The sequence below is a fragment of the Cyphomyrmex costatus genome, unplaced genomic scaffold (assembly GCF_001594065.2).
Source record: "Cyphomyrmex costatus isolate MS0001 unplaced genomic scaffold, Ccosl1.0 scaffold135, whole genome shotgun sequence".
In the NCBI taxonomy this organism is placed as follows: domain Eukaryota; kingdom Metazoa; phylum Arthropoda; class Insecta; order Hymenoptera; family Formicidae; genus Cyphomyrmex; species Cyphomyrmex costatus.
The window spans coordinates 379,714-451,802 of NW_017275337.1; the positions used below are offsets into that span (position 1 = coordinate 379,714).

The 72,089-nt window shown below is 34.8% G+C and overlaps 1 protein-coding gene across 1 annotated transcript; it reads right to left on the reverse strand.

Annotated features, from left to right (window-relative positions):
• Window positions 1-27,188: 27,188 nt before the first annotated feature.
• Window positions 27,189-28,143, reverse strand: LOC108782855 (uncharacterized). Its single transcript, XM_018551237.1, has 2 exons — window positions 28,091-28,143; window positions 27,189-27,556 (listed from the first exon to the last, which is right to left on the reverse strand). The coding sequence occupies exons 1-2, from the start codon at window positions 28,103-28,105 to the stop codon at window positions 27,272-27,274; spliced, it is 300 nt and encodes a 99-aa protein (XP_018406739.1). The 5' UTR covers window positions 28,106-28,143; the 3' UTR covers window positions 27,189-27,271.
• Between the last annotated feature and the right edge of the window lie 43,946 nt (window positions 28,144-72,089).

Sequence of the window (72,089 nt, forward strand, 5' to 3'; positions counted from 1 at the left end):
TACTTATACTTGGCAAATGATATATTGAGTGGCGGAGTTTCCAATCAGCATTAATCCCGTAAATTCTACGGTAGGGACTGCAGGTCCCGGCTGTATATCGCGTAATTGGTTCCTCGCGCAGCTGGGATTCTCTGCGAGCGAGTGGCCTGTTTCATGGTTAGGTACAGACGATGACCGCGGATACGCGAGGAAACATGCAGAGGGAACATCTCGATGCGAGCGTGGGATGATTACACATATTTGGCGTGTTGGCCGCATTTTATGCGGCGATCCTAAAGATTTGAAGTATAGGAAAAAGATGCACTAAAATTGACAACTGTGAGAAATAAATTTATTTAAATTTCAGAGTAACGCAGAGCAAAGACGTAATATTTAAATTCGCTTTGTTTATATTAAAAATGTTTTTCATAAATTGCAACCGCAGACTTTTATGATATTATTAATTCTAAATCAAATTACGTGTTATGAGATAAAAAAAGGATTCTAATTCTAAAAGTTTTCCTTCGTTCAAGAGATTTCGCACTCTTTTCGAGAAGTATTCAAAATAATCAGATGTGAGATCACTTTTCGGAAGTTTATCTGGCGATTACTCTGTTCTGCCGTTCGAGGACATTCATAATGCTCAACTCAATTACGTGCACGGGGTCACCCCATTATTGCTATCGCCATTACCGTTCCTGGCAGCGCGGTGCAGCTACTTCGGCTGGCTGTTGGGAAGGGTGGAAGTGTGGCTCAAAGGGGTTATTTTAGGAGCTGGAAGGTGGCCGTCCGATGAGATGTCCGCGCTTCTCTCTCTCGCTCTCTCTCGACGACCCGCTTCCATTCTTCACGCTGAAACTCTCTTCGCGCCATTCTGTGTCGCGGATGTCATCAAGTTGACACACGTGGAATTGTGAGCAGTGTTCATCGGGTAACTAGATCGGACATTTTTCGATCATCAGGCCAATATTACCGTGTGAGTTTGAAACAGAATATAGTGGTGTATTGAATTGCGAAACGTTTATAACCGATCAAATTTTATGATTTCTTTCGGAGATCTAAGACACAGACAAGTCTTGATTTAAAAAGTGAAATTGATTAATAAAGTAAACTTTATTATTCTGATCGGATAGTTGAAATTTTGTTATAGAAGACGAGTATGTGCAATGATTGGAAAATGAAATATATTTGATTATAAACGATATCTCGAAATTTTGAAAGGAAAAAAGGTAACAGATCGAAAAGCAAACGAACGCTTAAGCGAATCTTGTTCGCCATTCGCGTTTATTTGAAGTCTGCAAGAATTATGTGTTCAGGATAAGGACAGTGACGATGCGATGTTTTACGTCAGATTCGGTACGGTGCCATAAACGATCCCTATAAAGTTGTACCTGCGATATGTCTACATAGGATGTATATACACGCACACAGATATAAATGTGGGGACGAATACAAACACAGATCGATCGATATGTAATCCGTAAAAAGTGTTGACGATACAAAATCGACTGTTGTAAATCGCCGATCCAACATTTTATGTTGACACTTGCTTTGTATTTATTTTTGCAACTTTTTGCAAATGTTTGTCGCTTTATATTTTTCGTAATTATTGAGGATTTTCGCTTAACAATAATTTTTTATTTTTGTAAAGGACTTTAATTTTTTAATTATAAATTGAAGATTTAATGATTATAAGTATTTAAAAACTTGAAATTTTTTGGAGTAATTAATAAATAGGTTATATTTATAATACAAACTAGATATACAATAATTGATAAGGAAATCTATCTTTCAGATTAATTACTATTATTACATACAAATCTTGGAATTCATAAGAATTAAAGTATTTACGTAAAAAATTGAAAAGCACTTTACAAAAATCAAGTTTATTAAATTTGTACTAAGAGATCAGAAACGTAATATATTTTGTTTCGTTCAAATTTCAGTATATTTAAGCGAACAGGTCTTGATCGTTATTTACTTTTATGTTTCTTCAGTAAACCGGCTGCCGCGTAATTCTGTGTAAGCATCATCGCTTCTCCATCGAGGAAATTTCATAAGGATCGCATCCGCTCGCGCACGCGAAGGAATTTCCGTGAAGGATGATAACCGAAATTGCGTTTCTGATTCGTCGAATATATACTTTCACGATGCTGGAAAGCAAGCACGGTTTAGCTGCAGGGAAGAAGGATGAGACGAACATCTAGAGAATTAAATCCCATCCTTCTCTCCTTTCCCTCTTCCCTTTGCCTCTCTCTCTCTCTCTCTCTCTCTCTTTCGTTTGTCATGACAAATTGACGTTTATGTGTTGGAAAAGCGCGAGCTTATCATCGATAAGTTTCAAGACGACATCAGTTTTCCGATAAGCTTTGCGAAACGCATTACGTCTGCTACGCTTAATTAATTTTAATTAATTCGCACCGCTCGGTGATTTTGCATCTCTCCAAGATTAAGAGACAGAGATTAACATACCGATGGTGGCTTAGTAATCTAACATGCGTTTATCATGAACAAGTGTATGTGTGTATGTGAATGTAAAATTTATGTTTGAAGAACTGGCATTCATAGGGAACAAGTTTGGGGAGAAATAAAATTTATAATTTTAATATAAAATTACAAATAAGACTAAAAAAAGTTATATAATTTTAGTATAAAAATATTTTTGATCTCTTTGTTGCGGAAATATATATAATAAAATGTACCTAGGTTTATAATTAACACTGTATCTCTCTCTTTCTCTCTCTCTCTCTCTCTCTCTCTCTCTCTCTCTCTCTGTCTCTTCTTTATTATATGTATTATATACTTATAATTTATTGTACCATATAAAAGTAGCTTTGTATTATATAATCTTCAGCATTCTATATATTTACAATCGTTCGATTTAAATCGTTAAATATAATTATGGCGTAGTCAGTAAATAAATACAGGTATAGATAGTCGTTAAATTCGCAACTTCGCATCACATGCGTTTACGCATGACACAGCACGTATATGTGTGTATGTGTGTTTGTACAGATTTCATAAGCCGATTACAAGGATATATCATCGTAGCCGGTCGGGTCGATTTTCTGGTTCGATACTTCTTCCTCTTGACTGAGCCGGTCGTCTTACGAGCTCGTTCGCGTCGATCTTGCTTCTTCATTTACTGCTTCGTTGAAGATCAGCTTCTGAAAATACGGTCTTGTGGAAATGACTAAGCGACAGTGTGTGCGCCGATCGATAGATACAGCGAGCAGATTTAAGTTCATTACAGTCCAAAACTGTAGTACGATCAATATCTTCGTCTTCTCTTTTTCATAGAATAAGAGATTTAATATTTACTGCGAGTACAAAAAGTATCGGTACAGGGGAGATATCTTCCTAAAAAAACTTTGTTTATAGAAAGTAAACATTTTATAATTAGCAATTTATTAATAAAGAATAAAATAGGTTACATTTTATAAAATTATTATACTTCATCCAAAAAATATGTAATGATTAAAAAGCATTTATACAAGGAAGAGATTCAAAGATTAAAAACACGAAGCTGTTTTATTTACATTAAGGCAGGACAAACTCATTATATAATCACTAAATGGAATTACTTATTAACGTATACTTTCTACAAATAAAAATGTTTCTAATACGGATATTTTTTGCACAGCACATATATTTAATTTTAACGTAGATCTCTTTATCTAAGATATTTAATTTTAGTTTAAATTATTTCTGATTTTTTTAAGCTGTCATATGATGATTCCATGTTTTTGTTTAGTCATAGATTCATTATAAATTCAAATAGTAACTAATGTAATATCGTGAGTATCCTTGAACGAGTTTAGAATTCAATTTTGACTTGTGTCACTCTCGAAATGGTATTTTGTCTAAATGAAGAGCTATTCTCGTAGCCGCATTTGCAAGCCGCTAGGGATTACCGTTAGGCATGCTCGACGTAAAGTGTAAATCGCACGTGCAACGAGTTGCGGCAATCGATTGCACGGATGTAGAACATGCTCCAATTTGCGCGAGAATTGCACGTGTAAGTCGGGGTCTTGCGGCAGCTCCGGTCGGGATGAGGCACACGATTGTTGACACATTTCAATAATTATTTTTTACTTTTAACATTTTTTACTTGTAACTTTTCTGTCTAAAACACGAAGAGGAAAAAATTTACAAAGGAGAAGAAATTGGAAAACGTGTGATTATATAACAATTCTATTATACATTTAAAATCTTAATTATACCTATTTCTTACCAAACTCTTCTCTGGTAGATCATAATTTCTTCATAATTATTATATATTATTATATTGTATCAATATATTATAATGTATAAATTATGTTCTTATATTGGAAAGAAGTACTAAAAAATTATTAGAAAAATGTTTTCGGATTAAGCGAATATATACCTAGCTCTGTAAAAATTAGATATTCCTATCGCAGATATATTTGTTTCATTTGCACGTGCGAGAAAACGGTAGAAAAATCAAACTTTAAACTTTTAACACTTTCGATCGGCGAAGAGAACGACGAAAAAGAAACGAGAGAAAGGGAAACGTATTCAAATCGTTATTTTTATCTCGTCGCAACCGGATAGCAGCCTTGTGTATTCCTTTTCTGGAATACGCAAGTCTCGCGTATGCCGTATCCAGATCGTGCGAGAATTTTGCAATATAAGAAACGCACCTGCGCTGCATCGCGTATAGACAATCCCAACAGAGCCAGGATATTTCGATCGCGAATCTTAAAGGAAATTGGACTCGATATGAAATTTGAAATTTTTTAAAATTAAAAAAATGTTCTTAATAAGGACATTATCAGATGAATATATTTATATAAATTGTTAGACGTTGTATTTATATAATATATGCATTATAGATATATGAATGTTTTTATCTTTAATGTATTAAAAAAAGTGTAAATTCGAGAGGAATGATCTTCCTGAAGGGGCTCAGGAAACGACGGAAAGTTCTTGCTTTTATATAGTTGCGTTTTATCTTATCATTTTATTGTACCAAACATAGGCTTACACTTTCTCCGAGAACTTTTTGCGAAGGAATTCTTTGTGAAGAGGGTGCAGTTTATGACCGATACTTTGTTTTGCAAGTCTATTAGGAGATTTCTGAAGATATTTTTCTTTTTCTTCCTTTCTCTTTTCCTTATATTGAATTGAGGCAATTGTCTGTATATTGATCAAACAATATGTAAAACGTTTAACATTTCGTAAAAATTCTAGCTCTCTGTTCTCATACAAAACACACGTACATACGAGTATGATACAAATATGTATAGATAAGATAGCAATTCTAATTTCGTATTCGTTTGATATCTATTTTTTAGATATATTATTTAGTTTAGATATATTATTTAAAAGATTTAATTGAGAGATACAGGGCAACTATATACATTATTATAATTTTATTAACGCTTCTCTTATTTTGTTAAAAGAATGAAAAAAAAATGAATTTTACGTATATATAAATTTCTCCTTTTTATTTTAAAAAAGTTTTACGTATTTCGTTATATTTATATTTCTCAACTTATTCCTAAGTTATTCTTAAATCTTTTTGTTTGGGAAAGTATTGCCTATTTTCTTTTCGTGAATAGGTGATTATCTCTATACAATACAGAAAATTAGACTAATATTCGATATTGAGTATTATATTTTATTAATATATTTTAGCTAGAAAAATATTTTGATTACAAACAAATTTAACGATGAAAAATTATTAAAGAAAACACTTACATTATTATTAAATTCCAAAATTTGTTAATTTCCGATATTATATGATAATCAGAATTATTTAAGAATTATCTTCAAATTAAAAATCTATTAGTGATCTGGCATTCCTTTATTACTACAAAGAACATGTGTTCTGCCGCGAAGGAAACCATATGTGCGCTATTTTCTTGCAGAGTTTTCCGGCAAACTCGATAAGGTGGCGTTGAAAGGTTTGGAAGTCGATTTTTATTTTTGCTGAAGCATACGCAAATATTTGTATAAAATATTTATGAGATCAATCGATATATGTATATATATATATATATACAGCACGCATATACATGTGCGTCGGCGAGATAAATAAATAAAAGCGTCGACGTGCGTCGCGTCGCACTACACACGTCGGCGTCGTCGTGATATTTTTATTCAACCTGTAATTCGGCTGGAATGCGATCGCCGTAAATCGCATTGGACGCTGCGGTGCGTGATAACACACGTTTATTTTTAGATGTATTCTGTTGTCATTTCTCATTGTCGTACCATCGACGAGGAATAACGAGGCTAGCATCGAGCAACGAGAGCATTGGACATTCATTCGTTATCGATTCCTTATCGCGCTTAGAATAACATGTACTGGGTTTGCTGCTGAACTAAATAAATAGAGGAGAAGAATGGGAAAGAATGTTCTTGAACAACTCGAAATATAAATATAACGGAATACAGATTTTTTTTAAAAATAAATGTGTAATTTATAACATTCATTTTCTACGTTTTTTCTTTTAACGAAACGAAAGATTAATTGAGGAAAGATAAACAGTGGATGAAGATGGTATTTACTCGCGTCCTATTTTCTTGAGCTAAATTTACTGTAATAAAAAAAAAATGTTTACTAAATTAGATCAGGTGATTGGGATTTTTTCTCATCGAGCAAATATTTTTATTATATTTCATTGGTATAATTTCTAGTAATAATGATATCCTAGTCATATATAAAATAGTGTAATTATTTTAAATGCAATAAATTGTTAGAATTATTATATATGTATATAAACACATATGATATATATAATTCTATTATGAAATAATATGCATAGTCTCGTTTTTATTATAGTGGTTATAATTATTGCGAATAAATTATGAGAACCATTTCATATGTCACAATATAATTCGAACAATTTATTATTACAGTTCCACTATTATATGCGTATACAGTACACCAAACGCAATAATCTAGAAAGCATTTCGTGTAACGAGATCGTAGGAAAGAAAGAAATACGCGTAACGAAATCCAAGCCTAAGTCGACGCGGAAGTGGAAATCATAGAAAACGGAGTTAACGCGCTCCGAAGGATATCGCGGTTTGTTCCTGAGGTTGCTTTTCTCATCGAAGGGACAGCTGGTGGTGGTGGTGGCGGCGGCGGCGGCAATGGCGGTGGCGGCGGCTATCGCTCGCGTAGGAGTGGCAAGAGGAAGGAGAACCGGTCGCGCGCGCACGCGTCAGCCTCCGATGCCTCGACTACCCCGATTTGTTCAGTCTTGCGCGGTCCTTCACGTGTGGTGTGTGTCGCTCTCTCCGCTCGTATCGGTGTCAGATCCTGCGTCACTTTCCCGCCCGTCTGCCCGCGCTCTCACCCCTTCGTCCAGCTGCCAATTTTCCGCCCGGCAACCGTGTACTACTCGTTCCCCGTTCTGGCAAAGCGGAGGGAGCGTTTTTCTTGTACCGCAGTCCCGCGAGTCACGTGCGCGAATGTGTGTATATGCCACCCGCGGTGATAGAAAGTGAAGCGAATCGCATGCTCCATGGACCACGTGGCACGGCCGGTGCGTGTCACGAGAATTTCCCGCGCGCTCTTGGTCTCGTCACAGCTTTAGGTCTGATTTTTTTATAGTTCAACTGGAGTGTACACTTAAAGTGATATAGATACATGTTCGATATCTATCGAAAGCGAGAAGAAAAGTGCAATTCAGTGCAGAGCATAAAAAAGCCAATCTTTTGCGACATTTTGCTCCGATATCTCGAGCATGGTACTCGTAATTTGTAATTGCACAAAAATTTTATATACGATGTTTTTGCATTGGATGACGTAGGACTTGAGTTTTATCAGCAGAGAGATATCCAAAAAGATTTTTAGTGTCACGTAAAGTTACACGAGTAATTCCACGATTATTTAGGAATATATTCGATCAAATCTGAACTTTCTTTTTTTCTACGAATTTTTCTACGCGAATTCGCATAGAAAATCGTGCTAAATAGTCGTCTACTAAATTCACTTGAAGTGCGTACTGTCGTTAAATTGATCGCACAGCGATTGTACCCGGTGAAGATAAGATTTGCGGAACGTGCCGCGTGAGTGATAAAATCAGTGAGTGTGTATTCAGGCAAATAAAAAAATACGCAGTGTGAAGAGTTTCTCTCTCTCTCTCTCTCGAGAGAGAGAAAAGAACACACGTTTCTCTTTGCGCGAACAGATTCACACCATCCGTGTTCTCCGTGTTTTCCCCACGCGTCTCTCGCTCTCCCCGTGTCTTCCTGTGTCCCTCTCTATCTCTGTTTCTCCTTTGGCCGCGAGGCCCGACGAGTGCAAGTCTTCTACTACTGCGCCACGGACCACGGTTGCCGTTCGCTTCGTACCTGCTCGCCTCGCTCGCCCGTTCTGCAACCCCTGCCGACTCGTGCCGCCATCCGCCGCCACCCCCGCGAGAGGCCGTAACAGGATCGATATTTACGAGGTAAGATGGCTCGTCGCTTTTCCCTACGCGACTTTCGACCACGCCGGTACGAGAGTCATGTTCACAGACATAGGTGTAACGCAGTGATCATCTCCTCTTTATTTAACGTTGGCAGATAACATGGATGTAATGATTCACCGTGTGTTACTGTGTTTGTCTGTGTCGCTTGTCGGAAAGCATACTTGGAATCACTTCTGTTCCTCGAACTCATTGATCTCTTAGCGCGACGATGTTCTTCGCGCACAATTAGACCTGATAGAATTAGAGCGCGCGATCGTACCATTCATCTCACTTTGTGCATCTTTTCCTTCAATTATTATTTCGATGTACTGAAAAGAAATAAATATAAGAATCTTTTATGAAAAGAAATATGTAAAATCAAATTTATGAATGTATCCTCTCTCGGAAATATTATTCTAAAGATTTGCTCGACATAACGATTGTTATCGCGCGAGATTGTGATTATGTAACTTTCGATGAATTACATAAATGTGCGTTTTGCGTAATTTGGAATCCCATGTGGTTATGAATTAAATCAAGTTGTCTTTGTTGTTTGCGATTGCGATTACGGTGGGAAAAGTGTGATAAATATTTGTAATGCTTTTTCACTCGTGTTCAGAATGCAATGTACATTTTGAACAACGCGAAGCATTCAAGCTTTTTATCGTAACGCGAAGCATTCAAGCTTTTTATCGTAATTTTTCATATATATTTTTTGTAAATAACAAAATTTGTTTTGCCCTTCATATTTGTAGATTTTTACATTTTTTTTTTTTAGTAAACGACACAAAAGCGTGATTCTTGACATTTTTATTCAATTCTATTTCTCAGCGTGAAGACTTAACAGTGAAAACAAGTCTGCCGCATAAACGACGTTAAGCGCCTCGAAGCTCGCATAACAATCCTCTGCGTATTTTTTCTAATAATAGACATTCATAATAATCGATCGCAGTGACCGGAATTCGTCGGTTTGCTTCAACCACTTTCAGTCTTAAAATAACAAGTTTTTTTTATTATCTATATATGGCATAATAATGCGTTTTTTTGTCAGTGAAAATCGCAGAAGATAAAAATACTTTATATCTGTAATTTTCAAATACACATATATTGTTTTAAAAAATTCTGTTTATTCGAAAATCATATATAAATGCAAATAAAGTAATAATGGACTGCTTTGAAAAAACATGTAATACATAAATTTAAGCATTAACAAATATTTGAAATCAACACAAATAACACGTATCCGCAATAAATAATTTTGCATGTAAAATTGCGCTTAATTAACGAATATGCAAAAATAAAATTCGATATTACTTTTGCTGATTTTCGATATTTTAATGTAGGGAATTTTAACATTGCCGAGTAACGTTGACGAAGTCAATGGAGTCATTGGAGAAATAAAGAATATGATTTTCTCTCTTTCTCGCTTGTCTCTGAATTATTTTACAAACTAATTGTAAGACTTAAGCGTTTACGGTCGTCGGCGCACCGAGAAATGGCACGTGCAAAAACTTATTTAGTTACAAAGTGAAAATGCGGATGCATAAATAAAGGGCGTTACGTAATTCCGTCGTGTTCGCGAGCGAGGTCGGCTCTCTCTCTCTCGAGAGAGAGAGTATGCCCGCGCAGTAAATATACCTACTAATGCAAAAGCGTACTGATGCGAACGAGACCGCGCGTGGTAACCGTGCTCTTTTGGCAGCGGTTTACGCGGAGTTTACGTATTTAATCGTAAAGACGCATAAACAATTCTGGAATCTGACCAGAAACCGCCGGCCGTGTGCCGAGCCAATAAATTCGCCTTACGAATTCACGATAATGGAAGCGCAAATCGCGAGATGAAATTGCTCACTTTACCGGTGAAAGGGATATTTCATGATGAATATTCAAGTAGATATCTATAGGCAACATACTACAATATTGTGGCATTAGTATAATCTCTAGTATTATCTAGTTTATTATTAAATTAAAGAATTAAATGCAAGGTTGAACGAATAATAAATTTTTACATTTTTTTTTGAGATGCTTATTATCATCAAATTATTAATATTCTTCACTTATTAGCAATATTATTAAACTGCTTATTAACATGTAATATTGCTATTCTAGTTCTGTTCATGGTTGCGTTTTGAGACTATACAAATGATTTTTCGGTGTGCGGTTTACAGAATTGCATATGTATATAAACACTGAAATATTTATTAGTACTAAAAATAACATCTGTTTTAGCTGAATAGGATTATTTTTGTTAATTGATATGTATTTTGTTTTTAAACTGTAGCATATATATATTGATTTTCTCTCTCAAGAGATAATTTATTCTCGTCGGTCTAATTTTTCGAATTATAATTGTTCCATATGTATTAATAGGATTTGAAAAATTGGAAATATTAATTCTAAATTAAAATTTCGAAAAAACGAAACTAAATCACAATAATATTATTAATTTTTTGCGATTTTTTTTATATAAATGTTACGAATTATTTTTAAATTTGTATGTTTTAACTTTCCTTTTTTTTTAAATCAAAAGAAAAATTTCCGATGGATACATAGATAGATATTAGCTTTGATTATGAGCTTGTCAATTAAGTATGATTTAAATATCTAGAGTCGGGAAACGGGTTCAAAACGGCTAATTATCGAAAATGACATTTCCATCAAGTATCTACGTATATATAGGAATAGCGTAACTTGACTTTCCGCGCCACTCCCATTCGGTATCTAATTGACGCATTATTAGTGATTCTCGGGTCAGTAACGAGCAGTCATTTCACAGAGTAATATAGGTAATTACTGACCGGTGAGTGCACCAGCTTAGGTCGTTAGTCGCATTCCTGACATTCCAACGCTCCATGTGCAATGTATGCACGTGACAATATAACACATACATCTCTTGTGCGAGAAACGTCGACAGATATATCTGTCTAGATTCGTCGTCGAGATGTAACTCGCTGATCCATTTAATCTCCATCTTGTTTAAATTCTACCTGTTGTTTCTAGATTTCAGGCACTTGCGGCGAGAGTTTGCTTGCGGTGCGAAGCAAGACTAGTATTTATATTTTTTGAAGAATAATTGGATACCTTCTCGGACGATTTTTTTTAAGTATCTATCTAAAAATTTTTAGATAGATACAGATCTAATTAATAATTTTGTTGGATCATATTGTGTAGGAAACTAAAAAACGATGAATGCAAAAAATTTGTGATATTTTAACAATCACATCCTATGTAATTATTTTGATAGTCAAATAGGATTTATTTGTTTATGTGTATTTAGTTAAATATTTAGACATTTCACATTTTTTCGCATTAATTTATACACACAATCCGAAATAAAAATTCTTGTCTGAAGGAGGAACGAAATTATGAATGTAGCTTCCGAATCGGTTTTGCTTTCGTACGAAAATAATCACTGTTGTTTTCAGTTAGGTCAGCTTTGAGAGAAAATGCGCAACTTTCGAAACATCCCTATGCATACGTGAAAAAGATCGTTAATGTGTTTACTTTGAAAGCAGGTCCAAACGCGGCTCCCCCTTTCTTTATTCTACTCGCGTAACATACTAGGAAGCTCTCACGGACTCGTTCGCGAGCTAAAGAGTGCACTATGGAAACGAAAACTACTTCTAAAGCAGCAATCCTCTAACATCCCTCAAGCGTTTTTAACTGGATATTTTTACCGCAAATCACTGAAGTTTAAATTAAGTATTTCAAACCACACACACCATTTAATCCAGGCAAGTAGTCTGTTTGATCCAAAATGTAATTTATTTTCTTCTTAATGTTTTATTTAAAAATGTTTTCCTCTGGTTTTACTGGAAATTCTTCGAAATACCTTTGGCCAGTTAATTTCATTTATGTATGCATTTAATTAAAATTTATTGTGTTTATATTTCCTCATTTCTCAGTCTATTTGAGATTCACGCGTCCTTTTTCCTTACGTCGTTGCATATTGACTCCTCTTTGTGTACACCCTAAAAGTTTGTCAACGCTGCGTCAGCCCTTCGTTCCGACGAAATATCACGTAATCGAAATGCATTGGTTTTCGGCGCTATTGGGGATGGCCGAGGGTGTCCGGGAATAGACAGGGTTCGCCTGTCCAGAATTTTTTCATCGAAGAGGGTAAACATGCGTTAAAATATCAATGAAGAACGCCATCCTGTCAAATTTATTAAACTGCTGCTCCTGCTATTAGAAATCAAATTACGATTTATAGAGTGATTATTGATGCTAATTTAATCTCTAATTTGTCACGAACTATAGTCCCGAATTTGTTTCTTTTGCGTATTAATAGGAAATTATTATTAGCTAGAAATACTTATTTGCCATTACGCTGGTACTTATACAAATAAAGTAAAGGTTGTAGAAAAGAAATGAAAACTATATTAAAACTAATTGCTTAGCTCCTGCAAATAAATATGTTACAAATATTTGATAATTATGGACATTCTGATACGATTATCGTACTGTAATAAAGTAACAACTAAATAATTAGAAGTAAAAAATTAAAAATTACTTACCTAATATTGAGATGTTTCTTGAATTAATTGTTCTCGTAATATTATGGTTTTGATTTGCATGCAAAATCTGTTTTTGAAAGTAATTTCTTTCATTGCATAAAAATTATATATTAAATTGTAATATATATGAAAAACAAGAAATAAGTCTCTCAATAAGTTCTATTATTCTCATACTTACTAGAGAAAAACTGTACTTGTTAATGATTGGCCGTCTGCTTTGTATCCGTACTATACTCGCAGTTGCTGTTTCCCTTCCCGTGTCTGCAGCAATTACGAATGCCTTCACGAAATTTCACGTGTACCGTACAATCTTCCGAGGCAAAGACGAGCGCTTTCTTCGTGGCAGCCGAACAATTTCGCAACTGCCTAACCGCCGCGTTCTGCGAGAGTGCTTATTCTCGGCCACCACTTGAGGTGGTATTTCTCGCGCTCGTCCGCCGTTAGATCTGTCCGCAGTTAATAATGGCACGACTGTTTGATTTAACGGCGTCATTAGGGACCGTGCCTCTCGCTCTTCTCTCTCTCTCTCTCTCTCTCTCTCTCTGTATCGTCAAGCCGCTTTCTTCGGTGGGCCTTAAGGACCGCGACGCCATCGTCCACGGCTATTAGCTTTCGCCGCTCTCCTCGAGTAATTGGCCGTATTAAATTTAATAATCCGCCGGCCGCTAGGCAAGCCTAACTGCTTCCTATTTCGCGCTCTGGTAATCGGTTAGGCGGGCATTCCAAGTAAGCGAGAATAATTCACGGCGAGCGTGAAGTCTCCCCATCTCTTGAGTGAAGACGAGAAGCGAGAAATCAGGGAGGATTAGGAAGCGAATTTTGGAGAACTTCAAAAGGTAATATCCGTTTTAGTGACATCCTTCTCTGTATGTATCTTGATGAATAAGCTGTATGCGTGAATTTTTATACTGGAAAAAGTAGGATGGAAGTGATACGTAGAAATATGATATCAGGAGACGCGGTAGTGTCTCCGGCCATGTTCATTTTACATTATCCTGTTAAAAACATATTTGTGCGCGCGTTTGAGAACAATTCTTATGCAAAATTTCAGGATTATTTTGTTAAGAATAAATTGTGACCCGTTTTACATCATATGAAGTGACATTTGTTATACATGAATTTTTTAACCGTAATTTTTAAAAATTCATATACGACACGAGATTGTAAAGTCTATCAAATATGAAATTTTAGAGTCAGAAAGATGTAATATTAACGGAGTGTTGTTTCATAAAAACTAAATTTGTTTGCGGATAATACCCGTACAGGATTACAGGATTTTATGTCTCTAAAGAGTTTGTGTCACATGATATAAATGAAGATTGCATTGAATTTACACGGAAAGAGCGGCTTTGCTGAAATATTATCTAAAAATTTAGCGAGATACGGATTTGAAAATAATTACGAATTAGAAATTTCGATGCTGCAAAAAGTTTTGATGTTTTAACAACTAATTTGAGAACACTCTGTATATATAATTATTTTAATAAAATCCAATAAAATTATTTTCAAATTATTTATATCGATTTGTAGAATTGTCTTTACCTTGTACTTTCAAATCTATAGAAATGTGCAATATGTGAAATACACAACTTTAAGCGTATGTCAATGTCGCGTGCGATGTGGTAGGTACCTTCGTGTTTGTCTGCAAAAGGATGATCAGTAGTTTTGGGGATCTGAGATCGAATCTGCCGGAAATCCGTGGATACTATAAGTAACGTTTGCAGCAACGAGAATATTCGCGATTCATATCGGGGGCATAATCGGTTGCCGTATCTGACATTGATTAATGCGTTCGTACAAATCGCACGCATTGCGTCGCTCCCGCAATAGCTCGCGTCTAATTGCACGTGATTTTGTCGCGCCGCGGGCGCGGATCACATAACACGCTCGAGAATGATACGCGCACGTCCGGATGTACAATCAACACATTTGCCTTCATCTCGCCGAATATTACTCTGTGTCACTTTAAGTTTCACGAAAGATCCTAAGGCTCGGTTACGTCCAGACGTTGATTAATGCCAATCGTTTAATAATCTGCAATTATCCTTACCTATAGCTGTTACTAAAATTTATTAAGTCTGACCAAAAAATCTTTCTCTTACATTATAATAGCAGATATAAAGAAAGTATTCAAGATAATGTGGAAACTATGAGAATTTATCACGCTTTGCTTCGAAATACGTACATTGTGAAAAAGTTTTACACAACATGAAGCTACGCGATTTGCGGGTTTATCTCCATGTCTTGATGCATCGTTAAATGCCAACATTTTGTGAACATTGCAGCTCACTTCAGCAAGGCGAGAAGCAATTTGTTACTGATGATTTAATGAATACTGATGATGTTCACGTCCTGCTGAAGTGAACTGTTTAATGATGTATGAATACACGAAGATAACCACGCAAATAGGGTAGTTTTCGAAGACAATATCCTCGTGGATGTTTTTAAAAATATTAAAATTTTTTAACTATATTTTAAACAATGTGTGTTTTTAAAGAAAAGTGATGTTACATTGAAATATTTTAATGATACTTTTTAAGTTTGTTTTTCTTTTTGGCTGTTAATATTATCTTTGACTGATAAGTTTTGAGTCTCTCAAAAAATATATAGATAATTTAAAAAATTTAAAGAAATATTGCTACATAAATAATGTTTATTTATTAATTTAAAAATAGTTACACCGATGAGATAGATTTACATTATTAGCGGCTGGGAATTTCCGGATTGGAAATTATAAGCGCACTCGTCGAGACGTATCGATCGCACTGTTAATTTAGTTTCGAGAGCTGCGAGATGAAAATTTTAAATCGAGCCGGTATAACCGATTAAAACACCTATTTGCGTCGCGTCTCTTGTGGTGGGGATTCGTTTTTGCGGATTTGATTTCGCGATCGCTCGAACAGCACTGCGTGCGTATTTGTTCGTGTTACGTCGATTAGAGTATACCGAGAAACGACGGTTAATTAATTTCCTCTTGTAGAGATAACGCCTTGCGTATCAGACCATTGCAAACGCCTCGGCTCGTTTGCTTAATTAAACGACGACTGAGGGTAAAAATAAGATTGTTTTGGCTACGGTGAGTGTTTTATCTCTCACGTCTTGTATTTTCCAATGCAAACGTTGTTGTCGGTTTTCTGTAATCGTAGCTTTTACTTTGATGGCTCCAATGAGTTCTATTTTACGTATAAAATTTACGTAGAATTTGTTATTTTCTTTAAGTTGCATATAATTTTCTCTTATCATTTCTTATTAATATAAGTTTTCTTCTTCTTAGATTAAGAAGGTCTTGCGATGCTCTCGATATTATTTATCACATCGTTAAAATTCACCTGTTGATGCATTAATCCACACACTTCCATTATATTAAAAAGATTATTACGTAATGTTGAAATATAACGTATATTACAATATCTCTAAGGCATGTATCTCGAGTTTCCGACACAAATCTTTGGCAAACGTGATGTAATCTAAATTAATCTTAGTTACGTGCTTTACGGATCCACTGTTTACTGTATACCGCAACATAATTCAGAACGGCAACTAAATTGTACATCAGTCGCGTAACAGACGCCAAATCCGGATTAATCTGAGCGTCTTGGCTCAGTCAATATCTCTAAAGTCGGCACGTGTGACGAGAAAATTATGCGCATTAGGGGGAGGACTTAGACTTCGTCCACCCCTTTGTGCACAAGGGAGTTAATAATATCGGTGTGGCACTACCCTTGCGCGATATTAGTTTCGCGACGGAAGCAGATTACGTGAACTTCTCTTTCTCTCTCTCTGTCTCTCTCTCTTTCTTTCGTTAGCGGCCAACGTCCGAGCTACGTATCTCCTTTCGGGCAGATGGAGGGCGAGGCTGCGTTTAATTTGAGATTAATTCTCGAGATCGCGCAACGCGCTTTATAAAGAGAGCGATTCCCTAGTGTGACAGAGGTTAACGAGGTAATTTAATGAGGCTTAACAGCACCATTATGCGAGAGCTGTAAGTTAGGTGATTGTTCAGTCTGCGCATATGTAAAGAACAGTTTTACTGAAGTATTTAAACGTTTAACTGTATAGTTACGGATAGATCTAAAAATAATTTTGAATGTTCATCAAAGTAATTATTAAGTTATTTACTAGAATGTTGAAATCTTTTGCTGATTATTTTAATGATTAATTGAATTAATTATAAAACTGTGAAAGTTTAGCGATAACGACTAAAATCCTAATTACGAAATGACTATAAACTTTATTATTTCTTTTTTAGTATAGTTTATTAGTATATGAATGTTACAAATATCTTAGGAAAAAACACGCATTTTTTATAAAATATTTAAACTTTATATTTTATTGAGTATTTTTCTGTATCAATGATGATTTATCATTTTCCTTCTATTATTTTTTTGAAAGGAGCCGAAATAAATCCTATGTTCTCTTTATATTTATAAAAGCAAACATCATATATATCTTCTGCAAATTAGTTAATATATAGCAGGGGTCCTGGGTAATTTGGGTGGTCAGGACCCCCGGAGCTATAAAGGCACGGTTGAATAGTCTGGCTCTCGGCGGCGCGGGATCACGTGCAACGGGAACATAAACGACCCGGGGGTCGGTCTCCGCACTGTTGCCCCATATTATTACATTAATTTTCCCCATTCTCCGCAAACACTCGGCAGATCGACATTAAGATATCTCCGTGGCTGAGCATACCTGCGCTCGGGACGTGTGCTCTGTGCTGGCCTGTGTTGCATAGCTATTAGTACCGGCCTAGCTTGATACGCACTAAATCGCCGAGCTTTTACGATCTCACGCTGTACGACCGAATAGTACGATGAACGTATTTCCGTATTTTTTTCTATTGTATTTTTTCCTGTTCTGTGTGCGGATTTGCTCTGAGCGGATTAAACTGCGTTTCTGTGTCGGAGTGCCTGATGAATATTTCTTCGTAAACGCGAGAAACGTAAATTTTCATATTCATGACATTTCTGCCGTAGACGTGTTCGTTTTTGTTTTACATTTATAGTCATGTGGATAAAGGTTTATTCTTGCATCAAATTACGCAGCCGACTTTTCTACACGCTACACTGTCGAATGATTGACTTCAGCTACGATATTTTGAGCTATTTTTTGATCAGGGTCTTATGATGTGAAACATTTGAATAGTAACTTTTAATATTTGAAATATTTCATATTGAAATATTTTTGTATAGTATTCAATGTTGCTTCTCTATCACACGTTGTATGTTTACATATTGCGACGTGTGTCGTATACACAAACTTTAATTTTAATACAAATTCGAAATAAACTTCTTATATGAACGAATGTCTCTCGATATCGAGTTATGTGTACCGAGAGTTCCGTTTAATTGACTCCAAATTTCACGCGCCTGAAAACGCGATATTTGTGGAATTCGAGCAATGTCTAGCGTAGGCCTTTATCGATTTGCCCTCGCAAGCTCGTAACGCGCCGATTTGCGCGCCCGGGAAAAAGCGAGAAACGTTCTCTGTCTCACTTCCTTTCAGTGTCCCTTTCTCTCGAAAGTCAAGGGAAACGGGCCATCCCCGCGAAATTCGCAGGAGGGTCGTTTGATTTATGACGGAAGTTCCTCGTCGCCGCGCTCTCCTCTGCCGAATTTCGTGAAGTTGCTGCTCGCCCTTTTCTCAATCCCTTCTCCCTCGCACGTTCTCCCGTTCCTTTTTCTTCGCGCACCGACGAAAGCCCTGCCTCTTTTTTTCACCCTTAACCCTTCGTTCGATCGCGCTCCTTTGGGGTGAGAAATTGCAGGCGGTCCCGCGTTTTGACATCGGCGGTCGACCGGCCTGATCGATTTCCTTCGACCGCGCCTTTCGACTCTGAAAATTGCCCCCCTTATGATCGAATACGCTAATAACGACGATGTGTTCGCCGATGAAACATGAAGTCATAGCGTTAATCAAAGGCACCGTACCAATCCGTTATACCCTTCTGGAAAATATGGGGATGATTGAAGAGGGGAAATTAAATGTAATTTAAATTAATCTGAGTTGTGACGTAGAACATTTCAATTTTGTGTTTGCACAATACTATTCTTTTTCGCAATATTACTGAACTAGAGAAAGTTTTTAATTGTTGTAAAAAGAGTTATTATCGACTATTGAGACATTTATTAAATCAATTCATGAAAGAGAGATTTTTAATCTGATATGTATTTAATTATTTCTGTGGACCAATCACCCACAAATCCGAAAAACAATCTGATTCGAGAAACGAATATAGGCCTCGGACAAAAGAGGTCTATAGACGTCCTATGCTCCACATAAGGAGATAAAAGGAGTTGTCGTTTGTCGTATTTAATTATACATTCTCCATTATTGATACTTTTGTTCAATTTTATTTAATATGTAATTTCATACTAAACTACAAATAAAATTTTTTAATTGACTAACGAACTAAATTAATTTTATGATTATTAAATGAATATCAATTTAAAATGTCTTAAAAACAATGTATTTTATTTTGTTTAATGTAAAAAATAATTTTTAAGTAAATTATATTTTAGTAGTCTCTGTTTTGAATAATTCGTCTGTCGTATATATAATTAATACTTGAACGTGTGTGTACGTATGTTACATTAGCAATAATATAGTTATATTGAAGATCGTATGCGTTTCAATTTGCGTGAATCTGTTATTTTAAAGCTTTCATTATTAACAAGAATATTTTTCTTTGTTTCAGGTATGTATTTTATCACACTCTACAAGATTTCACTCTTAACTGCAATTATTGGATCAAGTTACAAGGAGGTAATTAATTTTTACACTTTACCGTAAGGATATCTCTCTCTTTGCTAAAAATCTTTTTTAATATCTTTCTAACAAAGATTTTTATCAGAATCACAGGATTTCTTTTTATCTTTCAGAAAAGTAACATGCGCTCTTTAATCAATCGTGGTGATTAAACTCTCAAGAGTTTGAATTACCACGTTAAAAAAGTGTAGCAAATGGTATCAATTTTAATTAAATTTCTTTGATTAGTTTGATCTTTCTTCAATGGAAATATAAAACAGTTTATAACTTTTGAAGTACAATAGTTGAGAAAGAAGATGATTTCCCACGAATTATGCTTAATGGGAATTATCGTTTAAATAGCTAATCGGAAAGACTATTTTTATGAATTTTGTTCGAAAACTATGCAGACGCTTTATTTAAACTTTATGCATATAATACATATTTTATCTGTAATTTTGGTAATTTTCACAACTAAAAATTATGAAAATTGTAGTAGTTATAAAATGTTTATGCAAGTTTCACAGTTTTCATAAACTCTGGACATTCATTGTAAAAAGTTTAAATTATATCGTCTGCATAGTTTTTTAAAAAATAATTAGTAAGGATAGTCTTTTTTGGCTCATCGTATAAAATTCCTTTTTGAAGTTACATAATAACAATAGATATCATGATATATATGACATATATAATTTTTAATTATTCTAAATGCGACGTAATTTTTATACTCATTTCGCCTTTAGTAAATGCATCGATTTTTGTGATACGAACTGAGCGACTCGTGTCCTCTATTTTCGCCTCTTCCGTTCGAGTTTGTGCTTCCCGCAGAAATTGGTTCATGTCGATTTGGAATAGGTCGCGCGGCCTCTGCGCATCGTATGCTCTTTTATTGATTCGATCGGCGTTGCATCCCCGTACGAAAATAAATTCGTGCCAAATCGTCGTCGTCGGTATCGAGCTGTGTCGCGACATCGCTTATTTCCGTCGCAAAATCGATCAGCCAGTTGCTATTACCACGCGGAGTTTTTACACGAAAATCATAGAGCACGTGTCGTGCTGAGAGATCGGAATGGAACTCGTCGTTTCGACGGAGAGAGACGTTCCATTACGGCTAAATCGCAACGACGAGACTTCGACAGCTGTCACTTTATCGTTGGGCGCGCGATATCCTATTTCGGATGTCGACCTGTAATTGACTACGAAAAATTTCCACGTATTTTCGCACCATGTTGAAGCTCCCTCCGTGAAAGGAAACTTCAGTGAGACGTGTAACTTTGAGGGTTCTCGGTGAATTTGTGTGATTTATGCGCGATCGAAGACTTTCTCTGAGCTGTGTCCCTTGAAAAACCTCTGGGAAGGGTCGAGTGATATTGGTAGCAAGTATTTGAAGCGAATATTAAGTAGAAATGATATTTCTGTGAAACAGCAAAATGATATTCCTATGGAACAGTATAAGCAAAACTTTATAATATACATAAACTATTCCTATTTTTTTTCTATACATATAATTTTTTCTTTATTAATGGATATTTCTTTTATTTAACGTTTATTTAATAAATCAAAGAATCGGAGATATTAAATTTTTAATTTTCGTACTCTCTCTAAATGCTTCCAAACATTGTGTATATAATTCAAGAACGCACGCGGCTATTTTTTATTTCAAGTATAAGAAATTAATTGTCCTCCATTACACGGAAATTAAGCAGGCTTTCGACCGAATGTCGGGCGAAATGTGGTCGCCGTTCATTTCCCATCGGACGCTGGTTGTATTTTCGCCTGCTCCCGCTCACCCTTTCCTATCCCTTTGGCAATATGCAGCGCGCCATAATTCTCTTTATGGCCGAGAAATAATTGCGCCTGCGTTTCATTGTATCTGCGCGCTTTATTTCCGTAACGTGTGTTACCCTTTTACGACTGTTTATATATCCGTGTCGATAGCCTTCTTTCATGTATTGAATGTTCTGGTTAAGTCGACCTAGAGTCCTGAGGAGAGTATAAGTTAGAGAAAAAAATATCGTTTAAAAAATATCTATCTTCGAGAAGATGTTTTGTTTTTTTTTTTTATATTTGCAAATAAATGTACGGAAAAAACAATTTTGCTGAAGTACATCTATAATTAAGCTACAGATCGGAAAATGATATTGTTAAAGCATTAAAATAATTGGACTCTCAAGCTAATTGCTAGAATGTCAAAACTCTTTGCAATATTGTGTTTTCTACATAATTATTTTAATAATTTAACAAAATTATTTTTAAGATTTGCATTTAGTTAAACTTTTAGATATTTTAATAAAACTATTCTTTCCGTGTATATGTTCTTATACATGTATAAAATTTTGAATCTAACAGATTTTTTTGTTAAAGTATCTTAAGAATATTTATGAACGAATACAACACACATCATCGATGCAGTAATGTATCTTATACGAGATAGTAAATTACCATCTTTTGTTACTTGCCTTAATTTTTTTAGAATAATTGTTTCGCATAGAACTATAGAGACAAAGTTGCCTTGAGAACCATAGATTAATCGCCACAGATGGTAAATAAAACTGTTCGAAATATTGACTGCGAGAGAGCACTCCACTTTTATTGGAGTGTAATTAACGCCTGAGCGAGCTGCGGAAGGTTGGAAATCTGGGCGAGTTTATCTCGACGAATCTAAATTTCGCGACGAGTATTATCGACCCCTTTCTGCAGAGCATCTCGGGATTCACATGAGCCCAGCCATTGCCCCTCGTTATTTTTATACTTATGCAGATTTCGAGATTTGTAGGAAACCGTGATTTGCAATGCAAAGCCCCGGTGTTGTCGAGGGATATTGTTCGTCTGCGAATTCGTATTTAATTAAGAAAAGCCCGACGAATTTATTAGTATCTCATAAAGACGATTTTGAAATTAAATTAAAGACTTGCTCAGATATTTAATGCGCTGATATTATTTTATGATTAATTATTAATTTTTGTCGTTGAGTGATTATTTTTGTAAAAAATTAATTATTTAATAAAAACACATTGTATTTTTATGAGGACCGATCGATACAAATGTATACATGTGCGTGAGATCAGTTTGGAAAATGATTAATACTTACATGGAAAGAATTATTTTGGACTCGTGTGAAGTTGGCTCCAACTCTCGTACGCTTATCAGGGACACTTTATGTTACATTTAGGTGAGTTACAGCTATTGCGGTGATTATACGTTGCATATTGCACACATTCGTTTACGTTGCCAGTTGCGTTTCTATCTGCAGAGATACCGAATAATCTGCGTCGTCCTTAACGTTTCTGCATTTATGTATATTTTATACGAAAATGCAATAAGAGACGGAAAACTCATGGTTTTTCACGAGGTATAGAAAATAAATAACGAGATTAACGCATTTCGAAAGAAAATTTAGTAGTATGTTACAGGTTACAGGAGGGAAATGATTTATTACATCCCATTTCGTGGAAAATATAAGGGCCATATATTCAAAACGTTTCGATATATCCAGAGATTCTTTTGGGTCTCCATATTTCACGTAAAAATTTGAAAAATATCTGTATTGGTACATATCTTGCGTATAGCAATCGTACAAACAGACGATTGAGCTATTCGTCTGAAAGAATTAAATGCAATAAAAGACATCATAAAATTGCATCTATTTCTTTCGCGACCACAATCCGATTTCTCTCCTTTCCAATTTTAGAATTAGACTTTCGATTATTATTATAATACTTCGTAATTGCAGTCGCATTTAGATTTTAGTGGTCATACAGCAGCACCAGAGACACGAGAATGAGAATGGATTACTTTTGTGAAACAAAGTTGTCACAAGTGCGTCGTTGCACCGGCCGACATCGCGATGCCGGGAAACTCCCGACCAATTTTCGCTCGGGCTCGACGTTGTGGCAATTAATACCGCTACCAGACTGGAAACTACGGCACGGCCACGCGAGACAACGCGAGACGTGCGCCCGACGTTTCGGGAGAGGGCCCATTAGTATGCGCCGGTCGTTTCGGTTCGGTAACCGCACTAGTACGGGGCTTCAAATCCCGGGATTACGCGCGTGCGTTCGTTGCCTGCACCAGCTATATACAAGGCGTTCGATAAAATAGGCGTTCGTTGCACGTGGCGGTATTCCCTGGTGATTCCTGAAATAATACTCGTTGAACGAAAATATTACGCGAACCTGAGATCGACTAAAGAAGAAGGCGTCTTGAAGTTGCTTCAGAAATGCAAACCGAAAACAAAATCTTGTTCTTTGAATGAATTTTAATTTTAATAGAATCTGAAGAAAAAAAATAGTTTTTCAGATATTTGATGCCAGAATTAAAGCAATCACAGAAATATGTGACGTTCAATAATAAAAATGTTTTTATCTATTAAAAAAAGATGTTAATTAAAAAAAGGTTTTAATTTTTTTGTAAATATCAAATATCTTTCCGTTCGTAAAATATATTTGTTAGCGAGCATTGTATAACATAGCCAGGAATAGGAGAGCCAACGTAGCAATCGCTGCGAAATTCGTTTGTTCGAAACACACGCGAACTTTTTGGTAGTTTCATTGACACATGTATGCGACACGTTGCATGTGAAATTCGCATTTCACTTCGAATGTGGTGAACATATTTGCGAATACAGTTACTGGAATTTTAACGAGATTCGCCGATAAAATTATTTCGACGGTTATTTGATTTATTTCAGGTTTGATTAGACATTTCCGCAAAGTGCGACAGTGCAACTGATTAATTTATGATAATGAATTAAATTGGCTCGGTGAATCGGTGTCATAAGATTGGAAACTGTGTGTTAAATAATGTCAATTTTATTTATAAACTTTCGCATTCTGTCAGAATTTTAATGGCATTTAATTAATTTTAATTATTTTAATGTATATATTTTTAAAAAGTTTTTTATTGCTGCATAATGCATTCGTCTTTCGAAAAAAAGCTGATTTAAAAGTACGTGAAAAAGTATTGGAATGTTCAACTCTCGGTTCAACTTCTTCAAATATTTTATGCTTATTTCTTTTTTCGATGATAAAAGACTAGCGTGAAATTGCAGAATCTTTTATTTCTCGCCTCACGAAATAATCCTAGTATAATTCAGCACACCAGGACGACGACAGATGTGTCGCGCGACTCAACTTAATTACCACGCGAAACGGTTAACGTTGGCAATTAAACGAAGCAATTAAAAGTTTTTCCACGCCCGAGTTGTCGAGGCTGCGGCTATGAACCCTTTCCCTTGTCTTCCTGACAGACAGCAGAGTGCACTTTCAATCGATATATTTTATTCGATGTGCATCCCGTGCCAATTTTATTATCGCTTTTCCTCTGCTGAAATCGCCGTTATGATTTTTCGATCGTTATGGTTACCCGTTATCGTTGATTCATCATCGTGAAGCAACGGAGGTGCTTCCATCGTTAAGTTGGATAGGCTGTAATTTATGTGGGCGTCAGCTTTTTAGGCTATTAAATATTTTAAAATCCTTTCCGCTGAAAAAATTGGTTTTTCTAAAATATATTAGTTTTTATTTTATTAAAAGGATTCATTTTTAAGATTTTTTTAAATTATTACAATCTCAATTAGTTTAAATAAATTGATTTAGGAAGAACGGTTTTGCTGAAGCATTTAAAAAATTTAGTTTGATATACAATAAATCTGAAAAAGATATTTTGAATTATAAAAGTATGTAGTTATGTAGAACGCTTAAGTATTGATATTATTATTATCACAAATACTTAAAAATATTATATAAAAACGCAATTAATTAAAATAAATAGTAAATGGAATTACTAAAGAATTAGTAAATGGAAGTAAGATGTAGGAAAACTTGTGTAGAAGGAATTGACGAATATTAAAAACAAAATCATAAAATTAAAGAAACTTACAACGAAATGTTTTTTTTTTATACTTATTGAAGATAAGAGATAAGTTAGATAAGATAACAAAAAACGAGATATTTTTATATTTTTCAAAATAGTATCAATCTTTATTTCCGAGATCTTACCAGGAATTTTTCCTACAGTTTTCCGCGTTATATTCTCTTTGCAAGTGTCTCTAAATTCTTATTAAAGACATGGATTTAAATATGCATTTGTCGTCGTTGGCGAAGGCACAGTTCTATCTGTCTATGAGAGTAACATCTCACAATATCTAGGTCAAGCGAGATATTTTTCCGACGCCGATCTTCCACACCTTGAAATTTCACACAGCTTGACTAACTTTAATAAATTTTAATAAACTACTTAACACATTAAATATTTTGCTTTTATAAATATGTTTCCATTAAAATTCTTTCTGTATGAAAAAAATGGTTGGGAATTAACTTCTTTTAAAGTGAATAAAGTTAAAAATATATCAAGACCCTCTATTAAATATGAATCACATCTTTTACCCCAAATTTTTATATCAGAGAAAAAGTTGAATTTATATTTGTCGAAAACTACGTCGTTGGTTTTACAGATAAGTTTTACGAGGTGATAGGAAATAGAAAAATATTGTGAGAGAGAATTGTTGTGTTGTGCGTTATATATTTTTTCTGCAATGATTTACATGATTTATGAATATACAATAGATGTCTTATACAAGAAATAAACACGAAGAAGAATTAGCAACGTTTCGTCAATTTTTTTTTTTGTTAATATTTTTTATGTAATGAGATATATTATACAGAATCACGCTGCGAATATTCTTCTCGTGAAAATTCAGATTTATACAAATATAATATTTAAACGAAATAAGAGAATACATTGCATTTGGTAATATAATTGCGACACATTATTACTGAATTATATAGTTTATAAATGCATTGTACGTGTATGTGCGCAAAGAGATGTTTTTTTTCTTTGACAACGCTTCATCAATGATCTTTTCTCACATTTTACATAATGAAGTTCAATAGTAATATCGCGTTGCGCGAATAGAATCTCTTTGTGCAAATCCAAGTGGTGGACGGTCCGTTTTATTTGTTTTCATGGAGTAAATACATGGAGTACTTAATAAGAGATGTATATGTGTGCATATGGTGATAAGTGTAATAAGTGTTCTTCAACTAGACCGTATAAACAACACGAGTATTTTCTTTAGAGAGTGAATAACATAGTCACTGGACAACTGTGCGAGAGGTGTTACCGATAACGAAAGTGAACGTAACCTCACTCGAATAAGGCCCGGTTCTCAATATGGTTCGCTTCCTGTTCATTTGCGATCCTCTTAGAATCTCTACCATGCATACGAATTGACTATTTATGTCACACTTATATTTTTTTGGCATGCCTCTATGAATCTTGAATAATTTTCCGGAGAACCAACGTAACTCGAGTGAAGTACATATCTCGTAAAACAGAATCCTTTTCAAGAATCGAATCCAAGTAAATAGTACATAACCTGTTTCACTTATGGACGAACCAAACACTTTTCTTGATGAAAGTAGAATTCATTCGATGTAATAGATATTCTGCTTAAGAGATTGATCGAAAACTGTCTTACGTGATCGCGTCTTGAATATTCTCCTCGTGTGGTTGGTCGAGTTGGCGGTTGTCATCGTCGAAATCAGAGAAGCTGGTCGGTAATTTGACGTATTCCCTCGGGCTCATGTGGTCGCGTATCTAGGCCAAGTAATAGGGTGCGCTATAGGCAGCGGCGTAATAGGGGTAGCTTGAATAGGCCGTGTACGCATAGGGGTAGCTGTATGCGGAGTACGCCACGGCCGGTGCGGTGTATGCACTGTAAGTGAGCGGCGCCGTATAAGCCGCGCTCAGCAACAATCCTCGCTTGTTCCTGGCTGCTTCCGGCGAAGTGGACTCGGCCCGCGCCGGTTCGATGGACTCCACCCCGGTGGGTTTCGCTTCCGTGAGGGCTGCAATGGCCACCAGGGCGAACAGGGCGATAGCCTGTGGACGTCAAAGAGAAGTATAAAGGCGTGTCAGTTAAAAAGCTTCCAATGTAGGTACTCTTTAAAAGAACACGCGAAATTAAAAGAGACTTAGGATTATTAATCCTCCGTCTGCGACCATATTTTTACTTTTTAATATCCCTGTATTACATTATTAAATAATTGTTTAACAAAATATTTTAGGAAAGAGAATCGAATTCTGCTTTGTTTATTTTGAAGGGGAATAAAATTTTACTTGTGCTAAAAAAAAAGACACAGAGTTAAAGTTCCAGTTTTTTAAATTGTTCTTGAAGATACCATAAAATAAGGAAAATCTTTTTGTTTTAGAATAAGGATGTGATATTTGATTATAGCAACTTTCTTAATTTCGATTTGATATTTCTTTCTGTTAGAATCGAGCGAATAATATCGTAAAATGTTACTGTTCAAAAATCAAAGATTAAGAATTTCGACAATTCTTGGTATTCGTATACAGCTGTTATATTATTAGTTCAGTTTCAATATTAAACAGAAATACAATTGTTTTACTCACGGTGAAGTATTTCATGTTTGCTTGTTGTTCAGGAAAGCCTCGGAGAGCTCGAAGATCGAAGATCGATTGATGCTCATGCTCTCGGGGTGGTGTACTTTTATACATGCTGAATGTACGTGCATCGACTTGCGAATATCGTTTTCGACTGGTGTAATCACGCATAGCAATTATTGTTCTGGTGACATTGTACGTCAGTACGGAGGGAGATGGAGAGTACCATCGAGAATGTAGATGCGAGCATTGAAGTTGAGCAACCCGTCCTTGGCTGCCGTCCAAACGGAGACGTAAGAATTTTTTGAAGTTCCGCCGCCTGCAGTCGATTTAGTCGCGTTTAGGAATTCTTGTGATACCTTCGTACTATCTCAAGCTTGAATAACACTGAGTTGTTGACATTTCAGTAGAATCAAAATATAAATAATGTATTCGAAGGCAAATAAGATTCTCGAGAGCTAAACTGATGGATTCTAGATAGAAACGACCATTTTGCTGAAATATCTAAAAATTTTATAGGTATAGATACAAATCTGAAAATAATTTTGTTGAATATGAAACTATCAAAATAATTGTGTAAGACAACTGATTGCTAAAATGTCAAAACTTTTTGCAACATTATCGCAGTCGTCGTCATGCTTGAATTTCTTACATAATTATTTTCAATATTTAAATCAGTATCCAATTAAATTTGTAGATTTAGAAAAACCGTTTTTTTCACATATTAAATAAAAAGTAGATTCAATAAACTTATTATATGTGTGCTTTGCTATTAAAAATTTTTTTAATTACTTAAAATTAAGTCGATCGGTTTGGCTTCTGTAGTGCTGAAATTCGCCCAAACTTTGGAAATATTTTTTTGTCAATCTTTAATTGAAGATATTTTTGATTCTCTAAACAAAATATGCTCAATTGAATATAGGTATTTTTAATATTAAAGCAAGAAAGAGAGAGAAAGAGAATGCAAAATTTACAATTGATAACGATTGCGAATTTTCGCAAAGAATAATGTTGATATTTATCGATATAAAACTGTCGATATATTCTTAATTTATATTCTATACGATTGTCGTCATGGCAATTTTCACGATGCGGTTACGATTTAGCTATTCTAGCCTTGTACTCGATTGGACTCCGTTCGCGGCCACGGAGCCCAAATGGTCCCTGCGCCATTGAGCAGGCCGAGTGCAGTTTCCCACAGGGCCGAGCATTGCTAATGGCGCCTGAAAATCGCGAATCCAATAGAATCCAATTTGCCGGTTAGATTTCTCGGCTTGGCTCGTACGGCGAGCTAACCATGTTAATTCGCGATCATTTATCGGAAGCGGAATTCTCTATAATGCTCGCAGAGACAATATACTTGACGATAGATTCGTTCAGAATGGATTAATTTCAGGATTAATTTCAGGACGGATTAATTTAAATTGGATTTTTTAACGAAAATTTAACGTGAAGTTTAATTTATCGACTTGAAGATAAATCGCATTCATTACTTAAAGTTAATGCAAATTTTATTGCAATTAATAAATATAGGTAATTTAAATTCAATTGTCAGGATAATTAGTGTCGGAAATAAAGAGATGATATCTATTTTTGGTTGGTAATTATTTATTAAATGTATAATATATTCAGAGGGGATCATCTCTCCGAGTTTAAAGAATTTGTCATTAAAATATATTTTGTTAGCGTGCGGTCACAGACGTAAGAATTCTATGGAATTCTTGGCATGATTTACCGTCCGAAATTGTTTCATACGACAATGTTAAAGCGAGAGACGAAAAGCACACGCGATACATGCCTCTCCCGACACAGTAGCTGCAGTCTTGGCACAAGAGTAACAGTCCGTCGTTAATCATATTTTATTCAGGTCCACTTATCGCGCTGGAAACACGGTGTTACGCTCTTTTCAGTACCGGAGGTCAATTTTTCATGAAGGTCTCGCTGCAACCGGTTTCATTGTGTCTTGCGTGAAACAACGCTAGCGTGGTAGCGCCGAAATTGTGCATCATTATCGTTGATCTCCTTTCGACGCTTTAACTTAACATCTCGGCGACGTCGTTTTATATATATTTTATTATACATTATTTTATTTATCAAATAACATTCTTGCTTGAACAATTATTATTAATCTTTTTATAAAAAAAATAATGGTTTTTAAGAAAGCAAGAATTTTTGCTGATATCTAAGATATTTTACAAATTACATAATTATTTAAATGTTTATTTAACGTTACATTTAATAATTGAAAGATTTGGAATTATTGGAATTTAACATAAAAGCTTCGATTTTTTGGGTATGTTAAGTTAGCACCCCAACTATAGTACTCAGGAGTTCTGATTAGAGTTTCCACTTCCTTTTGACGAAACGAAGAGTTCCTTATAGTTAATAACAAGAGTTCCGCTCAATAAACATTTTTTTTACATTTTTTAAAAATGGGGTACTAACTTTTTATCGAATTTCGAGGTGGAATAGTTCTGAGCGGCTTAATAGCTTCAATTTGCGATTGCCTAGAGTTCCTGATATGTAAAAAAAATTTTCCAATAATAAAAAAAAAATTAAAAATTTTTGAAAAATTAATTTTTAGATACAATAGTTCTGATGATAATTCCTGCTTCTTTTTGACGATACGAAGAGTTCTCTATGATTTTTAATGACATATGCGCTTAATAATCATTTTTTAATAATTTTTTAAAAATGGGGTGCTAACTTTTTAACGAAATTCAAGGTCGCATAGTTCTGATCAGCTTAACAGAACTATTTTGTGAATACCTAGAGTTCTTGATACATAAAAAACATTTTTGAAGAATAATAAAGTTTAAAAAAAATAGTAGAAATCTTTGAAAATTTTTTTGAGAGTACCGAGTAGTTCTGAGTAGCGTTTCTTATAGTACTCGACGAGTTCTATCGAAAACTGTAAGGTGAAAAAGCGATTGGACCAACGGTTTGTAAGATACAGCGACATTTGTCAGAAGATCAACAATTTTTAGAGTATATCTCGGAAACCATTGGTCCAATCGCTTTGAGCCCTGATACTTTTCGACAGAACTCGCCGAGAACTGTCCAGAACTCCGATCAGAACTACTCGGTACTCCCAAAAAATTTTTTATCATAAATTTTTTTCCAAGTCCCACGTCGGAAAATTTTTTGGGAGTACCGAGTAGTTCTGTTCGGAGTTCTGGACAGTTCTCGGCGAGTTCTGTCGAAAAGTATCAGGGCTCAAAGCGATTGGACCAATGGTTTCCGAGATATACTCTAAAAATTGTTGATCTTCTGACAAATGTCGCTGTATCTTGCAAACCGTTGGTCCAATCGCTTTTTCACCTTACAGTTTTCGATAGAACTCATCGAATACTATAAGAAACACTACTCAGAACTACTCGGTACTCTCAAAAAAATTTTCAAAGATTTCCACTATTTTTTTTAAACTTTATTATATTTCAAAAATGTTTTTTATGTATCAAGAACTCTAGGTATTCACAAAATAGTTCTGTTAAGCTGATCAGAACTATGCGACCTTGAATTTCGTTAAAAAGTTAGCACCCCATTTTTAAAAAATTATTAAAAAATGATTATTAAGCGCATATGTCATTAAAAATCATAGAGAACTCTTCGTATCGTCAAAAAGAAGCAGGAATTATCATCAGAACTATTTTATCTAAAAATTAATTTTTCAAAAATTTTTAATTTTTTTTTTATTATTGGAAAATTTTTTTTACATATCAGGAACTCTAGGCAATCGCAAATTGAAGCTATTAAATCGCTCAGAACTATTCCACCTCGAAATTCGATAAAAAGTTAGCACCCCATTTTTAAAAAATGTAAAAAAAATGTTTATTGAGCGGAACTCTTGTTATTAACTATAGGGAACTCTTCGTCTCGTCAAAAGGAAGTGGGAACTCTAATCAGAACTCCTGAGTACTATAGTTGGGGTGCTAACTTAACATACCCCGATTTTTTGACAAGAAATTATACATATTCTATATTAAATTAGATATGTTCAAATAACATTCAACTACAACAAGAAATAAAATTGCCGGTTTGTCATTACATTAGATAGCGTTTTAGTTATAAGCCATTACTTTTGTTATCTCGCTCATTTTAAGAAAGCTGACACTCGCATACGAATAAAGAAGATTTTCAGAAAATCCGCAGAGAAGTCTTTCGCGAGGCGAAAGACGGCGAAAGAGGGTGCGGGCGTGTCGCATTATCCGTCCAAAGTTCCAGTTATTTTCCGCTCTCGAGTCGACGATGAAAAAAAGCTAAGAAGAGAAGAGAGCGACTTGTTGGCTCGCGATGGCAAGATTCGAGTAATATCGCGGAATCGCAAAGCGACGACATCGGTCGGGGATGGTTTGTCAGGGTGGATGTCGGAGGGGTGTCGGAGAAGTGTTTTTCATATAAACGCTGATTGCCAGCCGCATTTTTATCCGCGTCTCGTCGGTATTAGCATACCGAGTCGCTTCGTCGACCCGGATGCTAAAAAGAATAATCTTTGTCGGAGTATTCGCCAGTGGCAACGGCAAGATTATCGCGATTTTATTTATATTTATTGCTTAGAACTCTATTTAGCCGGCTCGTTATATTTTACGAGATAAAGGCACAATACTGAAAATGAAATTGAGTAGCGCGAATAGATGTTCATTTTTAACTTTAATCTCGGCTTTATTTGATTTCAACCATTTTTACGAATAAAATATAATATCAGAAAAATTTAACAGAAACTCTAAAACTCGTAGTATTTTAAATAAAAAAAAAGTACATTATAGTTACTTTCTATTTTGTAAAATTTGTATGCCAATAACGGAGATCTCTCTGAAAGGTGTTTTATTTAATTAGTATAAAATTGGTGTAATTTAATAATAAATTAAAATTATATATCTAATAAAAATTAATTTATAATATTATTAACAGTATTTTTTTACATACCAACTTGTGCGCGACGACAGTTTCATAAAGATGACAGTTTTTTATGCATGCATGTAAAACGACGATATCTTGGCTGGAGAGAAAAATCCGTCGATTGCGCCAGTTATTTCGCTTCTTTCCCATAGGATTCTCGTGATTGGCTATTCGACAAGCTCACTTCGTAAACCGAAGATAAAAAGGACTCTAAAACGAGCGTAAACCTACCATTTCGTCTGTCGAGACGAGCAAAGAATCTCTCTCGTGTTTTTTCCAGACGCAAAGAGATTTCTGTATCTGAAATATCGATTTAAACGATTTCCTTCCATATACTTTGAAAAAGAGAAATAATTCGAAAAGAAGAAATTCGTCGAGATCTTTTAAAAAGTGGTATAGACATGAAAAAATATTCATTATAAAATTCTTTTAAAAAAATTTTTTGTTTAATTTATTTCCTGAAAGAGAGAATTTTAAATTTCTTTTTTCTGGGATGACAAATTAAGAATTTAATCTTTTGAATACGGAAAAAATTCTGTAGAGAGAGCTTATTAATTTTTCTTTAATTTTTCGTTTGCAGGATAAATTTCGCAGATCACAAAGAAAATAATATAAATTAATAGAAATAAAGGTGAAATTTATTTTTTTATATTTTTTTCCGGTTTTTCATGATAAAAGAGTTCTCGTAATTGCCTAGGCGACATCCGTCATTTTCCGCCTCCATTTCTCTGGTTCGTTCTTCTCTCTAGTCGCTCTTTGAAATTCCAGTAGCGATTCGACCCCATAAGCAGCTCGGTGTCCCTGATGCCGTGTCGTCGCAATTCGTATACGTAATACCACTACTATACACGTTGTCTACTGTCTACGATGTCATACTCGTTACAACATACATAGCTCGTGTAAACTTCCGATGCAAACGCGTGTGTGTTTCGTCGGACGAATACATGTACACAGTATTCCGGACAGGGAGTCGCAAAGATGTTAGGATGATATCGGAGTATTCTTGGACCAAAATAGAAAAAGAGGAAGAACGTCCAACGCGAAGTCACACGCTATGTACAATAGAGAGAGAGAGAGAGAGAGAGAGAGAGAGAGAGAGAATCGGCAAAATAGCAAGCAACATTGTTTCCTAGTTCTTTTACGATCTCTTGTTATTATTATCATAAGTTACTACTATATCATTCCACTTTTGTTTTCACATGACGCATTGTCTTATCCTCGGATCTCCACGCTTCTTTCTGCCGCTGTATCCTTTTGCTTCGCATTTATCTCTCTCTTTCTCATTTTCTTTTTCTCCTCGTTTTTCTCTTTCAACTAGTAGCAGTCGACGCACGTCGATCCTCCTCGAATGGTTGTGTCCCTTTGTTGTCGTCGTTTTTGCAAAGTCGTTGTGCTTTGTTTTTGTTCTTTCAGGCAAGCGGAAAATGCAAGAGCCTGAAAGGAATCTATTCTGATGCCTATTACCATATACTGCGCACGAGCATGTTTTAATTCTGTCCTACACATTTCTTTTCGCGCAAAAGAAAAAATCGTTGTAGCTTTTTAGGAATAATTATAAGTGACATCCGTCCTTATAAAATTTTGATGTTTTTTTTTTTAGTAAATGGTACAATTTTAAGTGAATAGATGTATATTTCATTAATCAAAAGGAATAAATTTCGTTGGACGAAAAATTGTTTTGGAAAGATGATGTTATATTAATATGTATGAAATATAGCTGTGTATAAACACATATAATATTACGGTAAATGTAACATTAATTACATACTTACGTGACAAATATTGTTGAAATTTTTCATAAAAAATATCTCCAAATTTGTATTATAAAAATTTGATACAAAATTTTATAATCGACTGATCTAGGTAGATTGAATCTGAAAGTTTGCGATGCTCAGGAATTATCGTAGATGAGAAGAGTCTATGAATAATAATCCATGCATTTAGGATGAAACGATTCATCCGATCGATTTCAACCAGCTAGCTAGGTTGAAAGTTTTTTAAATAAATGTTGAAAGAGTCAACTTATTGCAAACGACGACGACGACGACGACCGATATTTGATTTCCGTGCATATTTGCGCGACCGGAATCCGCAATAGCTTTCCCGATCAAATGGGAAGTCGAATGGCGTTGATCCCTTGGTTAGCCGATTGCTGCTTCGGTATCGGATCTCGAATTACAATTCGAATCGGATCGCCATGAGCAGATCGATTTTCGCTCAGGGGATAACTTAAATTCATTATAGATAAGCACCGAACGAGTATCTCAGAATAGGAACATCTATATTTCATTGTCTCAAGTAAATGGTGGGATAAAGGACAATCGCTTCGAGTATTAGAATGTCTCTTTTATCGGATGAATTTTTCTTTGGTCAATTCGGAGTCAATTTTCTCTTAAGTTCATTAAGTTTTAGAAATTCAAATAGAAAATAAAACATTCTATATTGGTAAATAATTAATTAAATGTAATTTTAAATTGGATTTAGGATAATTATTTGTAGCTTGAAATGATATTAATAAAAAGTTAAATTTTAACAAAGTAAGTTTAAACTATTATATAATACGAATGGAAGAGAGTATTGATATATCTTATTTTATATCTTATTATTTAGTTTCTTTCAAGTTACCTTTCAAAGATAATTTAATTTGAGCCCTGATTCTTTTTTAAATTTTGTATTATATTAGTATATATTACGAGAGAAATTATAAAATAAAACTTACACACTTTTAAGAGATATCTTCTCCGATCGAAAAATCTATTGAATAAATCTCAGATCTGAAAACACTCAGAAGTATTATCTTACAATTAGTCCAAAAATAAAATAACTTCGATCACAAGAATTATCCAATTGCCTAATGCGGCGGCAAAAGGTAGAAGACTGAAAATTGTGGCGTTAAGTGAAAGTCATAATAATCGCGGCTTAAGGTTCGCGAGTAGTCCCGAAACCCTATCTCTCCGGTTTCCAGGGGAGAAACAGGAGGCTGTCCTGCCTGCCGACGTGCGTACAGAGGACAGAGGTCGGGAGGACGGGATCGATAACGCCGGAAACTGCGTGCCTCGAGAGGGTCCTCTGCCGCGTGTGTCCTCCCTCAGTCCCATCTCTTGCCAGCCCTCGAAACCTTCGAGAGAAAGAGGGGGACTTTGTTTCACGACGACGGAGTGGATTTCCGTTCGTCGGATAGCCGCTCGAAAATAATTGCACGAACCTCCGGATTCCATGAGGGAACAATGTGCCGCAGCACTTTATCCTCCACCTTCATCTCCGGCACCCGCACCGCCTTCTCTTCCAGCCACGTTTCCTACCTTCGTTCGCCCTTGCTATCTCCGACCGAATGTTATTCCGAAAGGGATGGCGAGCGACGCGGAATGAGATAAGTACTCGTACGAGAGATTCAGTTGCGGTAGATAAATCATCCGGTCAACATACAGCTTGATAAGCTGAACTAGAAGCGTTGACTGTCGTGACACATGAGTTCGTTGTGATTTGCTGCAGCTGGTATTAATCCCAAATTTTCAAGATGTCGTTAATTGTGCAAGAGTTTATATAGATCTTTAGATATTCTTAATACTTATAATAAAAAGATTATTAAAATTGTCTGCTTAAGATTTTAATAATACGTTGTTTCTCAATCCATTTTTATCTTTTTTATGTATTTTGTGATCTCTTCGATAGTATATTATTGAGTGTTCAGTAACAATACTATAAATTATTAGTTTTGAAGATAAAAAATTTATAATTGCCAAAAACTTTAATAATAGACGTAATGGTGATACATGTAATAAATATCACAGATTTTAGTAGATTTTAAATAGATTATTAGGTAAAATTATAAAACAAAAGAATGAATAATTTATCCAATTATTTAATTTTTTCTGCTTTGACATTCATGACTATTTAATTATTTTTATTTAAAAAAATGAGAGGAATATGTATTTAATTTCTATGAATAATGGGTGGTATTTGCGCGTCAAAAAGACTTCAAATCTGATAGAATCATCGAACAATTATAGAAGACGGGGGAGGCGCGCTGACGTTATCGGACACATCTCAAAACACACTCGTCTTCTTCGAAAGCGGCATCAGGATTTTCGGCGGACCGCGAAATATGTCGGCATCGATTCAACGTGTCCAAAAATAATTTCTTCGGCGGATGGGAGACGCGTGATTCGTCGGCGGAAGCGCAACTTCTTCGATATATACTTCGCAACGACGCACGTCACGTCACCAATCGAATAGTAAGAGGAAAAGAGTAAAACTGTTACGATGAAACAGAGAACATTTATTTCTTATAAAACGTTATTCCCCTCCGACTTGTGCTGAGAGCCTCGAAGAAAGCTCTTTTGAAATCTGAGAGCGTCGACGTCCCTGGGGATGATATGGTTTTCTCACGGAAAGATCTCCTTCTGGATGGGGGCTTCTATACGTGTTCGCACGACCGAAACGTATCATAAGAAATACTTGGCGATTTGACGTTGCGGGTGAGGCCGGAGTGGTAAAATTAACAAATAATGGTAATAACTCTAAATATTCTTCCACTTGAATTTTATTAAAAACTTAATAAGATTCATCGCGTATTCCTGTGAAGTTGTCACTATCGGTTTAGAAAATGTTGAGGTAGCTTGGATGTTCTTTCTTTTTCTAAAATTGAAGGTGGAAATGCCGATAAGATTCACTTCTTCCTGACGGATAAGATCAGGAAGTACACAATCTATTACGTTTATGTATCTTATAAGATATCGTAACTTGTTTTAAAAGGAAATTAAAAAAAGAGACAAAAGCGCGAAAGAAATGAGAAATCTGCATTCTTTTTTCAAAAGATGTTATTTTAAATCATATGTGTGCTCTGAATTTTATATTTTGTTGCACTACATACACACATACACACACACACAGTTGTGAAGTTTAGTAGATATAAACTTTCTCTATAGATGATCTCGATGTTCTCTGAATATACGGTATCCTGAGATATTGGACAATCGATCATAATCATTTCCGCCAGATTCTGTCCTGTAGATAGACGCACAGTTTCGGGTCGGTGGGATATAATACCATTTGTCGAACTCCAGTGTAGCGGTAGTCGCGAATTGGAAAATGTTCTAAAATTTATGAGCTCGGACCGAAAGGGACAAAATGTACAGGCTAGCCGGCAAGAGCAGGCAGTATAATACCGGCAGCACGAGAAATGGTATCGATATATATGTACATATACCGAGAATAGCTCGCTCTCGGACGAATTATTCGATTATCCTCGAGCTGAATAACGAGCGTTGGAAAACGATAAAACGTCCAAACGACTTCGATCTTTATATATTAACCATTTATACATATGAAAAAGTTTGAAAAGATGACACCGCATGGGACTATTCATATTTTGTGCTTTGTTTTCCTTGAGATCAAATTATAGTTAAAAAAAAATAGGATTAGATAGTAATTTTAAAGATGTTAAGTAGACTGTCATACATTTAAAAAATTAATAAAATAAAGTCAAAATTTTAAAATATTAAACAAATACGATGTCGTAAAAATTTAATATTTACTTACGAACAGAGATATTATCATAGAGATAAGTATAGGTAACATTTTAAACTATTAAAAAGTTACATATCAAAAATAAGATTTAATTAACGTAAATAAAATTTATTAAATTTAGTATATGTATATTACTATAGATTTTAGCTTTTCATTTGAAACTTTAATCTTTTTTTCATTTTGAATGTACTGTAGACAAATGGTAATTGTAAAAATCAATGACCGGGCAAGAGAGCAAAGTTCTGCAGTTTTTTGACATTACCTATGTATTAAACATACACACTTACGTGTCTGTTAAATTTTTTATTTATTCGATCGGCTTGAAGTTGGTGAGTCGGATAAAAGTTAAGCGGGTCGGTAGATCGACCAAACGATCGTGGATATGCTTTTGCGACGTCAGTCTGAAGCACCTGTTACACCGTGTTAGGAAAGTTAGTCATCGTAAACTTCTCTTCATCGCGCGATACAGTCAGCGTTTTCATAAAGCGTCAATAACTTTCGCAGTTTTGCTCTTATACCGCTCAGTGCGACGGAACTTGAAGAATCCCATAAGTTACAAGTCAATCGTGTGGGAGTCGAGTTTTTCGATCGAGTTTCTCGGGAAGCTGTCAATAATATATTGTGTGGCTGTCTTGAAAATAAGATCGTTCCTTTTGATATCTTCTTTGACTAACTTAAAATAGATTTTTTTTCAATAAAAATCGGAACAATCATAAATTTTTGTCTTTGATATTAAATCATGCACAGATTATGAAATTAAATCTCTAGTACATATATTATTAATAAAGAAAGTTCGCTCAGTATCGTTAAAAATAAAATTTTTCGACGCAATAATATGTATTGAAAAATTGTTGAAGATAATATATATCGTCTCCAGAAAATAAACTATCTACTAAAGAATAATATATCTAAATAAGAGAAGTATATTCAACTGAGACGAGAGTGCTCAATAACATTTTTATGTAAATTTCTAAGTACATTTTTTAGTTTTATAAACTGATCGCCGATTTGGTTTATCAGACTGGAGACGCAAATATAAACTTAAACTGGAAATAATATCGTAAGTTACATTGATTGTCAATTCAATAATGATGTTAAGATCCGTCTCGATCGAACATGTCATAGTATCGATGTAAGATTGCTTTCTTTTATTTGTGTTATATTCACTTATTGATTTATTTTTCTACTTATTATCGTACAAAGTTATTTATGGTAATGATATTTCTCTGTCCTTCATTTACACTGGAGGAGAGATGTCAAGCATGTTGATGTCGTTAGTTGTCCGAAGAGTGTAGTCACCACCGGAAGTCACGCCTTTGGACGGTGGCAGGGTCACGGGCTCGAAAGCAGAAGTGACGAACCCTGCTTACTCGACAGTTTCAATTAAGCATCGAAGCTTTCGCCAACGAAGCACGCAATCTCGCCTTCCCCTTAGTAGTCAGTTGTCCTTCTTTCGTTTTCAGCTAGCTTATCCGTGAGATTTAGGAAGAAGATTTAAAAAGCGGGGTTTTTGCAGGATATCGAACAGTTGCTAATTAAGATTAATTACAATCTATCGCAATTAGAGTGATAATGATGATCAAGTTTAGTTTCATTAGTTTGACATCGATAAATTTTCTATATCAAATTTATCGCAAGATAAACACATCGCGCGTCCGTGTTATATAAATAGCTTTATGTATCATATATTATATAAATATTATATAAATTAAAGATACAATTTGAGTAAATATGAAACGATTAAAATGAAATAAATGTGAAATGATACAACGGAATAACAGCACGAAAATAAAATGAATAAATAATAATAGAAAGATATGTATTGATAATAATTGTGTATTGTTGTATGTATTATGTATATTAAACCACAATTTTAATAAATTTTATTTAATCCTTTTGTTTGATATCAGTTCTGAATGACTCAAAATAGCGATAATTTAAAGATGATAATTTATGACGTAAATAATTTCTTAAATGGTTTCTCATCAGGAGGTAAAGACATAATGAGGTAAGCTGAAAATTACGTTGCAGAGGTAAATGCTAAGAAAGTCGAACACAGTTTGAAATTACGAAAGTTTCACCACATTCTCTGAGTAACATTATACTCTTCACACTTATATGTATTATGAGAATATATTACCAGCTGTTTTTCAGAAGATTGAAACGAATTACAGACAAGATATTAATTTATAACAATACAATAGTATTTTTATTGTAATTGTTTGTATTGAGATTATTTTTATCAATTTCTTATCTCGACTTGTCTCTCTTTACGTCTTCTTGAAATCGATTAATTTTGTTATTATTAAGTGTTTTTATCATTAAGTTTTTCTCACAAAAATCATTATATGGTTGAATTTTATTTTAAACTTTCATTCTTACAGTATATATTGAATATTTTTTTCCTGTACGAATAAATGAAATCATATTGAAGATGATATCAAGAAGAAACATTGCTCTTCCGAGAATTAAATTAACATAGTTTCTTCAACATTCGAAAAGCAAAAGATTGTTTGCTCTGTGGCGCCGATGTTACGATGACATTTAGAGTGTCGAGTTCCTGTTCTCTGCCCTGCTCCTTCCACATTTGCTTGGACGGATGGCTCTTCATTGAACGTCGTTGTCGTCTTCTTCGCTGTGATCGTCGTCGTCGTCGTCGTCGACGTCAACGTAGACGTCGTCGGCGCGGCCGTCAAAGGTCGTCACGGTATAAATACCTCTGGCGCCGCCGTCGTCCCGATTTCTCCCCCTTTTGACTCCTCGCCCTCTCGACTCTTACACCAGCCTAGATCTTCCCCCTTTCGTTTACGGCTCTTCTGTCCTTCGCTTCACCACTTTCGAAATTTCCAGAGACGTCTTTAACTCTATTAGGTCGAGGAAGACGAAATTAGATGTAACAATAAAATACGAAAGATAAAAAAAAAAAAAATATGAATTTTCGCTCAGAGGACTGCACAGATTCGTATGTTTGAGGGCAAAGTTGAGCTCTATGAGCTTTTACACATTATTGAAGTTTAGCCAGGCAAGCTCGAGCGACGTAACGAGAATTCGTCGAGACTCCCTGGCGGGATGGCGAGACGTTGATAGATCGCTTACTGTTGTCGTGGAGCGGGACGCATCCGGTCTTCATACTTGGCGGATAAAGCCAAGTTCGATATCAAATAAGATTGATACGATATACAAGATAAAATGTGCGGAAAATATGCCTCTTTAAAAAATGTTCAAACTCAGAGATATTACAATTGTAAATGTAAGGCAAAAGAATTTGTTAGGAATAAAGGAAATTTAAAGGGATATGTACAGGATTCTATGCAAATTGTGATAAAAATCTGATATCTGTGTCTCTTTAATATGAGTTTTAAAAAAGCTCGATTGTCAAACAAAAATGCATTCACAGAACTCTTGAATATTAAAATCGTAAATCATGAAATAACCAACATTTGCGGTTATTGAAACGTTGTAATTACTGATGCTTAATTAATATTCAGTGCACTGAAATATTGATACCTTTGCTTTGAAATATGTTCATAATCTTCTTTAGAGTTTGGCTTCCATTATCTCTGTAGCTGCACGAAAGTGCGTGACTTTCGAGACGCCCTAAGGCTATTCTGATAATACCGTTAATGCTTATCGTTCTGCACATTAACTATGTTATCAAATAATGGGATAACCAGCGAAAGCTTGGTAAAGTCGAAGTCACTCGCTTGACAAGGAATTTCTATCGTTTTTCTCTGATCGAGGAAGATCACCGATTTGCGATAAAAAAAATGACGTCTATGTTGCGTATTTATCAATGCGACGAGCTACTTATCGGTGTGATCGGTATAATTAAGTAACCGTACCAACGTCGTACCAACACCGTCGGTTTATTATCTTATCTCTACCTCATGGTCGACTTAGAATTTCGATCCGTAATCAGGCACGTATCAGGCATACGGCTGAGTATCTTGATACTGCTTACGACCGATTTAATGTTCTTGGAACACGTGAGATAAATTATGCTTATCGCTCGGTTATTGACGTAGGAAGTCAAGTATTTCTTAAAGATATGTTTGAAGTATCAAATATCCTATAAAACATTCTTTGCAATTACAGTTCGTTGAGATACCACTGGATAGTAATAAACTTGTTATTAATTATTATAGTAGCATACAAAGTTATAAAAAATTAACTAGAATTTATGACAAATCTTTTTGGCCGAATTTATTATTTTTTTATTCATTAACATACGATAATATTAAAATACGATATCAGATTAATAACGAGTTAATTAAGCTTTTTTAATGATTGTTTGTCTCAAATTTTATTTGTTATCCTATTACACGGAATTTCTCGATCTTATTTAAATGTATATGCACTGAGAAAAAAATTAATAATATTTGTGATTGCATTATTGCATAATAAAATAATTATGATTATTTTCTTAGTAGTGTTGGTAATGCTATAATGTTAGTAATAATAACTATATTTATATATGCATAATTATTATTACAGTACACAAATATCAAAAACTTTTCTCTCAGTGTATATTTGCTAATACACCCAAAGTTAATAGTAACAATACTTTACATCTAAAGCTTCTTGACTAACTGTAGACACGAGGGAAAATAAAAGCCGCACCTGCTGCTGGAAAAAGACTCTTGGGAAAACGACATGCTGGTTAAAGGCTCCAAGAGTCGTTTCCGTCCCCATGTTGCAGACTTGGACTCGTAATCCGCCGGTCGAACGAAGTTAAATTGGCGAATGCCAAATTCAGATTAGGACGGGGAAGTTTTTCTTTTCTTTTATACCTCAGGATAAGACGCATCCTATTTCGTCGGAAAAACGAATTGCGACGGGTGAAAGAGACTATTGGCTGCGACGCCGCGTGTCGATAATGCGAGAAGTTCGATCCTTTCTTCGGAAAAGAATATTATCTTGTTTTCGTACAGGTGAAGGAATAATAACGATTTTGTTTTCTACCTCGGTGCGACTTTTACACGATTTTCAAAGTGCTGAAATGTCTTAGTCATTGGAGGAAGGTATGTTAAAAAAGTTCGAGAGCATCTTCGATGAAAGAACTCAGTATCTGCGAAAATGCAACCAACCACAAGATTTTCTCGATGGAAAAAGTTATATGTGCATTGTAGAGAGAATCTTGCTATGAGAATTATGAGATTATGACGCAAAATATCGCGCACAGTGAAGTTTATCAAATGTGGAATCCATGATAGGTATTTAAGACTGGGAGTATTTTTATTAAATTGTAATTCTTATGAGATTTTTAAAGAAGGTACTTCGATACTTACTCTGAAGAATACAGTCTATTATTTCTTTGGAAACTCTAAAATAGAAAAACTAGACATACAATGCTCTGCACATACGGTTGAAGTGCTATGTCGCAGCTGAGAAATATGAGATTTGTCAATGGAAAATGTGATTGTCTCTATATGGGATCCGCAAAACAGATGCCTAAAGAATCTTATAAAATTCCGAGCTTTGTCAGTATCTATCAATAGAATTTATACGAGAATTTTATTCTATCTCTTATATTTTGCCTATAGGTACTCGATCCATCCGTAAATGGATCCGCTGTTTGCATCTTACTGCCATTAACAATCTCCAGATCTAAAATTGTTAACGAATATCAAAATTTTATCTAGATATCTTATTTGTTTGTAATAATAAAAGTAAGATTATTCTATAAGGAATGGAGTACCGTGATGCAGAAACATTTTCTGACAGGAATATTTTACTTTTAATTAAGTGAAACATTTTAGCTTTAGTTTTTAATAGATAACGTTCAAAGAGCGATCGAATGATAAATAATTAGTACGTTTATGACGACTATGATTTTGAAATTATTAGCTCGGCGTCACGCTTGGTAAGAAATCGACCACACGTTTGATCAGAGCCTAGAAAAAACTCTGAAAATGCGCGTATTGCGAAACCGTAGGAATCTCATTCGCGAATTTCATTTTACTTGCTGGTCACCGTTAATTTCTAATCGTTATCGCTATGAAAGGCTTGTCCTCGCGAGAGAACTTTGTCTCCCGACGATCACGTGGCCGGTCGGATATTTATGATACAATGCGGAGCATGTAGTAACTGAACGTGTCGACGAGCTTGCGCTTTTCGCCGGCCTTTAAATGTGTCGGCTTTTACTACATCGAAGGTTCTGATGTGCATGAAGTTAGCACCGCCATTTTATGAAAAAAAAAAAAAAAAAATTTGTGCTGAACTGAGCTAGATTTGTGCTACATTGTGCCGCAAGAATTAACGCTTTGTTTTTTGAGTTATGCCATTAATTCTTGCGGCACAATGTAGCACAAATCTAGCACAATTCAGCACAAATTTTATTTTTTTTTTTTACAAAATGGCGGTGCTAACTTCATGTACATAAGGCTCTGTCGTCTACCGCTCGCGACGATACATCACGCGGTGCATACGCTAATGACTGGGATTGCATCAGCCAATGGCGCCGTTAGCATCACCGCACTTCGATTTCCTAATGCGTATGAGATGACTTATGAAGCCACCGGCCGACGTTTGCATCTTATCGCGATAAAACCGGCAAAACCTCCTCGTGAATGCAAAGCGGTCTGTTTGCCAACCTTTCGGTGATTTGTAAAAAAGCAGAAAAAGCTTTCAAGCAAAGTACCTTTTTGTCATAACTAAATTTTATAGAATCGATTTCTGCTGATATCATACACATATATGTTTATAGACTTTTTATTTAAAAACTCTTTACTTTGCATGTGTGTGTATGAATTGATCAGCAGATTTATCTGCGATTGTATTTTTTAAGCATATTGAATTTTAATTTGATTGCATTGAAGCATGTCTGTTTTTAACAGTATTACTTTATTTAAGGGATCAAACGTGTAAACTTTTTTGTGATAACGCTATTTATTTAATAAATTTTGTACTAAAAAAATAGTAAAACTTTTTAGGATTTGTTTGTTGTAAGTTTTTTTTAGAGACAGAAAACTCAAACGAATTTTTCTACGAGACCACTGAAGAAAAATTCCGTTGAGAAGTTAGAAAATGGCGTTTGGACTTTCGCTTAGCCGTTTAAAAACTGCTTGAGAAAAGTGTAGGCTTTTTGCAAAGTTTTCGCGGAATATCGTTATTTCTCTGGTTTTACAGTTTTCAATAAGTGTTCGAGCGAAGCGCAAACATTTAAAGTCATTCGAGATAATACGAGTAAATTCAAGTAGTAATGATGAATAAAGCCAAGTAAATGAATAAATCCAGGCAATCTATATGTGATTTTAAGGAACCCGTTTGTATATAATACGCGAATCAATTCGGTTAATACCCGCGAGGAGTAAGTTATGTCTTCGTGGGAGAGAAATCTGCTGTCCCAAATTCACTTAGTTCGTTAGGGATTAATTATGAATCGGATCGGGCGACGGAATATAATGTGAGTGGTTGTACATCAAAGTCGAGGAAAGTTCGCGGAGAATTCACGTGGGGCACGAAGTCGACGAAACATTTCCATAGTTACGAACGAGGAGGGTACCTTGTTGAATCAGCGCGGCCTTTCTACCGCCGGTTATAGCAGTGACATCAACTATAACATCGAGCGAACTTAATTAATACGGGTGTTGTCAAAGGAAAGCATTCGGGATACTAATAATACTAGTACGCGCGGCACGATTTGCAAATCGAATAATCTGTGAAATATTTGGATATATTATTATAATATGGCGCTCAAACTTATTTATAATTACATATATGTATAATTTTTTTATATAATTTAAATATCATTAAAAAATTTATTTTTAATTTAATTTATTTTAATTAATTAACTTTAATTTGATTAATTTTATTTCAATTTATTTAATTTATATTTTTTTTATGTGAACGCGCGCGTACAGTAGACTTGCAATAGATAATATAACTTGTTTGTTCAGTTTTCTATTTCAGTTTGAATAACATTTTAATATAGATTATTCGGAAGATTAAACAATCTTATTAGTTAAAAAGTGACTTTATTTTTTTGGATCTTTTTATTTCAGTAATTATATAGAAAGTATGAATTTTTTATCTTTTTAATATCTAATTATAAACCACAATTTTACACGTACCTTGAACAGCTTATCACTATAAACCATCTTTAGTCCGTATTTTTAAAAAATATAATTACTTTCTGGTGATCTTATTATGAGCTTTTCAAAGATTTGTACCCCTTAATTTCTATTTTTTAAATACAAATTTAAGATACATATATGCCTTGGAAATAAGTTTTATCTACTAACTCCTCGAGAATATGGTCGAAAACAATTTATCTCTCAGTCACACAGAATTTTCTTCTTCATGACGCTTTTCTCATGTTGAAAATCTTGCTATGTAACTTTGGAGTGTTTTAAATCAGTGGCAAGAAGAAACTTGCGCGTTTAAGGATTAAGAGCAATGGAATACCGTAATATTACTAGCGAGCAGTGTGCGCCTTAAAAACTTCTCTAATTTCGTTTTCTTTGTTCCAGGGATTTCTGACCCACGCCGCGGTCGTCTTCTTGTCGGGTAAGTCTTCAAACATTTCTTGAGTCAATCCTTATTTGAAGTTACTCCTCGTAGAGAACTGTTCTCGTAGAAGACTCCGGAGATTCTCTCGGAGCTTTCTTTTATAAAACTGCGAGTGTTTATAATGCAGACCTGTAACGAACGTATGGTTATTACAGTCAGGGAACGTTTTAACGCAATTTTTTAATATTTCAATTAAAGTTTTACATATTTTATGCTACAAATTCAGACATTATAATATCAACGCTATTATTAGCAAAATTGAAATTTTCTCGAAGCATGGATCTAGTTTTACTCGTCGACGAACATGTTCTTTAGATACGAATCAGTGATTTCGGTGCTACACTTATAACCGATGTAATCATCAACGAATATTTACCATTTTTCATACACTGATTCACTTTTAGAGAGTGGAGAAGATCTGCCGTCGCGTAAATTTTACTATCGTGTTACTTCTTCGCGCGCATACATTCCCAAATAGGCGGTGAGTTTCTCTCTCTCTTTCTCTCTCTCTCTCTCTCTCTCTCTCTCTCTCTCTCTCTTTCTCTCTCTCTCGATCGATCGATCGAAATTAATAACCGCGAACCTACATCTGTCAGAACGTGACGAACGATGTATATGCGTGGGTGTACATATGCATTGGCTTATCGATCGCATATGTACGATGCGGTTGAGATGCTCCTTGACGAGTTCTCTCGGAGGATGAGTACCGGCTTCGTGGGTGAAAGGATCGATCGATTCGTTTGCATCGGGTTGAAGTGACAGGCCAATCATCCGATACAACAGGGTTTCGCGAGTACTCGTGATCGATACTGTGGACAATTAATTGATTCAAATACATCTGGATTCGTCAAGCAATGTTTGAATGGGTAGAAAGGCAACATAAAAATTCTTCACATTTACATACTTTTTCGATGATATATGAGGATAAATATTATTATTTTTATATTAATATATTTTACGTAGTAAATATATTAATGAATACATATTTTCTGAATAAAATAAATCTATACATATGATTAGAAATAATTTTAGAAAAAATTCTAAAAGAAAGAATCGCTTTCTCTAATACATTATTTTAGTATAAAAGGAAGAAAAGGTTACTTTAAAATATCTAAAATAATTCCACATAATTGAGTACGTATTGAATGATTTAACGATAAATACAGATTTATTTTCTTATAATTTATAAGAATATCTGCGTATGGCATAATTTTTCTTTCCGTAGTTTGCGATGCATTAGTGGAAGCGTGCAAAAAAGCCGAGATATCTTGTTTTTCTTGTCGAATATTCAGACGAAGAGTGAAGTGGCAGTCTGGTAGTTTAATCACGCACGTACACAGTTCATTAGGCTGTTTGACTTACGAGCTTGATTAATTGCCAAGCGCGGAAAATATACGATAGTCGTTGCCAAATTTTTTTCGGACAATTCATTTCGCTTTCCTCTAGTTTCTTAATATTTCCCGAATGACTAGGCGCTTTTGAAAATCTGGATGAGAATATAGTAAGAAAAACATCAATAATATATAATATTTGTTTTACAATTATTACTTATAAAAATATTTGAGACATGACGTAGATTTCTCCGATGTAAATTAATTATCGCGACTCTGGACTAATATAATTGGGGTGCCTTTGAAAATCTAATAATTACTTTAGACCCCCTACTTGTTTGAACGGTGAAAGATCGAATTATACGACTTCGCGTGTGCCACAAGCAATGTTGCTGTTATTAAAGTAGGCCATCGGCATGATCGACCCAGCGAGTTTATACCTTATCCGTTTTATGATTTGTACACGTTTATCGTTTTATTCAACTCTTCTCGGTACGATATGATTCTAATCGAACGCGATTTTAATCTTTTAAAGGTTGTATATAAAGAATCTGAAAAATGTGTTCTAAATATCTAGCGCTTTTTGAAAATTACGCCACATTTTAATCATTTTATTCAATTAATAATTGATTATAAAATAATCATAACATGCCATCAATTTTCAGCTAATTGGTTATAAATTATTAAATTAATTATATACTTGCGATTTGTATGCGATACTGTGATATTTGTAATATCTCATTATATGCGCAAATTAATGGAACTCAGCGAAAATTTACCGTTATTAATTATAGAGGCATCGCTTAAGGAGGTAAACCGCTATTTATAGAGTTAAACCGTGAAAATGATCGTCTTGAAAGGGATAATATGGCGTACAGGTAAATGATGGGTTTGCGTAGACTCCGTATAATTGCCAATGTTCAGAAGCTGTCTGCCCAGCGCCGGCTGACATTATCCTTCGTTAAGGCTCAGCGACTTTTCCGGAAAGGGTAGAAAGAGCGAATGCCTTGGATAATGTCGGCGAGGCGTAATTATAAGCATAACCCTCTCGAGAATTAACAGTTTCGCAAGGCTTTAAAGTTTACTCGCACGTAGCTTGTTGACTATAGTGTTATTAAAGGCATAACAGTTTGTGCTTTTTGAAACTTTGCAATAATTACTTTTTTACTCTTCTTTTCGGTATCTTCGAAAATCTTGGTTTTTTTTTCGACTTCCATGGAAAAATAAGTTTATTTTTTAAGCACTTAATTTAAATTTATTATAATTATGTTTTTTACCTCTTGGATCTTTGCGAATTTTGATTAATAGTTTTGTGGATTTAAAGCTCAAAGAAATATATATTGCAAAAAACTGTCTTTTAATTATAAAAATCTATTTAATGACTGCTTATTTAATAATCTAATAACGAGATATTAGCAGACGGATAAGGAATGAATCGCGATTTGGCTTTGCAACGTGCGAAATTAATAATCGGAGCACATTGGGCTCGGATTATGACGTCCTTCTCTCATCTATAAAACACCGTTGTCGATCATTCTATCGCCGTCGGATTTTTCTCGCTCACCATAACTGTTAGATAAATCAAATCGCGAGCCATCAGGAATTGTTTTATCGTCCGTCCTCCTTTTACTCTTCGTCTAAGAATCTTTATTCATTCCGCGAAAATGTGGAGACGTATTTGGCAGGTACGAGATTAAAGAGCGAGATTTTGGGAAGAGAGGGAGATAGACAAAGGGAGAAAGAGCTTCTTGATACTTCCTGGCGAACGATGAATTTCACCGTTGTCAAAATGGGAGTTTGAATCAGGAAGAAGAAGAATGGACATCAGGGTAAGCGGAGGCGAAGGAGCCATCGGGGACTAGAATTCCGCATAGCTGCGATACGTGTAGGAACGACCCAACGATCAGGAAACCGTGCAGTAGGTTCCCTCACTGCTGCAACAACCCTCGACGACGATGGATGCCCGTAAATTGCTGACCTTTTTCCCAAATATCATCCTTCTCTTCTCTGCTCTATACGCCGCCATTGTCGGGTGCAATTTTCTTGAGAAATCTCCGATCTACTCGGTTTTTCTCGAGTTTCCTTGTACCTCGATACCGCGACGCGATTTATCGTTACACGTCGTGGCAAAACCTGTCAATACTTGGAACGTATCGCGCTTATTGATTCTCTGAAAGTACATACGGCAGTATCTTTTCGCGTAAAAGGAGAGTCGCGAACGAATAATGGAGTAAAAATGGAACACATGGCGTGTGCGCGACTGGTACGCGTACATTTTTGTGGAATATTCATATCGTTGTAACAGAACGCCGCGAGATACATCGATGATTGTCGTAAATTTGAAGCCAAATATCCGATTTTTTGTAGTTATTTTTATCTTATAGTTACGAAAACAATAACCATTATTATTAAGGTAAAAAGTTCGGAAATACTTGGGTAGACATTAAAGCTTTCAGAGGAAATTTTAATTCCACATTGGCGAAATGTAGAGTAATGAAAAACCGAAGTGTATAGAGTGAAGTGAAATATACGGCAAAACAAGATTTGCGAATTAGGTGTTGATGGATAATTTACAATTTTCTTTCCGAATGATTCGTTCAACTTTCCGGTGCACAGTATTAGGTGTAACGTTCTTCGAATGTGAACATTTTTCGAATGTAATATGACAAGTTATGAAAGTTCCGGTCATAAAAAGCGTTCCGCCGTTAGGCCTGTATACGGTTCATCGACTTTCACGACTGATCACTCTCTTTGCTCCTCCGGACGCCACAGCAAATCAATATCTATCCACGGTTTCCCGTCCTGCTTTTGCCGGCCTTTACCCTCTCTTTCCGGCTTGTACCCATGGGCACGTGTTCAATATGCGTATGCAATCTACATGCATGATTTTACACAGTGCCGAGCATGGCTTCAATCTGTCATCTGTTTGACGCGATCGTGTCAGATGTAGAAACTAACAAGAAAATTAAAGCGACACAGTCGTAAAATCTATATTTAAATCTATCGCGATTGCATATAGATATATTATTTACTGATATTTATTATACGATATATTGTATATTAATGTTTAGTTTAGTAACATAAAATAGCATAAAAAGATCAAGCTTCATACTATTTTGTTGTTTAGAACTTTTTTGAAAAATTAGGTACGAGAGTATATGGTATTTTGTAATTCTTAGAGAGAGAGAGAGAAGTTTTAATGTGTGTGTTTCTAAAATTTATTTATTTTCTATAATATATTTTCTAGCGTGAGATTAACGTATGTCTTCTTTTTTAAATGTATAATTTCAATACATTAAAGTATTGGTTTTTATTTTTACAATATATTTTTTTATTTATTTCGCGAAAATTTTATATATTGTCTCTTGTCCTAGTTTCTCTTTCGATGCGCTTTATTTAATGATAATAACATCATTGTATAATCGATATTGTACACGGGTTTCATTGGAACGACTTTGTTTCCATACCTCCTCGATAAAGTCGCTTGATATTGGAATGGACGCGAAACAAATACCGGACGAAATAAAACGCGCGAGAAGTAAAAGAAGTCAATGATAGGACTGTGGAACGTGCTATTTCATGGAGGGTAAAAGGAAAGGATGAAAAATCGCGATGGTTTCATTTCCGGTGTGGGAAGCTTTCCTCGGCGATTTCTCGGGAAAACGCCAACAAAAGGGATGATAACCAAAATGGCTGCCCTTACGTACTTGGGTCGCTATTTAGAGAATACCTAGAAGGGGCACAAAAGCGACGCATGAGCGTGAAGAACGCAATTTCAAAATTCTTAAATGGAACAATAGTGAAAATCATATCCTACGTCAGACATTCATTGTGTATACCACAGGGTTATTGAATTTTCTCTTGGCCATCATCAACGGGTATAAAATTAATTTTGTTTTTATAGAATAAAATTTTGAAGAGAAACGAAAGATTAACTTATAAAATAGAATAAATCCTGAAAATGTTCAGTAAATTTTACGTAATACGTTCCATTGAATTTTCTCTCAGAAAAAGTTACATCTTTTTACATCTCTTCATTTACATTTCTTTCTTTCTTTTTACGAGATTTGCTACTCTTGTAACGATAATAATTGTAAAAGACTCTCGGTTATTCTGTTGTACGAGGTGGAAAGGACTACGACACTACAGGATCTTTTAGAATGATTTAGCAAGAGATACCCCACATGGAATGCCACTCTCGCGAGAGAAAGAGAGAGAGAGAGAGAGAGAGAGAGAAGAAGAAGAGAACTAACCAGCGAAGTATAGATTATGAGGAGAAAGATGCTTGTAGATAATTTCGGCGGATTGTTCGTACATCCATTTATCTTTTCCTCACTCATTCTATATCTTTCTCACGAAGAATATCTATCTCGTTGTTGCTTCTTCTTCCCGTCGAGTCGTTATTTTTCCTGCCGGAAGTGCAGTCAAGTAAGTCACGGCGAGCAATGCAACTCCAAACTCATGCAATGTAATTGGTGAGATCGTTTGATTCGTCGAGTTTTGCGATAGGTTTTATTAATTATAAAACCACATATTGAATTTATTAAATATATTAAAAAGATCGAAGGATTATTTGTTATTAATTTGAGATGAATACGTTAGAAAAAATTAAAATAAATAGTCAGAGATTGATTTGTGCAGCTACATAGAATTAGTTAAAATTAATGCATATGGAATATGCATAAATAAAATAGACTTAATTAAGTTTAATTAGCTTTAGTGTTTTAATTAGAAAAATATTATGTAGCTTTTTCTCTTTCGTATTTACATTTTAGTACATTGTTACATCTGATTTTAAATATCGAATGTAGTTTACTCTTTAACGCTTAAACTATATTCTTTCTGTATATTTTTACATTTAGCATGGAATACGTTTAATGTTAAATACTTATCTTAGTAATCTTGGTATCAGTTGCGTAAACTGGGATCATACGATACTTGAGCGTTAAATGGGACAGCAAATGAGGGTGAAATACGAAGCTTGTCTTTTCGCTTTATATCTCTACCTTTTACTTTTTCTTCGTTTGTTACCTGCTTTCGAAACGTGCCTTAAAATCGATCCGTCTCGATATCTGCTTTATCGGTCCATTCGAAACAAATATGTTCGTAAAGAGAGGGAGAGAGAGGGAGAGAGGGAGGAGGAGGCAGACAAAGAAAAACAGTTGAAAGTACTCATTCCTTAATCCGTCTTTACGTTCGCGATAAAAGGACATAAGACAGTTTTATTACAGGCTAAATTCGCACAAATTGTCCGGACTTCGCGTTTTCGGCCTCACACTATCGCCGTTTCGCACCTTCATTTCTCACACAAGCGCTATAAAAGATGGTCGAATTGGCCTATAACTCACCTTTTACAGCACGTCCTTGAGATGCATGCCTGATTAGATAGTCTCAGACCGAAGATTGTCGAGATAAATTCTTGCAATATTAGAAATAATATTAATAATTTATTACACACATTAATTAATCACGTCTTATAAGTTAGAGGAACAAAGTGAGCAGAATCGATTGTAACTAACATTTTTCTTTGGCAACTTGTTAACAACAGATGATTAACAAATAAAAATATTAGTTAAAATCGATTCTGCTCACTTTGTTCTGCTAACTTATAATCAAGGTTCTTAATATTTCGATAGCAGGAAAAAATTATGCATTTACAAGAGAAAAATGCGGAGTTTACACATATACTGTTTTTTACAACATTTTTATTTTTATTTCCATTCTGCATTTCAATTCAGCTTTATTAATATTTATAATTATAAAAGTTTAAATTGCTTACGCTTCGCAAAAATGTAAAAAACTTCTCTTCGTGTTTACCTTTTGCATCTCGTTTATTAAATATGTTTTCGCTATTATTGTTTTTATTCTAGTTTTGATAAAGTTATGGAAATTTTTTGTAATATATTACCTATTTTACGTATTGACCCGTATCGACGGAGTGGGGTATGTTAAGTCAGCACCCCAACTATAGTACTCAGGAGTTCTGATTAGAGTTTCCACTTCCTTTTGACGAGACGAAGAGTTCCCTATAGTTAATAACAAGAGTTCCGCTCAATAAACATTTTTTTTACATTTTTTAAAAATAGGGTGCTAACTTTTTATCGAATTTCGAGGTGGAATAGTTCTGAGCGGTTTAATAGCTTCAATTTGCGATTGCCTAGAGTTCCTGATATGTAAAAAAATTTTCGAATAATAAAAAAAAATTAAAAATTTTTGAAAAATTAATTTTTAGATACAATATTTCTGATGATAATTCCTGCTTCTTTTTGACGATACGAAGAGTTCTCTAAGATTTTTAATGATATGCGCTTAATAATCATTTTTTAATAATTTTCTAAAAATGGAGTGCTAACTTTTTAACGAAATACAAGGTCGCATAGTTCTGATCAGCTTAACAGAACTATTTTGTGAATACCTAGAGTTCTCGATACATAAAAAACATTTTTAAAATATAATAAAGTTTAAAAAAAATAGTGGAAATCTTTGAAAATTTTTTTGAGAGTACCGAGTAGTTCTGAGTTGCGTTTCTTATAGTACTCGACGAGTTCTATCGAAAACTGTCAGGTGAAAAAGTGATTGGACCAACGGTTTAAACACAAGTCGAGAGTTCGGTCGGACGAGATGCATTTCATTTTCATCTTTCTTTTCATTTATTGCTCTTTATCAGTAGTTTTAAAATAGAAAAACGGTCGATGAGTAATACAGAATGGATGACAATATTATGATTCATTCGACTCACCTGTCAACGATATCTAATTAGTTGCTTCCGCGTAAAATTGCAGTAAGTTATGAAGTATACACTACGATATTGTTAAACACGTCAGTCTGCGCGTTACAACGATTTTCCTCGTCCGTTTTCTCAGTACAAGATGACAGTTTCGGAAGCGAACATAGTCTTTGGTGGTCTTTGATGTCGACTTTTCAAAGGATTGGATGATTCTCTTTTAACAACCCGACAATGCGCGCTAACGTATAAAAGCTTCAGGTACGATAATTAAACATTAATTAATACAAAACGAAAATTGACGTTCATTTCTTCGAGATGACTCAATAAAAAGGACACCGTATTTTGCAAAGGCAGTAATGAGACACTTGTGAAACTATTATATCAGAGGCGGAAGTTAAATGTTGAGCGCACACACACACACACATTCTTCGAGATATTTGTTGTTATCGTTGGCCGTAATCTCACAGAAGAATGCAAATTAATGCGAAGCTCGTCTACCGACAACTGATTTGAAATGCAATTTTTAGTTAGAAAAATTCAAAAACTCTCCCAGTTCTCGTAAAGAGCTCTCGGATGATAAAACTTTAGCATGATAATCTTGAGATTATCATAATCTTTGAGGAAAAGGAATCTTATCGATCATACGATCGTGGCAACTGTAAAAGGAAAGCAGATGACGCTGCAATATGAGATATGGAAGTAATTTACATTTTTTTTACTCTCTCTCTCTTTCTCTCTCTCTATTCTGTAATTTTGATACAACTTGGCATTTTCGATTTAAAATCACGCAGTTTAGAATACAATTCTTTGATAACTTGACTTTCACAGCGAGCGGTTACTTTTTTAATCGATAGAATTCATAGCCGAACAAATATTATTATATTCTTGAGCAATATGGAACGGAGAAATATGAAAGTCTGCTAATATTTTAGGTCTGCTAAGTCGGAAGAAAAAGATTTAGTTGATCGCGCATCTCGCAAGAGAATTTGCGTGGAGAATTCGAAGGAAAACAGTGGTAGAAGTAGGTACAGGACAGAAGTTTTAGGGGGTTGTGCATACATGTAAATAGGTGTGCCAAGGGATGCCAGCTGCGTATTAAGAACCACGGTATCTTCTTGAATTATGATGTAGGAGGGATGCGCACGTGGCGCGCCCGAACATACTTATTTGTAGTCTCGTTTGTATGCTCATGCTGAGGGATTTGACGAGAGACATGATTTATGGAAAGCCCCCCATAATAACTTCTTAATGGACGCCTATCGTGCCGGCCGCTATTAGTCAGCAAAAAGTACGGCAAAAATACGGTAAAACTTTGTACGATCCTTCATTCTGTGTGCTGATTTTTGCTTTTAAGGTATATTCTTTTTTATTAAAATAAGTTTATTTAATCTTTTTATTTATCTTGATGGCTAAGTAATTTTCCGAGGCGTTATTAAAATAGGAATCTGCACGGTTTTCAACGACCTGATTTATGTTCACGAGAGTTATTTTTTCCCCATTTTTATAATACTAACGCAAATTAGATTTTAGCAAAATAATTGTAACGTATCAACTTCCGTTTGTGAATAAAACACTTTAAATAATTAACTTTTTAAATTAAAAAAATATTTTCAAGCTATTGTATGCTCTCTAACGCGCGCAAATATGAATACTTTTTAAATTTTATTTTCCTCTTTTAATGTCGTGTATATTTAACTATCTTTCGGCGATACGAGCGGCGGAGGTAGCACTGAAATGACCGACGAAAACTACGCCGAGTAGCGTTGGGGCAATTTTGTTCGAGAATCGTTCCATATTGACGGCTTATTTGCACTGTACACGATGTTTCACGATCGCGTAATCAATCCCAGCGAGACGTCGACGACGCGTTCGCATGGCGTGTTATTTGAACGCGAATGTCTGCATAACCGCAACGTGCATGTTGCAGGCAAAATTCTCATGCCTGTGGTAATACGCCCAGTGGCACGTGGTCGAGCGCAAGAAATGATTTAATATCTAAGGCTTATGCAAGACTTGCCGCGTGCCTGCAGCGCACCGTTAATACGACACCCCATATGTCATGCAAGCTCATGCAAGATTGATTAAAACATGTTGATTAAAATAACAGCATTTATGTCGAAACGGAGCTGCTGTGATTAAATATTTTAAACATCGGATGTCCCAGAAACACCTTGCCTTTATATACATTTTTTATTGAATTTAAATTCATTAACATAATTTGCTAAAGTTTGCATTTAAATAACTTTTTAAAAATAATTTATTGATTATATTTGAAAGTTATTTGACGTTTTTGTCAATTGTTTTTATTATTTTGTACTCGTGTACTCAGTTCTGGAATTCTGTAATTTCCACTATTAAAAGATCTGTAAGTAGACTTTTGGTCAGATCTTTGAGATCTTCGTTAAGGAGCTAGAAATTTTGAGCTAAATGGAGCTAAATTATATTATAATTAAAAAAAAGAAATGTAAGCTAAAAGTTTTGTGTGATAGTTTCATAAAATTTTTCTGCATATTTCACGACGTAGAAGTTCCATGCGATATTTTTGCAGTGGGCTAATAATAGGCAACGGGCCTTAAATGAGACTGTCCTTTCCTTTTTTGGTCGCTCAATTAAGCCTCGCACGAGTTGGATCTGTAAGTACATGCGAGACATGTGTTGCGATCGAAACTTTTTCATCCATCCATCTGACGCTCGTGTCTGAGGGCCTGGAACATCATTCATAAAGTTCCATGTGACCCTTGCGTTTTTGTCGCTCGATGTAATTACGAGGGAACGGTCGGTCGATAGAGTGCAAATTTGCACACCATGCAAAAGCGGCCATAAGCTGCTAATCAATTTTGCATTCGCACCTCGGAATTAACGTTTAAGCTTTGTATTTATTTTATCAAAATTTGCTTATTATTTATGTATTAATCGATGAATAATTTAATAATCGCGTAAATGAGTTATTGAAAGGACCGATGTGAAAATACGGTCATTTGTAGTGTATACTTATCACGTGAGCTTCCACATTAAATTTACTACAATTGTATATGTGTGAGTATATTCGTATATTTATGACAATTAAGTGCATGTAAAACCGATGTAATAATGATTTATATTTAGGCCATAATGATTTACATTTGGGATGTCTTATCGCGATACCATCAAAATCGATGTATGGTGAAGTAAAATAAAATTGAAGGGACGTTTATCTATGTTGAATAAATTGTTTTTCGACAAATTAATTTTTTATCATAATTTTTTTTATGAATGTAAATATTATGACACGGCTTTTTTCGAAATTTATGCATTTCATATAGTGAAACATATATAGAGCAGCTCAACTTTAATAAAGTTAATATAAAATTATGCATTAATTTAATTCCAAAAAGACGGATGAAGGAGATGGTTCTTTAAGAAATTCTACAATTATACTTTGTGTTACTTTTTATATTTCCGATCCATCTCTCTTTTACTTTCTATAGTTTATCGATCGTAAGTTTCTTTTGGAAAGAAACTGATTGCAATTTCTGGAAATTGCTTTTTTTGTTATTTCAATGAAACTTTATTATTCGACCCATGTTCTAATCAGATCCATCGAAAATATGAAAGAGGATCGTTTCAACCCGATTGCCCTCGAGCGCGTCATGCGAGATCGCTTTGGCGCATGGTTTGTCAGGTTCCGGCCCTTTTCATTGAAACAAAATAAAAAAAGGTTAAAGGAGGAAGAAGTTAATTTCATCGAGCCAGCTTTTTTCTCTCCTTCTCTCTCCCTCTCTCTCTCTCTCCCTCTACCTATTTCTTTCTCTCCTTCGTAAAAAATCGCGCGTCGACGGCGATTGGCCCACTTGCAGCCTCGAGGCACGAACTTTTCACCGCCGCGGGTTAATATAAAGATACCCCTCTGTCTCTCCTATTAAGGGAGACTGTCGGTTTCACCCTGGGGTCCTTCGGGAGAGCCTCGCGCATGTCGGCATCGTTCTCATTAAAGAACATGTTCGCTGCGGGCTCGGTGTTTTCGCATGTGCGTATATGCGTCTGTTTTTAGGCGTGCACAGACGAACCGTCGCGGGAATTTAGTGACAGCCGGAAATGGCGGCGGACTGTCGCCAGGACCCCCCAGCCGTGAGATTTTAATTTTGAATTTGCGAACGAGACGTGTGTATCATCCTTATCATATGATGTCTGTTATTTAAATAAAATTAAGAATAAAAGAATTTGAAGAGACGATAGTAACTTTCTACTATGAATATATTCAAAAACAGTACTTGATAATGTACTTGGTAATATCTTTTAATATTTTTTTAACACATCTGTGTAATATTATTTTTTTTAAATAATATTTTACTAACAAATGTATTTACGGCAATATATTAATTCTCTTCAATCTATGATCGATATTTTCTATTGTCATTGGCGAGAATATATCTTATCTTAACATTATCAGATTAATTATCTAATCTGAAATATTTATTATACATATGTATCATTATGGGATTTCTTTTATTTTCTAGAATAATTTTCTTACGTTTTCGAGAGAGAGAGGAGAACGAGAAAGAAATATACTACATATATTTTTATTGTATTTTATTGCATTATGTATATTTTATTACATTTAATTTCGCATTGTGAACGCCAAACCCAAGTGTAATAGGTATATCAATTTAAAGTTCAGTGAAGTAAAAAATATTAATATTTTGTATCCCTTCACTGGACAGTTAGCAGCGTGTCACTGACGGAAGCGCGTTATTTTACTGCTTTCGACGTACCTAAGTCTCTCTAGTCTGTTTAATCTCTTTAGGATGGCTACCACTCTTCCGCGAATTATCTGTCTGCGTACCTCCAAAATAGAGATCTATATTTCATTTCATTACAAATCACCGGAATTAGAATCGTGACAGCGGTGAGGATGATACTTTTCGTGCGCGGATCGTGCGAGTAACGAATTGCCGGGGCCAATCCGAGCCGCCACGCGGATAAATTAATTCGACCCCTACATGTATATGTTTGTCGAGTGTCGCTGACGAAGTCGGCCCGAGCATTTATATTTTGCCTCATAAAGCGCAATTTCCGCCTTATGTTGCTGTAGCGACGATTGCACGAACGTCTGGGAACAGAAAGATGCGAGACCAGACAAGAATTCAATTTATATCGTGACAACATTGTCTGGCCTCCTCCGCACACAAAATGACGTAAATACGTCGTCAAATGCGCAGTTAAAGACAACGTGTTAACATTTTCAAAAGGATTGGTTTATCGCATTTACAAAGAAATAATCGCGTATTTTTTTTTAAATGCAGCTTGTTCACGATATTTAGAAAAATTATAAATAAAAACTAATAATCTTTGATCAGCAATATTTGTGATGTCGTTCATATATTTTACAACAATATTTTTATAATTTTATATCGCTTTGTAGTTTTAAATAATGTACTCGCGAGTACAGCTTTAATTAAAATCGTTATTTTTCTTCTTCAATGGATAATTTTTCGAATATTCTCTTATTAAAAATTGATAAAATAAGTTTGTTTCAATGTCGAAGAAATAAGTTCAAGATGTGAGAACTTAGATATCTATTTTATCACATTTACCATTGCAGATAAAGATTTTTTGATTCATAATCCTTTCAAGATAATCTCTTTGACAAATTAAAGTCGATAAGAAGATATATATATATATATATATATAAATGCTGACGTACATTAAAAGTAAGTAAAACGAGTTGTCCGTGAGATTAATCCGGTCAGGCAATTAGCATAAATCCAGATTTGCAATTAAGAGAACCGCCGAAGAGACGCTTAAGTCTACCTCGAAAATTCTGAGAAACGATCCGCGTTTGCGTTATGTAACGGCGGTAGTGTTGAGGGTTTCTTTAAGCGGATTGTCTGTAACGTATATACATATATATGTATAACGTATAGTTGTAATGTTACCACCGACTTATTGTCCGCTCGTTATTTCGCCAAAAACATTCAACAGAAATAGCAATATATATTTTGCCTAATAGTTTGTGCAAAGTTTTACTACTTTTCTGTCTGATTTAATCTGGTTCTATTATCTGTGGATGTTTTAATTTAATGCTTCAATGATTTGATGTTTTTCATCTTCTAATGATGTAGACGTTTCACTTGTAGAAATTAATTTTATTTATTAACATTTATTAAAAGAAAATAAAGTAGTAATAAATATATAAACGTTAATTTTATAACATTAACATTAGTAATAATAAATTAATTTAATTTGTCAAAAAATAGTTGCAGTTTAAAGTAAAATGTAATTTTTGTATCTACATTTAATTCTGCGTATAAATTTCTCTTGATTTTGTAGCTTAACATAAAAATATTTTAAAAACTAGACAGTATAGATTTCTCATACGCGAAGTATCAGAACATCTCATTTCACGTACTTATTTATGAAGAAATGTATTCCAACGGTATATTTTTCATTCTACTGAAGTGATAAAATCTAAATAGAATGAGACACTGAAAGATTATGTGGAGAGAAGAACACTTAAATGTAATTATAACGTTTATGGTTTGCAAGATATTAGGTAGCCAGAGCCCCGGCCAGCTTATTACAGCAAATCTGGCCGAATACGAGAGAGGATTTACCGTTACTATGATTGAGTTGCATAAATAACGGACCCTGCGGTCGCCAGGGAAACTTTAGACAGTTTGGGGACGTGGTCGGTAATAATTTTATGCAGACGGCATAACCGCGAAGGGATACTCGACTAACTCGCCGTGACTGCCAATGTCGTTCCTCGGGAAAATTCGGAATGTCCGACCTATTCCCATGGGAAAACGCGCACAGGGATGATTCTCGAATTTTCGCAAGAAATCAAAGAAACTATTAGAGCGTTTCGATAAGTCGTTGGGGGAAAGAATCTCTATTGTTCCATAAATCGCGCGTGAGATATCCAAGCGTGTCGCCCACGTAAATATTTCACGAGTTCAGGGACGAAGTTTCTTCGGAGCTCGACGAGTTGGATAATGGATCGTTGACGTCGTCTATTTCTTGCGTCTCGAAAGTCCTTTTATTGGTGCGATCGCTTTATCAAAGATTGACATGCACATGCGAGAGATGCGCTGAAAAACACGACGGTTATTTTTTCATGTATAATACATATTTTCGTGTTTGTGTGCGCGCAAACATACACACATGTACAAGGTAGATACTGAGTATTCTAAAAGATTTTAAGGGACGATTCCTCACACAAATTCGAAACGAAAACTTCATAACATTTATTTATCCGAAACTGCTTAGTTTCAAAGATACAGGGTGTTAAAATTGAAGAGGAAAATTTAAACTTTGCAGAGTTTTATCAAAATAATAAAAGACGAAATTTTTCCTTCAACTTAGACACTCTGTAGCTTTGAAACTAACAAGTCGTTTCGAAGACGTTTGAAATGTTTATCTTGAAGTTGTGTGAGTGAGGAATCACCCCTTCGAATCTTTTAGAATACTTAGTATCCACCTTATGTATACACAACGGACTCAGCTGTGCTTTCGCGAGAACGAGAAACGAGACGGCAGCAATCGATTTATAGCCCAAGGTGCAACACGTCTTACTTGCATGCATCTTTGGAGTTTGTATGTACTTTGTTGAACGATTTGAACTATCCGCAACGCTTGCGGTCTCGATTTGTCCATTTGCTTTTGTCTCTGCCTATTTCCATAAATTATTCACGTCGTTGCCCTCGAGATACCGTTCTCTTACGCGGCTCTATTTCGCGGATGGTGCAAATTAAACCTTGGCACAATGCACAAATTAGATCTTTGCGCGACGCGCAATAAAACTGAACGAGGAACTAAGCACGTAATTTAATGCAACCAACTTGTTTCAAATTCATAAAGCCTTTTAGAAGATATAGATATAAATATTTACAATAAGTTTATAAGATTAATTTATGAATACGTGTTATTAATATTAATTAGCAGATTAATATTATAATTTATTAATATTTATTTAATCTTTAAATAATAATTTTAATGCTGACACTGATTGTTGCTTGAATTCTCATTCGACATTGTTAATACATTATTGTATTCACTGAAATTTTTTATCTATTTTCTTTTTTTTATCTATCATTATATATGTTAGACAAATTTCGTCATGCCAGTCTTTCTTTTTATTTGCTCTGTGATAAAGAAAAGTATTCTATTACAGCGATGAAGTTTTATAAAAGATTGTCGCCGGATGTCAACTGGAATACCAACTCGCTGTAGAAGTCAACAGTCGCGGATTAAATTAGAATAACGAGTTATACATCGCATCTATGTAATTATCACATTGTTGAGAGACGAATTCATGTGATGTGCTTCCGAGAGGGCCTAAAATTATGATCACATGTGTTTCGACCTCATCGTTGTCATAAAAATTTCGTTAGTTTCGCATCTGCGCCCGACTGATTTTCGCAGAATTGCTCTTCACCACAATTACAGTTTTTATCTCTAAAGTAATTACTTTTTATTATTTTCCTAGATTGTACGTGCATCACACATAATTTAAAAACATTTTAATTATCTACATTATTGAAGAAATATTATTAATATAAAAACTTGAAGTATTTCTAAAAATTAAGCATGATACAAACACAAATAATTTAGAAAAGTAACAGGAACTAGTTCTCTTATAAATAAAAAATTGTAATTACGTAGAAAAACTACAATTATATTAACGATTTTAATATAGAATTATCACATATTAATGAATTCTAAATTGGAAATCTTTTTTTTTTTAATTAACGACTGTAAGTTAACGATTCCAACATTTTAAAAAAGACAACACGTTTTATTCCCTCATTAATTTCTCGCTGAATCAACGTCTAACGACTCTACAACGAATCTTAAGTTAGTCCGTCGTCGAAGGAACACGTCTATCCAGCTCCTTGCTAGCAACGAATAGCAATATCCCATCATATTTATCGCACTTTATCCGTATACACGCGCGCACAACGTTAATACCTCGATAATTCATTCTAAATCCGGCGGACATTCTCTGGCCCGTCGGCGTTTCCTGGAAGCGTGAACCGGCTCTATAGCGGCTCTATCGTCCCTTTGAAGTCTCAGTGGCGGCGGCGGCGCGACGCAGACCTTTTACCGCAACGATGGACGAGAGGAACGTCGCGCCGGCGCTCGCCATTTCCTCGTGTCTCCGTTTCTCGTTCTATATCGTCCGAGTGCCTGTCGTCTCCTCTCCTGTTCGCCAGTCCTCGACACGGCTCGATGCAACTGCGGCTACGCGCGAACGAGCGCCCACGCACTCTGTGGCACGCGTCGCCGCGCCCGCGAGGATCGAGTCGGTGGCCGCGCGCGCGGCCTCTTGGCACTTTCGACGTGTTGCCATTATCGAATTTGTTGTAGATATTTACGACCGTGCGTTAGAAAATGGCAGAAAACATCTCCAACTTGCAAAATTACTATAATAGACCTAATAGTTATAGACTGCATGCACGTTTCCTGAGCTTGCGTGCTCCGTTAGAAAGAATTGAACATATCTGCATCTCTCTTCAATTCGGTACTTAAGAGAGAAAGTTCAAGCTATCTTACTCTCTCTCTAAATTGATAGTGACAACTGCATAAGAATGTGCAGTCTATTCTTATTATGTCTATGAGAATTTGCGTTGCGATAACAATTGAATCTGACTGAATCTGATCTGTTCCTTATCGATAAACTTTTTGAGCTGGTGCGCACCAATGCAATAAGTTGAAACAAAGTAACTTGTTTCACTTCAACTTATTGTACCGTATGCATCAGTTCAGAGAATTCTTCGATAAAAAACAGCCCTACTTTTGGACAGCCAAATTGGTATCTTTAATTCATGTCGTGTCACCTTTTACATTATTATTGATTTAAAATAAATTTTTGATTGCATTGTGGACAAGAGAGATATAATGTATTTAGTTTCGCTTGAAATTATAGTAGGTATCAAATCAAGATGTGAAATTAGTGAAGAGATTGAACTTCTGTCAAATTTCAAATTAGTTTTAGTGAAATAATTATTATATTAGACTTAATCATAATTATGAGTGATTATATCTAAAATCGACTGAATGATAATAGCTTAATTATAATCGGAAATTGTGTTGCGATAATAAATTTGATTTAATGTTTAACATTGGAGTTAATATCTATCAATTTTTCTTATTTTTAGTACTTAAATATACACTTTTCGTTAATCAAATTTGACGTCGATAATTTTACGATCGACTGGATGACATAATAAATAATGAAAATTTCAACTTCGACCAAAATTACTTTTAATTGCTACAATTAGACACGTAATTAGCATTCGATTACAGGACGGATCATTTTGACCGAAGCGAAAATTTTTGAACGATTTTATTATGAGATTTTAAATTGTAGACTAAAATGATAAAACAAATTCGACAGTTAAAATGATAAAAAACTTTGAATATTCTTCTATCAATTACCGTAAAGTTGAGATTCACTTGCATTCTGTACTTCAACTTTAAAATCTATATAGGTGTATGGTTTTCACAATAGTTAAAGATTTAATTATAATACCTGCAATTTATCAAGAATATTGTTGATCTTGACGGCTTCTAAGGAATCTTTACAGTTTCGGTCACGCTTTTCGAGGTTGTTTTTACAGGGACTGTAGCCAAAATCTCAAATCCGCGTTTAAATTCGTGGCCGCAGGTCAAATCGACTGGCGTCACGCATTCCACATTCCAGAGTTAAATTACGCGAATCGCGCGGGTGGGCGGCTGCGTGCTTTGTGCGCTCGTAGTTGAAATCCTGATCCTCGCAAGTGCATTTTCTCTCTCTTTCTGCGAGAGGATGACGGGTACAGGTTGATTTATTGTCGCAGGCGTCACCGGTAAATCATCGCGCGCGCGCCTAAATGCGAGCGGTAATCCAATGTCGAACGGAAAAAGAGAGGCTAGATACGAATATTGTTCGCTTACTACAAAGTTGCGTGAGCGAGATTCATATGCGAGATTTATGAAGTAGGTACTAGAAATTTTCCCGCAGAAATAACTGATTCGTACGTGTCATTTGGGTTTATCTTATCCACAAATCTTCGAATCGCATATACTGTCTGTTCACACATGCAGTTGTATGTCATGTTGTTTGTTATGAATAATAATGAACTTTTAAAGAAAAGTGGAATTCAAACTTAATTTAAGAGTAATAAAGAAAAATTATGGAATAAAGACTGAACTTATAAACGTATTTAATATAGATGGATCAGGATAGGATAATAAAAGCTATAAAACATAATATATCTTTTATTTATATTTATTGATTAAAAAGAAAAAAATTAGAAAAAATGCGTGTACATTAAGAAAATAAAAAATTATATTATTATGACGATGAATATATTGTAGATTATTGAAAGAATCGGTAATAAATTAATTTAATAAATATTACATTATTTAAAAGTCAATATTTTAAATATTTTTTAAATGTGTGGATTTAATTTATATTGAAGAGAAGCGTTACGCGATGACAAGTTTAAACTTTCAACGATGCAAAAATTCTCTCATAAGTAGCTTAATGACTTATTAATGGCTGTTTTTACTGAAGACAAAGTACTCGCTAAGGCCTACGAAGTTTATGAGCCCGGATGTCTTAATTAAAATGCCACGAGCGCCTCACAAACATAGTTGCATCTGTCCTCTTCGAGCGTTATCGCGAGTTTAAACCGCGACTTCGTTCAGAGCAGTCGCGGCAAGACTTGGCGCGGGTGGATTACATCGCGTAATGCCGCTACATCCCGCTTCGTACTCATGCTGGTAACACCGTGCATAATTCGAAAGTGTCTCTCACGCGGTTGCACCCGGTTAGTTGGCACGACACGACGTAACGATTTATGTGGCGAATCCGCGACTTTGTAGCCTGGCGCATTAGCCCGATGCAGATAATTCTCGTTTCCTGTCAATGCGTCTATCCGAATTAATCTTTTTCCCGGATTTTCTTTCGTTTCAACGTTGCCTTTATTTCTCTCCTCGTCTTTGTATACTCGAAAAAAATTTAGAACTGTAATATCATTTCGATTCGTTCAAGTTTTACTTAATGATGTCATCAGCTTCCTCTACATTTGTCTGTCACAACAGAAGCGTGAAAATGAAATACCATTTCTCATCACTCATGACAAATAAATAAAAATTGATAATTTGTAAGAGTCTAAACATTTGATGAAATAAGAGAAAACTTAAATCATCCTGTCAAAATATATTGGTTTTCATTTTTATTGCGAATACTTAATATATTTATTTTCGAAGATTCGTGCGAAGATACGACTTCTCTCTAGTTGCTATAATTAGCGACTAAGAAAGAAGTCGTGTCTTCGCGAGAATTTTCGATTGGCTACGTTAAATTTACAGTGAAGTGTGAACAATTTGTAGAATTGCGATAAATAACAACGAAAAAATAAAGTTATTTATCATTCAGAAAATTTGATGGTATTTAAATATTCTTACAACGACTTTCATATCGATGATTTTATATTGAGATATTTGAGATACGACTTCTTTCGTTGCGAATTATATTATAGAAACCAAGAAGTTATATCGTTGTGAGAATTTTTGATTGGCTGTAAATTTACAACGAAATATGAACGATTTGAAAAATTGCGATGAATAATAACAAAGTTATTTATTATTCGGTAGATTTTATGTATCTAAGGTTTTTAAATATTTTTACGACGACTTTTACATTGATAACATTTTATATTGATGTTTTCCGTTGAAATTTCAGTATTCTCGGAGGATTTATCGTCCTTTACTTCGCGCCGGTAACCGTCGTAGGAATCGGACGGTGGAAATTCGAGAAAGATATGGCTGCGGGATGTGCCAAGTAAAAAGCGCCGAAGGCGCGTGATATATCTTGGAAATAAAGTAGTTATGCAAACTTCTGCGATATAGTGTAGTGCTTGAATGTACAGGAGTGTTCCCATAAATCATGCAGAGAAATCTCAGGAACGTATGCCTTTACGAATTTTATATTGGCGTTTTCTGGTGAAAATTTAAATTCGCATTTAGCAACGAAGTCGTTTAATGTATCAAAAAATTAAATAATTGTCTTTAGTAAACTCATAATACAAATATTAGATATCATAACATGAAACATACTGTTTACATATTATATTTAAATATATAAAAACAAAACGTAGATTTTTCAATTATTTTGTGTGATAGATATTTGACATATAAAATTTTAAGAAATATGCTACTTTAAAATATTTAAAATATTGAACATATTAAATTAGGGAGATTGTATAGAACTATATAAAATTAAATAAAAAACAATTTAAATATTAATAGTTTCCTTAACGATATATAGGAAACAATCGTTTCATCAACAATTATTGCTATTCGACTACTAATCCGAGTATTAACGGATCTTTCTCTTAAATAGTCTCTATCGTCCTTGTTTCTACCCTTTCGTAATTGTTCTGAAGCAAAATAGTTTCCTATTTTATCCCGGCCATTTAGTACGGCGGCCGGTTTTAGGACGCAACTCGTAACTTGATATTAGATAGAAGTTTGAGGTACTCATTGGGTCCGTTTAGACTGGGCAGCTAATGAGAGCGCCAGTTACTTTGACGGTGGTCCAGTCATAAAACTTTGCCGGCCGAGAGTCTGCAGTGTTTGCATCTCGGTCGTCATTCCCGTTTAATGTAGGGATCGTTACAGCGCCATGTAGACGCTATACATACAATGTTGGGATATAAAACCGTAATATTTTATCTAATTAAAAATTTTTTTATTTAATATATATTTAATGTGTGTTCCTTTGATGGAAAAAACATTAAAGCTTGAATAGTATGAAAATTATGACTAAAAAATTAATAGTTGCTTAATTTTTGAGTGTACAAATAGACATAATATATAAAATTTTACTTCACGATGTAGAAAGTTTAAAGAAAATTATCGTTTAAGATTTTAGAATTATTGAAAAATGTATATTTACTATATTTAAACACTATTATACTTAACTACATATACTTAAATTGTATACTTATCTAAAAATTTTAGAAACTGAATTTTAATTTTGAATGTCAAATTATTTTCGATAAGTCAACGCTGTAAACTGCAGTTTAGATAAAAAGACATCTTAGTGTTGTTATAGTGTGAGTTCAAGTACTCCGATTAAATATTAGACACTTGCAACATTAAGCAAATCTTGTCAACGCAAACATTAGGCACTGTACTTCAATTTCGGTACGCTGTGTAGGTGGCTGTACTGAGACAGACTTCGAGATCACAGGAGAGATCCTGTCGTCTCGTCATGACTCCCTTGGGAACGATTGTAGTCCGTCGTTTCAGGTGCTAGTCCTTTCCACGAATCTAGCCATCAAACACTGGCAATGATATATCGAATCACAGTGGTTCTCGTTTCGTTATTTTTGCTTTTTTCGATGTGCAAGCATAATGTACATTTACACATCTGTTAATTATCTTTTTTTTTTTTTCGAAATTCAATCTTGATTTTTGCTCTGATTTTTTGTAGAGTAATAAATAAAAAAAAGACAGAAGTATGGATAATGAAATATTGGAAAACGAGTATTATGTGTTATGTATGTATAAATAAGTTATTTTAGCCGTTTTAAAAAACTACGCACTTTTACACCCACACGTTATACTATGTAAGTATTTTTTTAATGATTTATAATTATAAAATAAACTGTCGTACAAAGTGAAATGAAATGGAATTAAATTCAAATTATTTCTTTATGAAGAAGAGAAAAGTCGTGTGTGTATATTAAATAAATATTTGTTATAATTTAAAGACTTTATTAACTTTCGACTTTTGTGAATTTTTAAGTCTTTTAGAAAATAAATGTTTCTAAGCACTGGTTCCAAGGATGCGTTTTACACTGCTGATCATAAACTCGCTAGGAAATGCCTGAGATTCCTCGACGCAATCTATATTATTAAGCGCCATTAACTCGCAGTAGTTCGTTAAGGTCACTCGATCGTCCAGGGTGCGAGGTATTCCACACGCATTCCTGATAGAACACGTCAGGATTACCTAAGCTGACCAAGATCGATTTTGTTCCAGGTCGAGCTAGACACTCGTTACGCGACCGCATGACATTTTTCTTTTTTCTGTTTGCTGAAACTGTGGTGCAAACCAATCCGTAACACCGAACGGCCGATGGCAGCCTGTGAATAGTTAATTTTCCGTTGTTCGAGTGCAACATATCGCACTTCGTAACACTCACTAAATCTCAATGGGAACATAACTGTGTTCTGTCGGAAGCAATGCTTCTTTTACGTCACGTCGCTTTGACTTAAATTGCATTTTTAGCTGCTACAAAAGCGTTACTACGGTCAATTTATTCTTTTTTGTATCTCCAGTTGTATAAAACGCAGAAGCTCATAGTTGAAGCTTAGTTTGTGTAATATTATTGTAATTAGTAACAATCAAATGTAAAGGGTTTTCCTTTATTATTTTTTTTATTATAATTTATTACTTACAAATGTAAATTATACAATAATATACAAAATATAGTTAAAAATTACACAATTTATGTAAATAATTTAAGCATAAATAATATAAATTTGTAATACATATATGTATAATTTAAATATCGCGTGTGTGTGTTATAGATTGTTCAATTGCGGAAATAATATTTATTAAAAAATATTTTATATGTTTGTCGATAGATGGATAATAATGAAATTAAAGTAAATGATGTGATCTGTAATTGTTAGTAAAATTTAATATTTATAATAAAATACGTAATTTATATCTGAAAGTCAGATCGAGCTAAATTTAGCGGTAAACGCTGGAACATGAATACGAATCACGCGCGACGATTGCCGGCGGTCGTCAAGAGTTAGCCAGGTGGCGAATTAGAGAGGAAGCCGTATAATCGGGATGACTTTTAGTCACACACCGGCAGAAGTTTGGCTATTCCGGAGTGTGTGGCTGGCAAAGGATGCGAAATTCCGTCGCATATGTTGGCCCGCAGTTGCGACAGTCTAATGTGTTCAAGTCTTTGCAGGAAATACAGTCCATATAGTACGAAAACTACAATTCTCTCATTCAATTTCAATTAATTAGCTTTCGATTGGTATTAACTTGTAAAATTTCGTTTAATTGAATAATCGGTGGGAAACAGCCTTTGACCAATTACGAATTTAATTATTATGCTTGTGTTAATTATTAATGGAGAATAATTTAGTATATTTCGAGTTATTAATAGCATTACTTATATGAGATATTATTTAAATATCATATTAATTATTTCGATGTAATATTTGTTAATTTTTTGTTTTTTATCTAATTTAATTGGAAGAAATGTTGAAAGCTTCTATAAATATAAGAAAAATTATAATAGTAGAATAGAGTTATGAGTTTTACCGCAATTGATTTAGTATTGTCGAAACGTGAAATTTATTTTTTATCGGTATGGAATTACATCCAACTCGCGTAACATGGTTGACCGCGGCGCGGCTTTTTCCATTGACAAGGTTTCCCCTCGGCAATCCATTATCATGAATCTTGTGAGCTTATCGGTCGTCCGATATCTCTTTTCGAGCAATTCTTCCACCACCGTTCTAATCGTGAATTTGCGCGCAGTCACGAATGGTTCCGATATGCAAATCTAAATGGCGAAGAATAAGAAGCAACTTTTGTGAGATTTTTCCGTTTTCTGTGTTACCGAGTTATGATGTCTTAAATTAACAAGTAAACGAATTACGCAAAATCCGAAGAACTTCCAAAAATCGAATAAATTTAGAATGAAAAAAAAAATATAAACTTACATAGATTAAACAGGTTATTAAAGTTCAAATAAGACGTAAATTATAATAAAAATAAAATTAGATGAAAAAAAAGATAAGAATAATTTATAAATTATTTAAAAAAATGTGGTATACAAAATAAAATAAACGATCATCAGGCGTCAAGTTTACAGGAAACAGCGCGACAGACTAAAATAAATCTATTATTGCGCGATGCAATTTGAATCGAGCGAAGTTCAGGTATCAAGTTTCGATTACACGCTGAGGGGATGATGGAAGGGTTGCAGCGGTGATGTTGCAG